Source organism: Dipodomys merriami, unplaced genomic scaffold (genome assembly GCF_024711535.1).
Source record: "Dipodomys merriami isolate MVZ:Mamm:240054 unplaced genomic scaffold, mDipMer1.0.p SCAF_2, whole genome shotgun sequence".
Lineage (NCBI taxonomy): Eukaryota > Metazoa > Chordata > Mammalia > Rodentia > Heteromyidae > Dipodomys > Dipodomys merriami.
Window position 1 is genome coordinate 84386352 of NW_027203381.1, and position 72089 is coordinate 84458440.

Below are 72089 nucleotides of genomic sequence, written 5' to 3' on the forward strand. Positions count from 1 at the left end.
GTCTACTAAGATCACAAACTCCCAGAAATTAAAACCAAAAAGATCTTCAAATGAACATACTGTAGAAATATTAGAAATATGCTACCTCAAGGAAATTCACACTCACAGAAAACAACCAGACAAAAGAACAGAAAAACAGGGACTTGGAAAATACTTCAAAGATGCATTAGAAACATTGCTGATAAATTTAATTAATGAGAAATTGAAAGCATATACAAGAAAATTTGTGGTAGTGACAAGACTAACCAAAGAATAATGGAAAAATTCATGGAGAAAACAAACAAAAAGTGAAATGAAGTCAAAGAGATGGCAAAAGAGTACAGAATAAATAGCCATCCAGTTAAAATAGACCAAAGAATGCACAAATGAGCAAGTCAGTGATGTAAAGAAGTTCTTACAAGTCCTAAAACAAGACTTTAATAAAAGAGAGAGGCCCTTAGAAATGACCAAATAGAAAATAGAGAAATAAAAAAATAAAGTAGAGCCAGGTGCCAGAGGCTCATGCCTCTACTACTAACTACTCAATAGGCTGATATCTGAAGATTGTGGTTCAGAGCCAGCCTGGAGAGGAAAGTCTGTGAAATTCATATTTCCAACTAACCCCCAGAAAACTAGAAGTGGTGCTGTGGCTCAGAGTGGTATAGTGCTAGCCTTGAGCTAGTAAGCTCAGGGACAGTGCATACACCTGGAGTTTAAGCCCTACTACTGGCAATAAAAATAGAGTAGAAAGTTTATTTGGCACAATAGATGATATATAATGTAGAAGACAGTCTCAGGGCAACACTATAGAGCAGATATAGTAGAGCAAGAGGAGGTAATGGTACAGAACTACTCTACACGAATGAGCCTAAACTTATGCATGGGACAATCACCATCATGAGTCATGCTGGATCATTCTGTTTTCAGCATTTCTTTAATTCCTCTCTTCTTCCAGAAACTGGTTTATGCCATCTTTTTGGTCTTTAGATAAATAGTTCCCCTTTGAATTCTTTGCTAAGGTCAGGTATGGTTCTTCCTTTCAAGGTCAAATTAGAAGTAATTAAAAACCCAAACAAAATAATCCCTCCATGCTTCCATCCCCCCCTATTAAATCTACCAATTTCCTTGCCTCTGAGCGCACATAGTCTACCCTTTTGCCTGTGAAAATAAATGAACTCTCTTCATGTCTAGTCAAGGAAACAGGTTAGCTTGTACTCCAGATTGCCTCCTCAGGAAACACGCTCCATTCTTCTGCAGCATCATCTATCAATGTCCCACATACATGGGTGCTTTACTGGAACAGGCTGTGCTGTGCTGTGCTATGGTTAATGTTTCTCAGATCTAATGCACAGCCCCCTCTGGGCCCCTACATAACCTGGAGTGTGCTACCTTCAGAGCTTTATACTTGTACTTTGTGCAAAATGGCTCATGTGCAGGCTGCAAGCTGGAGGGCAAGGTGGGCCCCAGAGAGGTGCCTGTGGAGTAGTGGGGAGTTCATGCACCCCTTCTTCCCCCAGAGGAGCTGGACTCAGGTTAGTTTGGGGTCAGGGCTCCTGCACTTTGCCACAGGCATGGGGAAGATTCTCCCTACCCACTCTGCCCTCCCAACGTGGGCTGTAATTTCTAAGAAGGTGATTCCCCACTCTTGTCCCCATCCCCAGAACAAAACATGTTGATTGTGTGCAATATTTCTTACTGTGCTGAGAAGCCAAGATGATTGAGATTAAAGCTGTTTAACACACACACACACACACACACAGACACACACACAGACACACACACACACACACACACACACACACACACACAATAAAATAGTAGGCAACAGTGGCTTCATTCTTGCTCACATGTCGGATGTCCGTGGCTGACTCTTCACAAGAGCTTTCCTCCCTGAAAGTGAGTCAGGACTTCCAACTCCTCCCACTTGTGTGATCAACATCTCCACACTTGGCACCCAGTGTCCCTGTGACAAAGGAGAAGAGAGAGAGGAAGTTGGCATACATGCAGCTGGGAGAAGAGAAAACAGTGTTATTCTGAGAAAAGCTGCCTTGCAGATAAACATACGCTAAAATTATTGTAATTTTAACTATGTTATCTACTACATAAAAGTCTACTTACTGCTGGATGCCACTTGTCTATAAGCCCAGCGTTTGGGAGACTAAGAAAGATCTTGAGTTCAAGGCCAACAGGTTATACAATTACTCTCTCTCAAAAAAAATGCAAATTACAACAAAAACATGATGCTCCCTTTCCTTTTTATGATGGGGATATAGTAGTCATGGTGTGTGTGTGTGTGTGTGTGTGTGTGTGTGTGTGTGTGTGTGTGTGTGTGTGTGTGAGAAAGAGAGAGAGAGAGAATTTGAGTATAAAAGTGTGTCTGATGTAATTCGTAGTATACTCATATTATCACAAGGGTGTTTTCATTCAATAAGACTGCATGAAGGTAGGGACTAATTGTTCATTGCTAAGTTTTTCTTTCTAACTACAGATTCTGGCATAAAATCTGAATCTGTGAATGGAATGAAACTCATTCTTGTCTATTCTTGTCAAAATGAGAACAAGTGAATTTGTTTCAGCCTGTGCATAATTACTTGAGGTTTTTCAATAGACATTTATATTACTGTAACCTAGTTCTGTGTTTTAAAAACCCATTTTTATATTTTGAAATACATCCTTCAAAATTGACAGAATAAAGAAGAATGCTTTTTCAGAATAAAGAAGGTGCTTTTTGTTACAAGACAAACCCCACACAGATTTAGTGGTTTAAAATACATCCAGTTTATTTATGCCCATGATTGTATGGATCAGATTCATCTGGTTCCATTGGTGTGTCGTTAGCTGCTCATTGGCCAGGGAGCTCTGCCCTTGAAGATGAGCTCTATGTAGACAGGGCAAAGATGAAGATTACCAAGCCCAGTGTCTTTCATCCCTCTTCAGGGCAGTCCAGGTGTGTTCACCTGGAAGCTGGGCAAGATCCCAGGAAAAAGAAAGTAGAAGAGTGCAAAACAGGCTCAGAACTGGCACTGTTAAGGTTCTGCCCCCATCTTTTGGCCAGACAAGGTACAATGCCAGCCATTGTCCAAGGAGTGGACAGACAGGTTTCAACTCTAGCTGACCAAAGCTGCAAATGAATAGAGAAAAAAGGAAGAGGAGTAATTTATATCTCTCTTGTAAGCTACCACATAGGATAAAAACCTACTTGAACATGTTTTTTCTTCATCTAATACTGGCCAGTAAAAAGAGCACAAGTAAGAAGCAAGTCCTTATTTTCAAAGACAATATTTTCCCTCTATTGCCTACCTCTACTGTAACTACTAAATTCAGAACTGTAAGAAAATAATCATTCGTGTAAAAACTAAAAACAACTTTAAGCTCATTTAATTTCCAGTGGAAATAGGCTTATTTATTTATTTCTGGAGGAGGAAGCGTGTTGATTGCCTCGGGAAGGACTAGCATCTTGTCCCCATGGGAACGGCTTCTTGAATTCTCCAAGTGTTCACCACCTGGTGTTTTGAGACCCGATAGCCAAGTAGTACCAGATTATAGAACATGAGCAAAGGAATCTACATGCAGAGCATTAAAAAAAAAACAGCGGGCCCCCAGGTGCAGTTTGGTAACAGATAAAAATGATGGCTCATGAAATAGAAATAACTAGGATATAGTTAAAACTGCTGAAATGAGCATAACCATCCTCTTAAATAAATTCTTATTTTAAGGGGTCCTTGGATGAATCTGTTACCTTAAAAATATTACAATTTAGGGACAGACTATGTTTTAGTGCTTTTGGATACATTTAAGACATGAGGTTTATGTGTACTTGTGCAAACATACAAAAATATCTGTGTACATATACTTGATGAGTTTGTGAATTCAAAGATGGATAGCAGCTAAAACAGTCCGGCTCCTCATTACCACAATGTTTGAAATGACCAGCCCGATTCCAAATTACTGGCCACTTTAAAAGAAGATGTTAAAATACATGGTTACCTTTTTGTGGAAATTGTTCATTCCACAAACCTTTGTCTCAGTCAGTGGCACCGGAGCTTTCATAAATCAGACTTTAGATTTCAATCAAACTACATCTCCATGCAGTGATTGTGGGTATAAAGATGACAGCTTTCCCATCTGCCCGTATCTATGACTACTGTTCATCTGCACAGGAACCACAAGAGAACAAATCCTGGCTCACTGTGGTAGCTGACTGGCTGCTATTGCTGTTGAAACTGTGAAGCAATTTTCTATTGTAAAACCCCGAGTAATAGAATTCGGGAAGGTGGATGCCTAGGGGGATTGGAGAGGGATGTGTGTGGGATGTTTTTGAATGAGTCACCTGGCAGAACTGGAGGTGTTCTTCAGATTAGGAACAGGAAACGAGTGGGTTGGTTGGAAAGGCAGACAGACATAAGCTTTGAACTAAGAAGAAAAGGAGGTCTTCCTGGTCCCCTGGGCTGGATCAACCAGGGGCAGAGAAATTTCCAGAATGATGACCTCCTCCTTCTGGAGGGAATACAGAAAGTAGAAGACCCGAATTCTGACACTGTCTGCAACCAAACTTTCTCCTTCATTGGTTAGGTTAATTACTGAAGAAGTCATTGTGGGTAAATCTTTTTTTTTAACACACAGAAAGCAATGAACAAAGTACTTAAGAAAAACTCAGATCCCATAGAAAGAAAAGTGGGTAGAAAAGAAAAGAGAGTAGGGCAGGGGAACTTTTTTTAAACATTATTTTAATGGTTCATTAAAAAAGTAATAAAAGATGATCTATGAGCTGCAGCCATTGGCAAACAGTCATGATTAATCCATCACACATTCTACAGAAGATGGGAAAACCTTCTTTAGTTCCTACTTTGCAGAAGTCTGCTCATTCCTTACAGCTTTCTGTCCTTGCATGACATATTGACTTCTCTATGCCCAGATTGAATATTCTCTCTCTCTTTCTTCCTCCCTCTCTTCCTCCCTCCCTCCCTCCCTCCTTCATTCCTTCCTTCCTTCCTTCCTTCTTTCCTTCCTTCCTTCCTTCCTTCCCTCCCTCCCTTTCTCCTCTCCCCCCTCCTCCTTTTCACCCCAATCCTGGGGCTTGAACTCTGGGCCCGGGTGCTGTCTCTGAGCCTCTTTGTGCTCAAGGCTAGAACTCTACCACTTGAGCCACAGTGCTACTTTTGCCATTTTCTGAGTAGTTTATTGGATATAAGAGTCCCACGGACTTTCCTGCCCAGGCTGGCTTTGAACCACGATCCTTAGATCTCAGGGTCCTGCATAGCTAAAATTACAGGTGTGAGCCACTGGTGCGTGAGCCACTGATGCTTGGCTGAATTTTGTTTTCTTAGTTATACAAATAAGACATGGTAAGAGCAAAGAAGGCTCCAAACATAACTGTTTTGTTCAAATCTTCTGCCCTAAGTGGGCCATGGGTGCCTAATTCTGTAATCAATGTTATGATTTCAATTTTTCCTTGTTCATCTCTGTCTATGTTCTTTTGTTCTGTCTTTTATAAGCTCTGGGAAGTAGTGTTTGCTGTTGTGGTGCTATGTCCACCTTATAAGGACTTGATTTTAAAGGGTTGATTGTACCTCTTGCCCATAATTTTAGCAGCATCTAGTAGTTTTGCCAATCTAGTGATGCAGGTAGGTTTTCATGATTGCAGTTAGTTCATTTAAGAAATGTGCTTACTCATGTAGCTGTGACCCCTCTGTTCAGTATTTTTACAATAAAAAATATATTTATAAAAAAAGCTGGCACTCTACCACTTGAGCTGTACCCACAATCTCAGCCTTTTACTTGTTAATTGCAGATAAGAGTCTCAGGCATTTGTCTGCCCAGGCTGGCTTTAAACCAGGATCCTCATATCTCAGCCTCCTGAGAGGCTGAGCACAAACACCAGCATCCAGCTCATATAAACAATTTTTGCATGAACAGACAAGCTTTTATGATATCAAAAGTTTTAGCTGGGGGAAGGGATAGTGGGAAAACAACTAGGGAAGGGGTAACAATGCTGGACAAGAAATGTACTCATTGCCTTACTCATGTAACTGTAACACCTCTGTATAGCATTTTTACAATAAAATAAAATTAACAAAAGTTTCAGCTAAAAAAAAGAAATGCAAAGCATTTTGTGTATTATATAAACATTATGGAAATACATTACTATATAAATGTACATACATTATATAAATATATAAAATATATAAATATCTATTAAATACATTATTATTGTTATTATTATTGTTTTGTGCCGGCAATGGGGCTTGAACTCAGAGCCTGGAGCTCTGAGTTGTGTTTGGAATTTTTTTTTTAACTCACGGGTTGACACTCTACCACTAGAGCCAAAATAAAAAATACCTGCTGGATTTTTAAAAAAGTTAATTGGCTATAAGAGTTCCTCATCCCTTTATTTTGTTTATAACTTTATCTGATTTGGGGAGGGGAAGGGAAGCATAGAAACAGTGGGACAAAGGATGAACCAAATCAGCAGCGAAACCCACTAGACACTACGCTGGAAATTGAATCACATAACTTTGGAGAGAGGGAAGAGGAGAAGGGAAAAACTTGGAGAGAATGAGGTAGGGGTGACACTGTCCAAAAGGAAATGTGCTCATTACCTGACTTAAGTAACTGTAACCCCTCTGTACATCACCTTCACAATAAATTTTTTTTTTTAAATTAAAACGACATTTTTTCTGAATTCAAAGGTTTTAAAGTTAGTCTTTTTACTCTTCTTAGTCTATATTTGTTTTTGGCTCATACTTGCCTTAAAAATCACTTTTCAGGGTTTTTTTTTGCTGCTTTTTTTCTTATTGCCCCTTTCTAAATAGCTGTGACTTTGCTATTTTGCAGACTAAGCGAGAGAGAGAGAGAAAACATAATAAGTTGCAAGAGGTTAGGAAGAAAGGAGATGGAAATCATATTTTTTGCAGAATATAATTTATATACAATTTGTAGTTTCAAAACTAAACATTGACACAGTGCCCTTCTTAAAACAAAAATATCAAGTCCCAGAACTGGCGCAAAAAGATAAAACAAGCTTAATGTGTATATATTTACAACATAAACAGTGACGTTATGATGAATTAATATATGGTAAAAAATTAAATCAAGATAAATAACACTAAAATAGTACTAAATGTTGAGACAATGTGATTTTTAAATCATCTCTCTTTTGGTGGAAGATAGACCAAAATCCTTTTTCTAAAAGGTTGTTGTTCTAAAGTTGCCCTGAACATGTCATTTTGGAATGAATAATGAAACCAGTCTGCCACCTATTCAACCCAGGTTTGATTTTTGTCCTTTGTCTTTTCTGTCACATTGGCCTGTAGTCATTGGCTTCATCAGGTCCACTTTCAAAGATGCCGCTGTGTAGATTTCGAGGGGTGGGGAGTCCGCTGGGGGTGGTCAGCTTCCATCTCCTGGCCTCAGGGCATCTGTGATGGAGGAGAGGCCCAACCTTGAGAACAGCAAAGTGACTGCTGATCCCGGGTTGGATGACAAGATGTACTGAGCCTTTGGGACAGATGAGGCAAGATGTTACTAATAAAAGACAGCTCTGGTGCTGAGGGAGGGGGCGGAAGCAGATGTGAGGGCAAGATTCAGGCGACAGCTGCAGAGTTGTGGGTTGTGGAGATTCAGGATGTCATGGAAGGCGGGAGGGGGATGGTGGGAGGGGCTGGGGGGAGTCAGCTGGCATTGGACAGTGTGCAGAGGCAAGACCTGAGGGTGGTCAGTGGAAGTGAGCATTTTCAAAGATTTCTGACCTTCTGCCTGATGACTTGGAATTAGATTTCTTGATGGAGGGGGAGGAGGAGGACAGGGGTGGAAAAGGCAGCTGCCAAGAGAGATTACTGACCTGGCAACCAAAGGAACGTGTGGCTGGCACCCAGGGCAGCGCGCATGGCTGGTAGGTCCGATACAAAGGGTTGAGTGTCAAGAGTTTGAGCTGCCAGAAAATGTGGCTTTCACCCCTATAGTTGTGGAAAGTAGTCTGTACAGAAATAAAAGGATAGATTTTTAGAGTTGAGTTTATTCAGATGACTTTCTCCATAGTCCTTGTAATCATCTTGATGGACACACAGACGCACGCACACATACACACACAAACACAATTTTAGTTTCAGCAATATTAACATATTCCCAGGTCCAAAATTGAGATGTGAATTGGACTATAGGCTTTTCTCATCCTTTAGCAGTGGATACTAAGAGACTTTTCCAGGTTGCAAATGTTGACCCAGAACAATATTCTCAGTGATGAAGGATTTAGAGGGCAATTGTGTGGACACATAAAGTGAAATTTTTCTATGAAGGAGCATCATTCCAAGGGTTCTGAGCCGGTTTTGCCAGCCTACACCATTTGTATCCACTAGATGGCGCTGTTACCCGGGACTTTGCGTCTCAGAAACCTGCTCCCTGCCCCTTTGTGTCTGGGGAAAAATAATCTTCAGAGGAGGAGGAGAATACTGTTTGTGTGGATTTAAAAAAGACCTCTTTACCTGGCATTTCCATCGAAAAACCCAGATACTCCGTATGTCGTGCTGTTTGGCTGTTATTTCCCTTCTGATTTTGAATAAGAGAGACTGAATTCAATGTCTTTCTGCCCACTGAGGTAACTCTCTTTGTAGCCTCACTAATTCTTAATTCTTTCTTAAAAATGTAGCTTTCAGTAGTATAATATGAGGAATATTTGCTACACAATTAGGAAAATCAGCCTACGATGGGTATTCAGAATCTATACATGGATTCCAAATGTTTTTGTTGTTTTCTTCTTCTAGTCTATTTCAGACCTGAGAGAACTACTAAATACAGGATCAAATTTCCCTAGGAAAAGATGATGTAATGCTCACCTTACAGAGGAAAAGAATTCCAGGAGAGGACAGACTCACCAATAAGGATCCTTTCTTTTTGGCACCTCTTGCATTTATGCTCAGACCTCACTGACAGATGCTATGGCGAATTTGTTTGTTAAAGTGGTAGTTTTGACACATAGCTTGTTTTCTTAGTGTCCTTAACAAAATTAAATGTTGGATACAGGTGTGTGTACACTAGGGTGTGAATTCAGGGTTTCTGTTCTGCTAGTAGGTGCTCTACTACTTGAGCCAGCCCACCAGCCTTTCTGTGTTTGTTATTTTTCAGATAGGATTTCCCATTCTGCTCTGGACCATGATCTTTATACTTACACTATCCACATGGCTGGGATGCCAAGGTGCAGACCACTATGCCCAGTTTTTTATTGTTTGAGAAGGGGGGGGTCTCATAAATGTTTTACCTAGACTGCCCTCCAAACCATGATTCTCCTGATCTTTCCTCCCAAGCATAAGCTGCCATAACTGGATACAAGTATATATCTTAAGACTTGCTCATTAATAGATACTTTACTTAAACATGAAACTAAATAAGACAGCTAAACAATAATGCATTCATAAAAGTTAAAAATACATTAATTGTAGCATTTCAGTGAAAAGTCTAAACATAATTTTATCACTCTAGTTTCTCTTCAGATTATATCAATCTTTTGCTTTTTAAACATAATTTCACCATAACAAGTTATAGCTGATAATAAAAAAACAGCAAGATAATAACACGAACAGTAAAAAAAAATCAAACCTTAAACACTGTATCCTAAAAAGCAAATTAAGGCCTTACTAGAGTGGATAGTATAAAATGAATCAAATAATTCTTTTCTGAACCTTCTGTGTCTTTAACTGTTGGCTGTCTTTAACTGTTACTGAGCCAAATGACCTCCAAACTAGGACTACATCCATCTATTTTCTCTCTGTCTGTGACATTGCAGAATTTATAGGATATTCTGCATGTCTCTACCCACTCCCCCCATCCCCCAACCCATTGCAGGCTGACTTTCAACTGTGAACACCTGCTAACTCTCTTAGCCTCAAGTAGGGATAAAAATGCTATGGACCTTAAGTTCTTAAGGTCTGCTCCCTCTCCTCTCCAGCTCTCTTGCTACCCTCCCTTCTCTCTTTCATCTCTTTCCTCCTTCTCCTTTCAGTCTTTCCTTTTCCTTTCTGATTGTTCTGTTTGGCTCCCCCCACCCCATGTGGACATTTTGACCCACTATAGAATCATATTAGAGCTAAAACTATTTATGTGGTGTTTCCAGTGCTTCGGTAGCAAATCTCCACTGGTGTGATGGTTTAAGAGTCAACATACATTTATTCTCTTAGTTTTGGAAATCAGAAGTTTGAAGGTGTCTTATTTCAGGGCTGAACATCTCTCTGAAGGCTTTTGGAGAATCTGTTTTCTTTTCCCCATCCAGCTTCTAGAACTACCTTCCTGGCACCCTTTGATTTTCCATCCCTGTCTTCAAAGCCAGCATGTGGCATCTTCAAATCTCCTTCCTCCCAATGACATTGTTTTCTTTGCTGTGGCACATCACTCTACCTCTCTCTCAGAGCACTATTTGGGCCCACTTGGTTTACCCAAGTTTACATTTCAAAATCTTTGACCTAATCTTATCTGCAAACTTACTTTGGGAATGATATTTAAGCTAGGATTCAACATTATAGTGTACAGAATTTAGGGGCTACATACATTGGTGGGTCATTCAGTCTTCAGGATGCCTCCAGCTTCCTATGTCTTTGGGCAATTTACTGAACTTCCTAGATTTTGGTTTTCTTTCCTAATCATGTTCTGTGAAGCTCTAATGAGACCGTTTGTCTCATCAGTGTTTGTAAAGTATTTAGCACAGTGCAATATCACATTGTTTAAAATAATTTAAGTGCTAATAAATACTGTTCCTAGTACTAAGTATAATTATCTTGAAGATTGTCTAATTATCTCCTGTTAAACATTTGTGGTACTTAATCCAGTTTCTGTCTTTTAGCAACACTTATTTCAAGGTCAGCTGTTTCCCACAGCTGGTCAGATTTAAAGCCAGTTCTGGGGCCTCATTTGAGGCGCATTTTCTTAGCATCACACGCTCTTTTTCTTGTGCTATGTCACATTTCCTGATTTGCTTTTTATCGCATAGGATTTGCTTTTTATCTCCTGTTTCCTTTGGCATCTTTCCTTCCTGAAATTCACCACACAACAGTTAGTGTTTCCTGGAAACCTGTGTTAGGTGTTCTTTGTATTTGTTCTGAGGCGTGGAGTAGCTTGAAAGGTTTGATAATCTTCCAGAAGATAGGAGGACAGGAAAACAGACAACAAGGTTAGGAGTCTGAGGGCTGGGTCTAGAGTAAAGGTCTGCCTGGGGTTTTCAGTGATTAGAAAGCTTAAAAATAAGGCTGTGGGCATTCATCTTAAACACATTAATAGACGAGCAAAGGCAGGCAAATCACCCCCTGAATATTAGCAAACGGATCTTGTTTTGTTTCTTTCTTTTGTTTAGTGGTATTGGGTTTGAACTTGAGGCTTCATGCCTGCTAAGCAGGTGTTTCCCCGCAGGAGCCACACCTGTAGCCTATCTTGTTTCTTTGTGCTGTTTTACCAGCGATTTGGAATGGGGGCACATGGGACTTAATAGGCTCTTACTAAATTATTTTAGTGAATACATTTCTAGGTGAGGGAATAATATTTGAGCTAACATTTAAATTTTGCCTTGAAGAATTTGAGGCGAAGGGGGCAGACACAGGGAAGCGAAGTGCAGAATCTGCCTCGTTACTCCAGCTTACTGGATAGATGACATCACACAAGCATGTCACTACAGGCAAAGTTTGCCTCGTAATGTCTTTTGTGACATGTGCACTGGGTGACACTGATGCATCACCATTCTTTCTTAAGTGGCTAAGCAGGTGCTGATCTGTTTCCCACCGTGCCTGAAATTTCTAAGACCTGTGTGTCACTTATTTGGAGAAGGTGAGGGGACCCAGCTTGTGTCTAGGCAGGATTTAGACAAAAGCGCATAACTCTTATACTGGTGGGCTTGTTAGAGGTTTCTTTGTTGGGGACCAAGGCATTCTTGGTGTGTATGTGTGTGAATAATTGTTATTATCTTTAAGTAATTATACAAAGGAGTTGCCCTTTAATCAGAGCAGTTTATAAACATAGGGCATCTTGATCACTGTCACCCCTTTCAACATTCTCACCTACCCCTCCCAATATATCCTTCATGGAATTCATTTTCAAGGGCGTTTGACTTTGATCTAGTAATGAGGACTTCCTGTTTGCCTGCAGACTCCACTACTGTTTCTCTCATTCATGGCAGCATGATTGCAAGGACACACGGTTGAGCCCTGTGGTAAGTAGGGATGTGTTGGCAGAGGGGAAGTTCTGAGAAGATGAAAACACAAAGCTGGTGGACTGAAGGAATTGCAAGTTCTCAAGGTCTGATCAGTTCTCATGTCAGATCTCTCCCTGGAGGGTCCAACCCTATTGATGCATCCAGGAGTCATCCATGAAAAGCAGAGTTGCAATGGTAGAACCATTCAGGAACTCATGTGAAGCCCCTTATAGACCTCTGAAAGGGTCTGTGAAGGGATGATGAGAAAAAGGCCAATGAAATGTTTGTCTTGCAGTCATTGCAAGCTTGCCAGCAGGTTTACTTAGGGGTATACAGAAATAAAAGTAGGTTACACAACTATGGTTATAGCAGCATTGTTCACTATAGCTAAGATCTGAAACCAACCCAGATGCTTCTCAGTAGATGAATGAATCAAGAAAACATGGTAAATATATATGTATATACATGTCACACACATACACATATATAATGGAATTCTATGCTTCTATCATAGACTGACACTGACTCATTTGTAAGGAAACGGAAAGACTTGGAAAAAAATAATATGAAGTGAAGTAAGCCAGACCAAAAGAAACATAGGTCCCATGCTTTCCCCTATTTGCAATAATTAGCATACATCTAGGATAATCTTATTAGATGAGCAGAATAGCTCAATAGCTATGTACAAATGACCATATGAGATGATGCTAAGCAAAATGAGCTCCAAGACATGGACACAAGAGGTTTTTGTTTGTTTGTTGTTGTTGTTTTTAATGTAGTATGTGATTTTTTTGTATATTCTTTCCCCCATAGTATATCTTCTGTTGTCACTATATTTGATTCTGGTACCCTGGTAGTGTATATACATTTATTTGAATTAGGGAAGGGAAGGGGACAACAGAATGCTGAGAAGAAGGACAAGGGGAAAACCAATGTAACAGCGATACTCACAAGACAATATGTTGGAAATGATCTGTACAACTTGGAGGTGGGAGAGTGTGTGTGGGGGGGAAGAAAGTGGGAGAAAAATGAGGGAAGCGGTTACAAGTTTGACAAGAAATGTACTTATTACTTTCCTTATGTAACTGCAACCCCTCTGCACATCACCTTGACAATAAGAAAAGAAATAAAAGTAGGTTTTGAAACTCATCAATCCATATATTGCTTCAGGCAAAATACATACTGTAATTGTAGCACTTTATGGATTAATACTGTCACCTTCATGCTTTCTCTATTATTATATAGATTGAGAAAATTTTCCCTTCTCTTTTCTTCTCCTATAAGTGGCATTGGAGTTCTGGGAGCAGAGCGAGGCATCTGCTCTCAACTATCCTTCTTCCTATACAGGTATCCACAATGACGCCCATCCTGCCCGGTCTTGACCTTTGGTTTTTCTCCCAGTATTCTCCTCAGAACTGTTAGGACTGTCTCCTGGCTGGCTACAAATCTGTCTACTGCAGGGGTTGGAGGTTGTTTGTCATGCCCACAAGACACCTCAATTCTTGCTGCTTAGCTACATCCTGTATTCTTGTAGTGGGCTGGGAAAATGAAGCTTTTGTTGACTGTTGCCTTCTGAGTTACAGGTAGAAACTTGGTCCTATTATAGGGACATCAGGGAGTCCCTGCAGCATGTTAGGAAATGGAGAACTTCTGCCCTCTTCAGAGCCCTCTTTTCTTTCCGATTCCAACATGTTTTTGAGGGTTCCTTTACTGTCTCCAATTTGGAAGCCTGTTCAGTCATATCCTGATTATCTGCAAAAGTGCTGTAAGACTGGGCAAACAGAACACTTTAGGTCAAATTTCTGCTTTCTTCTGTTTCTCAGAAAATGCTCACCCCATTTACTGAAAGAGTCATCCTTGCGTCAGGCCTTCCATTCATTCACTATGCCTACTCTAACACCAAAACTGTCAGCTCAGCTTTGACAATGCATTCTGACTGTGAGCACTGATCCCACTATCAGATGAGTATCCTGTCACCAGCATCTGTGGATGGTTCAATCTCAGCAGCCTTTGGTATCTGTCCATAACTACTACATTCCTTCAACCCATTTCCCACAAAGTAGACTGAGAAGTCTGTCACTCTGCAGGTCAAAACCCTTTCAGTGGCTATTTTATTTTGCACACAATGCAAACTCCTTATTTAGACCATGATACTTGCCACCATCTGATTCGATCCTTTTCTAAGCAAATTCTATTTCTTTTCTCATCCACCTGGCTCTAACCTTATAACCTTGAATTAAGGCTGTGAGAAGCATTTTTTCTACTTCAGCAACTTTGTTTATGTCCTTCTCCCTGCAAACCTCATGTGGCTGCCCACAGGTGAGCTGACAGTCTCCTCATCCCACACGACCTGGCCATACATGGCCCTTGTTCTTATTATGTGTATATCCTCTGTAACCATGCCTTGTTCTTTAGGCTCAGAACAGTTTCTGAGTAGTAATAATATGCTAGTTCATAGCCTATTACTCCCAGTTGACAGCTCCCCAAGAAAAAAGATGCTTAGCTTCTGCATTCATCAATATACACACCAGTACCTACCACAGAATCTGGCACCCAATAAAATGCTAAAAGAAATGTTGAATTTGTGAATAACCCAAAAAAGGAACAGATGTCCTATGCTGGTGTTAGGAGAAAATTCTGTCTGGGCTAGACTTTCTTGAATTCAGATCCATTCCTCCTGTGCAATTTGACCAAGCCGCTCATTTTCTCTGTGCTCTGGCTTTTTTATGGGTAAAGAAAAGGTTCTCCTAATACCAAACATACAGGAAGGTTTTGATCATAAAATATATCAAATACACACTGATGTGTGAAAACATGTCCGGCACATAGTAAGCAGCATTGTTAGCGGTTCCTAGAGGAGACAGGGGAGATACACACCCACACTCCACATGGGAAAAGAAGGTTAAGGAGGAATCCTGGCAGTGGTGTGGACAACCAGGGAGAGGGAGAGGGCAGCAGTGGGGAATGTGGAGACCCAGTGGGCAGGGTACGGTAGTATTTATAAGGTGACTTTTTTTGTTGCTTTGTATGTCCCTCCCCCATGGCATAACCCCTGTTTTCACTGTATTTGATGTTGGTATAATTTGTGGAGGGGAAGGGGAAAAACAAATTGTTTAAGTAGGGATACAGGTGGACCCATTGCAACAATGAGATGTACAAGATGCTATGTTGAAAATGAACTTTACAACTTTTTTTGGGGGGAGTGTAGTCGTGGAGATGGGAGGGCAGGGATGGTAGGGGAAAAACAAAGGAGGAGGCAACAATGCTTGATAAGAAGTGTACTCATTACTTTGTGCACGTAATTGTAACCCCTCTGTATGGTACTTTCACAATTAAAAAAAAACTTATTAAGAAAAAAAAGAGATAGCCTGGAAAAGGGAGCAGTCTGTATTTTGTCTTCCAGAGGGGCTCTGGGAAAAGCGTGCGTGCTCAGTGACACAGCAATCATTGTGTAATTTCACCTTTGGCTCGTAGGGGACTGTCTTTCATTGGCAGGGGCTAAACTGCTCTTGGTTTTGGCAGAAAATCATGAAACTGATATTTTGGAATTTGTTTTTCTCCCTGAAAAAGAAAATACCCTTCCTGATTAGCGATTGAAAGAGAGAAGGAAATGTGCACTGGCTTTCAGGTCTGTGGTTTCTAAATTGCTTATAATTCTCATATTACTGTCTGCTACCAACATACCTCCGCCAGACAAGATCAGAGCAACTGTCATCCGTGTGCATTTGATTTTAATTTACAAGAAATAACGTTCTTCCTGCTCTATTTCTTTCAGTTCTTTCCTTTTCCTCTCCTGATAATGTTTCTTGATCATCTCACAGGTATTTCCTCCAGCCTTGTCATCTTTTTCCTCTGTAATGCATTGTTTTCATTTCAACTTTATGTCTTCTGCAGGGACACCTCTGGGAGACAGAATTAAACTTAAAGGAAAGAATTGTTGGACTATTGGATAGGGACAATTTCTCGTTTGTCAGCTATCATTTTGACTGACATTTCTTGATTTTTAAAAACTCTTCCTTTTGAATTTAATTTAGAAAATCAGAGAATATTGGAAAACTCATTTGTCCCTCTTATTCCTTCTTTCTTTCATTTGTTCCCTTTTTTACACCCTTATAATACACTAGTCAATTAAAAACTATGTGTATTTTAGCTATTGCTTTGTATATGTTCTATACCTTGGATTAGTGGATTTACAAACTATTGTCTTAAAAAAAAAGTCCCAGGGGCTGGTGGTTTACTCCTATATTCATAGCTACTCAGGAGGCTGAGATCTGAGGATTGCATTTCAAAGCCAGCCCAAGCAGGAAAGTCCATTAGCTATCTTCAATTAACCACAAAACAACAGGAAATAGAGCTTAACTGGTAGAGTGCCAACTTTGAGCAAAAAGCTCAGGAACCGTATTCAGGCCCTGAATTCAAGCCTTAGTAATAGCACAAAATAAATAAATAAATAAATAAATAATAGTAGGCTGGTTACTCTCCTTTTGAATGATCATATCAATTTCAGAAAAGCAACTAATTATTCTCTATTGAACAAGGTCTACCCTGTGATTGAGGTAGCTGAATTCATGTGCAAATGCCTTAGTGGCAATGAGCAGATTCTTTTCTTCCACAAAATTTAATTTCCGATGTGATTTAAACAGAACATAAAGAAGTACTTATGGATATGGCTGCTTTTATAGCTAATGTAGATATCTGACTTGCATCACAGATACTCTTGAGTGCTTTACAGTCTGTAGAAGCTCTGTAAAATGTTTCTTGATATTGAGTTTTCTTCTCTTGGCTTTTTTTTTTTTTTTTTTTTTTTTTTACTGGTTCTTGGAAGAGTTTCATAGAGTTTTGAAATGTACGTGTGCATGTAGATATGGCTCGCATAGTTTTCTGAGAAGATACCATAGATGGCAAACTTGATAACCATCCATGGATGTGGATAGGGAAGTTGATAGCTCTGGCCACAATCCTTTCCCTGCTGTGTAATGACTCAGGTTTGTGCCCTGGCTTGCATCCTTTCTTCAGTTACACAAAAAAAGAAAAAAAGTGCTTTGGCTCCTTCTTTCAAGGGCACATTCTCTGTTGCACTGTTGGAAGTTGTGTGGCAATTATAAATTCACTTTTCAGTTTTCTGCATTGCAGATTCCACTTGAGTTCACTAAAACTGTCTGCAGTTTTATTTTCTTTTATTACTTTTATGCCATGCATTCATTGCATGCTCTGTATTTCAGTAGAAATGCTTGTAAAGGACTTCGGTCACCCTGATTGCAGCTAGGGAAGGAAATCACAACAAAATAATAACAACGATGTATTTTAACAAAATAAAGCACCCTCATTGTTTCAGCGCAGGAAAGGATCCTTGTAGAAACCAGATTGTAGTAGTGATAAGTACTGTGTCCATTCATTCACTGATCCATTACCATAGCCAGACATTATAGCATAGCTCTATTTTTCCAGCAATATAGGAGACAGAGGTAGAAAGATACTGAGTTCAACGCAGGAGGTTTTCTGGTAGTGAAAAGCCCTATCTCAAGCACAAAATGCAAATGAAAGTTCTGGAGGCATGGGTCACATGGTAGAGTGCTTTGGCAATGTGAAGTCCTGGGTTTAATCAATTCTTTAAATAAGTATATGTTAATTGCCAATTATCAATCACTTCTTTTGACTTTGTATTTTATTTCTGCTGAATTTTAAAAATAATATTTCAATTAATTCAATTAAAATTTAATTTAAATTAATAAAATTTTAAAAAATAATTTTTAAAATAGTATTTTATTTTCTGGTCAGTTGCTTGAATTCAGGGCCTGGATACTGTCCCTGAGTTCTTTTGCGCAAAGCTAGCATTCTACCACTTTGATCGACAGCCTAACTTCTGCTTCTTAGGTGGTTAATTGGGGATAAGAGTCTCATGGAATTTTCTGTCTGGGCAGGCTTCAAATTATGATTCTCAGGGCTCAGCCTCCTGAGTAGTTAGGATTACAGGAGTAACAAATGTCAAAAAGAGAAATATAGTTTACAATTTAAAGATTTTTGTTTGATTGGGATGATGATGATGATTATATGGTGACCCTTTATAGCTAGAATGGATTACTTTAGTGGCTAATTAAAGTAGGCTGAAGTTGCAGGTGGAACCTTTGATCAGCAGGAGTCCAAATGTGAGAGATACAGGAAGGTATCGCCATCCTTTCCATTTTCTAGTTTATTGATACTAAATGTAATGTTGATACCAGGTTTTGTTCATTGGCAAATGCCTGCTGACATGGGTTTGGTGCTCTGTCTGGTCATTCATGCTTCCTTGCTCTGTGTTCTATCTATTTCATTCCCAACTCCACAATCCTGTGATACTCAATACAGATCTCTAAAACTACTGCTGACTTCTGTCTGTGTTAGAAACATCTGAAACCAGATGCAGGCTGCTGACATTTGTTTTCCTTAGGCAAGTTATTATTTCAGAACAATCTGCATCCTCTAAAATATATGCTAGGCAGATGTGTAGTATCTTTAAAGTACATTTCAAAAGCAGAGTTATCAGAGTTCATTGACGCTTCCGAATGTGTGTTACTGGTGTTTACAGATTTGCCAGGCTGATTAGCAGAACTAAATAAGATGAGGCTCAATATTCTTGACTTCTTGGCGCTGTGGCTCAAGCGGTAGAACACTCGCTTGAGCTGAAGAGCACAAGGACAGCGCCCAAGCCCAGAGTTCAAGCCCCACGACCGACCAAAAAAAAAAAAAAAAAGAAAGAAAATATTCTTGACTTCTTGGTTCAAAAGGGATTTAGCCAATATATTTACCTCTCAACACAAATAGTTCTAATACATGGGAACCCTGTCTATACTCTAGTTCAGGCTCCCATAATGTGTTACAGAAAATGTCAAGTTGTCCATAGTCAGTTCTGCTTGTCTTTTATTTTCTGTGCCTGTTCTCCATTGTAGGGGGAGCACACTGATACAGATGTGGGTAGAAGGAGAGTGCAAGCTGAATCTAGAGGGGCATGTAATAAATAACCAGAGCACTAACAAGTGATATTTGGTCTAAGTCCCAAACTTCTGATAGTGTCTACCAGAAATGGCAGTGAGATTAAAGCCATAAAGAGCTGTGACGTGTACATGGATGATTTAGACATTTTGTATGAAAATTTGACTCATTTGATAAATTTTAGGTATGCCTAAGACGCCATATTGATATGTTTATCCCTTGAACCAGGCCTAATGAGTGGAACACTTTTGATTTTAAATATAGGCCCTCAGTATTGTGAATTCTGGGTAAGACTGAAAGAGTTAGCTTTCTGTGGAGAGGAACGGAACTCAAAGACTAGCCATACTACCTATGTTCACACACTGAGTGCACACACTGAAATACTGAGAACACTGAGCGTCACAAATCATGATATTACTGTACAGCTTCTCAAGTCCTATGGGAATGTGCAGAAGGACCTGAGCTGATGTTGAAAGCAGAGGCTCTATAGGCAGAAAGGTGAGACTCCAGCCCAGTTTTGTCTCTTATTGGCTCAGAGAGCTTCTACTTGCTTTCTTTCAGTTTGCATGCCATTAGGTATAAATTGACAATAATAGTAAAGTTGAACCTTACAGTTTGTTTGGTTGTCAAATGTGAGAAGTATATAAAAGCATCACGTAAATGTCAAGTGCAATGCAAATATTCGTAGAAAGGTCTGTAACTTAGCAATGATGGTTTGCACAACATCAGAACACTGGATTGTCAAATGTATTCAAAGTTCTTTATTTATGCAACAAAAATACTCAGAGTGAGTACACACACATAAATTTCCCAGAATGCTATCTGTTCATAATTATTGGTTATAATTCTACAATAAAAGAACATTTTCCTCCTAAAAGACTAGCATTATTACTATTGTTATTATTCTACTATTTTCAAGGGAAATTGGAAGTGCTGGAACGTTGTGCAGAGATTGGTCTATGACTTTTCTCAGAAGACCTCGCTGTGTGTTGAGGTATCCATGAATGGTATCTCTGTGGAATTGCTTAGTCAACACAGAGACGCATTCTATCAGAAGAGAACATGCTGTCCCCTCCTCTTGGGAAAAAGTTGGCCTGCAGGCAGCTTGCATTTTAATTGATTTCATGATGAGCATTGACTGTATTAAATATTCTACAGAATGCCCCACTGCATCTGTTAGTGATAAGTGACAGGAAATACATTAAAAGTTGAGTGAATACTTAGGAATTCTTTATCAGCTGGCATTTATTGAATGCCCTCTGGATGAGAATAATAATGCTTGCATGTATAACTTATAAGTTATTTCCACGAATTCTATTTTTGACACTGTTTTTCATTGAATCAATTCCATTTTCTGACATAAAATCCCATCTTTGTGGGACTTTGATTCATCATTATGTATATTATAGATCTCATCAAAATTTCCATTTCAGGGAGACAATATATGTAGAAGGAGGGGCAGCAGGAAAGAAGGAAGACAGTAACACACAGTGTTGCTATTTTCCAGAAAACTCACCTGCATTAATACCTAAGAAGAGATAAAATGATTTCAACAGCTAAAGATGTCAGACACTGTGTCAGGTCCTTTGGAGTTGATATCTCTCTTAATTTGTCAAAATGTACATCACTGTAGAAATGGAAGAGCTTTATAGTTGCTGCTTTCTGCTTTTCTTTTTAGATCCTCCTGATTCAGTATTTGCCATGTAATTTTATGCCTATCATGTCTCTACTGTATTTAGAATACTTTAAGAATTTGCCATTGAAGTTTACATTACACTAAACAGCAAAGTCTTCCATTTAAGATAGATTTTGAAACAAGATAGATGACTCTTCCATGGACACGTGTCTATGAAGTCTTCCCGTTGAGGGTGAGGCCACATTTGGTCCTGTTAGACTCATCACTGCTCTACACAGACTTGGTTGAATGGGCTGTCTGGCCAAGGATAGGATGCATTCCATTGTGGACTGTTCTTAAGGTGGCTGGTGTGTCTCAGACCCCTTTGTCAGCTATAGTCAACATAATACCAGTTCAGAGTTAGTAGGGAAAGGCTGATAACTGTAACCTGTCTGTGTAATATTTTTACAATAAAAAATGTACCAAAAATTCCTGAGAGGTTACATAAAGGAATATTTAGAGAAAACATAAATTTATTTTTCCAAGATGCATGGACTATATTATATTTGATCTAATGGCTAGTAAGTCTTCATCTATTCCTGAGGAAGTTTGAAAGAAGTAATAGAATAAAACAATAAGAAATTACCTGATAAATAGACACCTTTAAAAATGTTTGTTGCTTTTATTCAACAATTTATATGTAATATAATTTATGTTTAATCATACCCAAGTAGTAGTTGTCCCATAGGAATTACTCTAATGAATACATAAGCATCTCTTGTATTGAGCCTATTAATTGCTTATATGCAAATGATTTTATGTACTTGAACAGTTTGACTTAAGAAGGATAAACATTATCTCTATAATCTTGTATATGATATTCAATTGCTTAGCAAGCCTTTCTGATGAACTATATAAATGCAAACTTCATAATCAACTGAATACAAATTACCTTGAGTTGGGAAAAACATTCATGAGGTTTTAGGATCTTGAGTTTTAGATCTTTCTACCACTTTATCCAATAATCAGACGGTAATATACTGTGAGTTGGTATGAATGGCTTACATTTTTACATGATTCTTAGTTTTAATTTTTCTCTATTAGAATGAAGGTGTAGTTAATTTTAAAACCAGGAGTTGCATTAGCATTTTGATTAGAATCAAGCAGACAACTTAATTTACCTGTATGGTGACAGCACCATCATTCTTCTCTTGGAATTGATGTGAGTAGATCTTCTGGTACCTTTGTTGCTCAAAGGCAGCATGGATGAGAGTCTTTGTGGATATCAGGGTCTCATCTATTTGATTCAAATGTGAAAAAGTAGAAACCCAGTATTTCATTGTTGGAAGGTCTTTTGAGAGCTGATGCACCAGTCATAATTTCCAGAAAATCTTTTGTTTGTAAAGTTGTCTTAGTGAAGTAAGTGAAGTGGTCTCAGTGCAGAGCAAAGGCCAACATTCACATGGATTCTTCGCCATCATAGCCACAAACACATTGCGAACCAGATTAAAAAATAATTAACTATTAGGGCCACACAAAAACAGATCCTTGTCCCTGAAAAACAGAGCTTTGATTTTGACTGGAGTCACTGAATGATACAGAAAATACAGAATGAAAGAAGTCTCTTCTGAAGTTATCCCCCACAACTTCAAGAATCTGTCTTAAACTCCCCTAATCACAATCCTGCTTTCTGAGTGTTCTTTTACAAAGATATGTCTTTCTGAGTCTTAGGTATGAGAAAAATTTCTTTCCTTTTTCTTTTTTTGACAAGACTGTACCATTATAAGGAAGTTAATAAATGACATGTTTCTTCAAGTGTTTACTGCACAATAGTAGTTAAACAACTACTTTTTGAAGTCGGTCTTGCAACTTTTTAAAGCAAATTAAAGAAATTCTGGATATATTTGCTTGTTTATTGCAAAGTATTTGTAACCTATTAGCTACATTGAAAAGTGCTGGGAATGAAATGATGAGCAAAATATCATCTTAGCTGACTATCTTGCTGTCCTTTCTGGCCTAGTAAGGATAATGGATACTAATCACCACACAAGTAGCTAATAGTGAAATGACATAATTATAATGGACAAAAGTATAGGTTGTTAGTGGTAGGTTGTTTTTAAGAGTCTCTTATCTAGTTCTGGAGGATTTGGGGGCTGGAGTGCTTTTGCCAGAAGAAGAGGACGTCTATAGCAATGAAGAAATGAAAGAGCATGCTCAGAGGATTTGACAAAATTGTAAATATGATGTTTGAAGAAGTAACTATTAGATGAAGTACAAGCAAACACAGTTAAGTGGAGAGGTAACTTAAGGACAGAAGGAGGCAAGGATCGGTGGTTTTATTAAATACCATGTTTGACGCATAGTGATCTGATTAAAATTCTTCAAGTATCAATTCTCCACTTTGCATATAGTATGGAGATTAGAGTAGAGGGAGGGGCCATGGATTGAACTGTGTCTACCTAAATATTTATGTACTGAAGCCCAGAGTTCCAATGAGACTAAATGTAGGGCACAAGGCATATAAACTGGTCATAAAAGTTAAGAATAGGTATGTAGCTCAATGGTAGAGTTCCGGTCTAGCCTGTCAAGACCCCAGCATGAGTTAAATAAAGTCACTGAATTGGAAAGGGTTGCATCATTAAATGAGGGGAATAGACACGAGTGCCCAGTCTGTCATTCTCTCTTTCTCTCTCTCTCTCTCTATCCTAACACATACCGAGAATAGGCCATATGAAGGCATGCCATATGTGGTTATTTGCTAACTAGGAAGAAAGGCTTTCATTAAAACCAAATGTGCCAAAGGCCTTGATCATGTACTAATTTTGTAGAAATGTGAGTTAATTCCTATCATTTGCCACCCCATCATCCCTCTCTTCCCTGTGTTCCTGAGCCACAGTCTTCCATACTTTAAGCTTTCATTTAGCTGGAATAATAGGCCTGGGCCACCCCATCTAGCTTTTCTCTGTAGAAGTGGAGGTTTGTGGACTTTTCTGCCTGGGATGGTGTGAAACTGGGATCCTCCTGATTTTAGGATTATGAGATAGGCATCACTTGGGCCCAGTAGCCTTTTGAAGCAGTCTTTCAAAGTTTTCTACCTTGGCTGGCCTCAAACTGTGTCCTTCCTATCTCTTCCTACCGAGTAGCTAGGATAAGAGAATGAATCAATATCTCTTGGCTTACTTTTTTTTTTTTTTTAATAAGAGGCTTCTTGTCCATTTTTACTGACATTACTTGGAACCTTGTTTGTCGTTATTATGGTAGTGGATTAAGCACAGTTGCTCTGCCCTTGTTTGTGGCCTTTTAGATGTTAGTGGTTCAGATTCTGAATGAAAGTAAATTACTTTTCACTTTTGGTTATTCAGTTACCAATTGGTGCTTGAGTTTCAAAGTGTCATTACACTTTGGAGGGATAATTATTTTTAGTGTCAAATTTGGAACTTAAGAGTCCTTCAAATACTCCCCAAAGTAAATTACTTGCTATTCATACTTTCGAGTGTCCCTTCCCTGTCACCTGACATTGTCTACATGATATTCAGCAGCAGAATTATTGCTAGCACAGTGAAGATGTTGAGCTCAATTTGCCAATTGCTACAAGGCAGAAAAGAGAAATTATGAGTCACAGTTTTACGTTATTAAATATTCATAGAAATAAGGTCCAACCTGTGTTACAATAAAATGTTAATAAGACTTTTAAGAAGGCAATTAAAGAAATATGTTTACTGCGGGAATAACTGAATTCAAATCTATTACTCCTCAATTTAGCAAAAAAAAAATCTTTCTTACTGTAAGCATAAGACAACCAGATCCTTGCTTTTCTGCAGGAAATCTTTTCACTGCTATGAAATTTCCACAGGGGTAGTTTTAGGATTTCAGCATTTCCCAGTGGCAAACTGAAACAAATTGGAGGCATATTTAATATGGGCTTGTGTTTTTCTATAATAGCATATTTTTAATAATATTAAAAACCACCTTTATTTAGGTTTGTCTCAAATGCAAATAAGATTATTTTCTTGTTTTCACTTTTAGAAATTACCACTAGTTAGATGAAAGGTTTTCAATTCACCATGTTAGGTTTGGAGGACAATGCATCTTGATCAATGGCACCCCTTCCATCATTTTCCCCAGTCTATCTCAATCCACTTGTTCCTTTATACTAAAGACAAACTGCGTTCCAAAAGGTCCATCTCCTGCCAGTTTACATAGGACATCTCCTGCCAAGGGAGCCTGCTGGCCTATGAACTCCGCCCCCTAAGTTTCACTGGTGGCATCCAGGAACCTGACTTTGCTGGCTAGAATAATGTAGAGCTGTTTTTCTGAAATGTCAGGAGATATGAACAGTCACAACCTATGCATCTTCTGACATTCCTACATTGCTTGACAGGATATCTGAACTCTTACTTGGCTGTTTACATTCTAGGAAGAAGGGAAATTATCTGTGCTGTGTCTGTAATTTTAGCTTGCTGAAGCCGAATTCTGGAAACAACAAGCGCTTTTTGTTACCATTTCTGTTGTGATAGCCTCTTGTGTGACTGGAAATGCTCTTCATCCACCAGAAGCTATGTTAGAGTTCTGTTGGTCCTAAAGGAAAAGGGGAAGGCCTGGGCTTGAGATTAAAAGGTTTTATACTCTGGATGTTGCTCTAATGTGTTCTGAGTTTATCAAATTAAGTCTCTATTTGTTACCATATTCTTTTTATAAATTACACACAGATGGAAAGCAGATACTGTCTTCTCAGTCTAGTGCATACAATTGCTGGGACTGAATTCTGGTTTTGGTCACACTGTGCATATTCATGGCTGTTGATCTTGCTGGTGACTGTACCAGCTGGGAAGATGATTCCAACATTACCATCTCTATATGACTTCCTCATGATTAAAAAATAGTGTGGGAATGTAATGCTGTGGAGAACTGCCTTTAGATTTCATTGATACATTTGCCACACAGTTATGCAAATCTAGGACTTCAAACATATCACTTAATGCTAATGTTCATCAGCTTGGTGAGAAATTTTAGCTTACTAGATGGACTGAAAGCATAGGCAGAATTTTATATGTGTGGGAATTATGGCATTGGTGGTATACCAATTAATAGGCTGGTCTTTAATGAGAAAAACAAAGTAGACTTATTTTTCTATGCTGAAGAAAGGGGATTAACATCTCCCCATTCATTCCTAAGGCTTATTCAAGAGGAAGAAGCCATGTGCTTGGGTGAGAAATACATGTAAAAGGGTTGTAGTTTTGCCTATCCCCATGATATGAAGCACCAATTTTCTGGGATAAACTATAAGTTCGGAGAAAATAGAATTTCCTGGCGTGTCAATTTTGGACATCTTGTGAGTGTCCAGCAGAGAAGGCTGTGAATTGCTTCTGTCAGTGTGACTGGCATCAGCTCTTGAAAGTGTTGACAAGCTTGTAATTCTTTGTACTGACTTTCAAACAAATTATTGACATTATTATGCATTAACTTTCATGGTCCTGCAACAACAAAATTAATGATTGGACATTTTCAAATAAAGCCTCGTACTTAAAAATTATACCTCAAAAGACCTATATTTATTGTCATTCAGTGGGCATTAAATTGTGTCCAGCTTTGCAGTGGATTTCAGTTAAGTTTTAAAATGGAAGTGATCTTCTGGAATGCCCACATACTGGTTTGGGCTAACATTGTGGTAACAATTAATCCTGTTGGAAAAATTGCTTAGGACTTATGCTTTTGCTCCATGGCTGATGAATTTCCAGTCAGGTTGCAAATAGTATTGACCACATTGTTCCTATGCTGAAGCTAGTTGTGTTTCTAAATGCAGCAAAACTGTATGTATTCTAATAAAGCTTGATTTATCCTACCACACAATCTGAGGTCTCAGATATGAACACATATTGATTATACTGTTCAATACTGATTTTCATCTTTTGGTTAAAAACTTATTTAGTGTACTAAAATGTTCTGGCTTAAGTTACAATTAACCCTTTGCTTCCTCTGTGTATTTTTTAAGCACATAATATTGTTACATAATGTAATTTTAATCTCTTCCTTTTTCATTGAAACCAATATTATTTATTAAGCACATTTAGGGCCTCTAAATCTGGTTATATTGCTAGGATGACTAGCCATGGCAAAATAAAATGTGTTTTCATGTGCAAAATTCCTAACATTCATTTCCTTAAAATATTTTTGGAAACGTGAATTAGCTATTTCTTAACAAAAACATCTGAGTCACCCTTTTACAAACTTGAATGGGCTTTGTATGAATCGAGGCTCCAACAACATCAGAACTATTTAATGATTGCCTCATGTTCAATTTAATCCAAGCACATGAGGAATTCATGGTAGAAAGTTGAGTAGTTTGAGAAGTTTACCTATCTAGCAGAGAAGACAAGTACATACGTATTTAGAATATGAATTCAGTTCCGTGGGAATATTATGTATGTAGTTGAGAGTCACAGTAAGCAGATAGCATCTGATCTGAGTTATCACAGGTGGAACTCTCCAGAAGTAGGCATTTAATTAGCTTTAAGTGAAAATATGTGAGGCAGAGGAAAGGCTAGGGGATGAAATTCTAGGCCTGTATTATAGTGTAATTCAGGCCAATAATAGCGTATTATGAATTTGGAGAGTAGTCAAGTTGAATGGTCTGGGCTAAAAGGGAGAAGAAGAGGGGAAGGAAGTGAAGATGTAAACTGCTACATTGCCATGCAATATTTTCTGGTAGTCTAAAATATTAAAGAAATTCTAAAATACTTTTGCCTTAGTTTTACAAAGATCAAATAAGACATACAAAGTTCCTCCTACTTCATCTTAGAGACAGTTTCCCATATACTGATCCTAGGCGATGTGGGGATTTGAGGATCGAGGGACTGTCAGCGTTACCGGTTGCTCTGAGTTATGGGATGAAAATTTAGACTGGGTATAGTTTAGGGACCAGTTGCTCCATATTTTGGCTTCTTGTATTGTGCTCTAGGTAATATTTGTCATATGTCACCTTTGTAATGATTGATATTTATAATTTGTGTCTTCTCTTTTCCTTTATCATTATTTTTTCATTTTTAAATGTTTTTATTGTAAAAATACTGTACAGAGGGGTTACAGTTACATGAGCAAGGTAATGAGTACATTTCCTCCTCCTTTGTTTTTCCGCTACCATCTTTTCCTTCCCACCTCAACTACACTCCCCCCTCACTCCTAAATTGTAAAGTTCGTTTTTCAACATAGTGTCTTGTACATTTCATTGTTACAATGGGTCAACCTGAATCCCTATTTAAACATTTTGTTTTTTTACCTTCCTTCCTTTAACATTATTAATCTTAAAGTATGTTTTTATTTTGACAATATATTCTTTTTCTTCTACTTTATTGTTTTTCTCTCTTAACTCTATTATTTTCTTTCCTTTAGTTCTGTCTTTGTTGATGAGTGGAGGCTTGCAGTCACTAACTTGAAATATTCATTTTCTAATTTGAGTTTAAGGTTATAACTTTCCCTATAATTTAGGACTGATATATTGGCATCACACACATTTTGATATGTTTCTATTAAGATCAGAATGCTGTAAGTTTTTCTTTTAATATCTTTTGTGATCGTTAACTTGTTTATAGTTATGTCATTCAATTTCAAAATATTTGGGAAAAATTAAATATCTCTTTATTGTTGCTTTCCAATTTAATTCCATTGTGATAAGAGAATGAATTTTATATACATTTTACTCTCAAGTTTATTGGGACTTAATTTGTTGTCTAATATAAGGCTTACTTTGGTAAATAGGCCATTTGCACTTGAGAAAAATAGGTATTTTTATAATTGTAGATTAATCTATTTCTCTTGAAAGTTATGTCAAAGTCTGTTCTTGTTTATTTTTTTATTATTTTTTTTGGTGGGTCGTGGGTCTTGAACTCTGGGCCTGGGCACTGTGCCTCAGCTCTTACGCTCAAGGCTAGCGCTCTACCACTTGAGCCACAGCACCACTTCCGGTTCTGTCTGCTTATGTGATGCTAAGGGATCGAACCAAGGGCCTCATGCATACAAGGCAAGCACTCTAACACTGGCCACCTTCCCAGCCCTCAAAGTCTGTTTTATATGTCCAAGTTTTGGAGACGTGAAAGTTTAGGGTTTTTAAGTCTTCTTGATAACATGGTCCATTTATCATTAGGAAGTGACCTTTACCTCACAAAGTTCTGTGCTTGGAAATCTACTTTGTATGTAACAATAGGTCCATTTCTGCTTTCTTTTGAATAGTGTTAGAATAAAATCTGTTTTCCAATCTTTTCCATTTAAATTGTTTATTTTTTACTTCTAAGATTGGCACTCCATAGTTGGTCTTGTGGTTTTATTCAAACTTACAAAGTATTTTTTTGCATTATAGTGCTTAGATTATTTATATTTTAATATAGAATTCACTCTCACAGTTTTCTATATGTATAGTCTTCTATTAAACTTGGAGTCTTAAGTAGTTGTTAACTTGCTGTCTTTCCGTTTCTTTAAGTTGGTGTCCTTAAGTAATGGTTTCAATTCGACATATCAGTTGGTGATGATAACGCATCTTGACAAATGTTACCTCTTTCATAATTCTGCCCCATTTCTCCCTAATTGATTCTCCTATTTCTCTTATAAACTCTATTCTGAGATTCTGAGATTCTGCCTTAAAACTATATTCAGAATTTGTCTACATCTCATTTCTTTCAGTGATGACTCCTGAGCAATGATTTCTAGCTTGGATTAATTCAGTCTCTACTTGCTACTTAACTTTGCCTCCTGCCTTTTCCTCTTTTCCTTTTGGTGTGTTCTGAAGACAGAAGCTCCAGTGACACCTTGAAACTGTAAATCAGATCACAGCACACCGTTCAAAGCCCTGCAATCGTTTCCTATTCCACTCAGAACAAAAGCTAACACCTTTCCAATATGTCGGAGCCTCCAAATAATCTGTCCCCTCATCTTAAACTCTCTGTCCACATCATCTGTTATTATCCTTACTTTTCCTATTTCATCTCTGCTGGTCTCACACTTATTTCTTGGACATTTCATGCCCTTTCTCCCACAGAGAGGCTTTACAGTGACATTTTATTTTTCTGGCAACATTTTTCCTCTCTGATAGCTTCACAGCAACTTTTGTAATCGACTCACAGGACATATATGAATTATTATCATTCCAGTCTCAGGAATGATGAGTGAAGTATGGCTACATATGTCACTGATATGTATGCCTTGAAATAAGACATTTGAAGATAGTGTCCACAATTGTTTTCCATAGAAATGTAGATAGTATTTTCTCCTCCCTTATTATCGTACTGTTGCAAGGATAGAAAAGTACAGATGGGAAATTTCTTTGAGATAGTATTTTACCCTTTTATGTGGGAAATATTTTGTTCTCCTCTAACAGTTCTGCTCTCTTCTTCTCATATCCATTTCTATAAGAAAAGACTACTCACTGAATCATATTTGACAAACAGATAGACTCATGCATTAAATTCAGGCTATATAAACTTTTCTTTTGATCATTGGGCAAATATGAACTCAGGTTACTTCTCTGTATTTACAGTCTCTTATATTGTTTTTAACATTACCTTTGTGATATAGCAAGGTGACCCTTGAGCTAGAGTCCATTCTAGAAGCTTGGTTAACTCTTTTGATTATATGGTTTTTTTAAAGATTTTTTTTTTTTTTGTCATTCATGGGGCTTGAACTCAATGTCTGGAGGCTGTACCTGAGCTTTTCTGCTCAAAGCTAGCATTCTGCTACTTTGAGACAGAGTACAATTTCCAGTTTTCTTGAAGTTAAGTGGAGATAAGGGACTCAAGGACTTTTCTGCCTGAGGTGGCTTTGAACTGTGATCCTTAGATCTCATCTTCCTGAGTAACAAGGATTCCAGGTGTGAGCTACTAGCCCCAGCTGATTTTATGTTTTTATTGAGCATACCGGTGTAAGTTAGTCCTAATAAGTGGAACTAGAAATTACTTTGTTGTTGGAAGGATATTTGGAAACATTTATTTTCCTTCATATGAATATGCCTTTTAGAGAGAATATGCACTAACATAGATGTACAAATCATGGCATGCTTACATCTTCCCTACTATTATCTGGGTATAGAAAATAATTTCCTGATGAAGAGAATGAAGAATTTGTCCCCATCCTAGTCCTGTGTGATTCAGGTTAATGGTGGAGGGCAGAGATGTTATTATTTTAATATTTTGAATGTTCAAAAAACAACAACAACAGTGGAAGACACAATATGTTGTTACTGGTCTTTACAGATGCCACACCCACAGCATTGAAGGAGGCAATGTGGAAGAATGTTAAGAATATAGGACTTATGTTCAAACTCTGGGTTCAAATTTGAGATATGCTAATTATTGGCTGTTTGACTCAGTTTCCTTAACTGTGCTATCATGAAAAAGGAGATAAGAATGAAATATTTGTTACTGATGTTTTGAGACTTAAATAAGTTAGTATATTTTAAATGCTTAGCATGGACTCTTAACACATAGTAGACAATTAAAAAATTTAGTTACCATTATTACTATTGATTTTTAACAAAACTATAATTTCTTTCTTATTTGTAACCTTCTTTTTTGTTGGTCCTGAGGCTTGAACTTTGGGCCTGGGTGCTGTCTCTCAGCTCTTCAACTCAAGGTAAGCACTCTACCACTTGAGCCACAGTGCCACTTCTGGTTTTCTGAGTGGTTTTTTGGAGATAAGTGTTTCACAGACTTTCCTGCCCTGGCTGGTTTGAACCTCAATCCTTAGATCTCAGCCTCCTAAGTAGCTGGAATTACAGGTGTGAGCCACCATGTCTGGCTTTATTTGTAACTCTTGTACGTCTGATTGCTAGGGATACCTTGGAAAGAATGGGTGATCAGCAGGACAAGAATTAGGATTTTCTGGGTAGCTAGAAGTGATTTTAGTTGAGTTACTTATAACTCCATTGATAAAAGAACTAGGTAGTTTAACTTAATTAGTAACCAGAAGACTATGGGAAATTGTTATATCCCAGATATATATATTTATCTGGAATAAATGAAAAGCAAATCCTAGAACTCTCTCTCTCTCTCTCTCTCTCTCTCTCTCTCTCTCTCTCTCTCTCTCTCTCTCTCTCTCTGCTAATGCAAAAGTAGCTGTGACACAAAAGTGAGAGATTAGCCAAAGCTCCTGGCTAGGTATTGACAGATCAAGATTAGAAACTACCTGTTTTCATGGAATCTCAGTCCATTACTTTTAAAATGGTTTCTACTGCTCCTTGAAATGTTTTTGTATTACTTTAAAACCACAACCTTTCTCAAGAGAACTGGGGAAAAATCCTTTTACTTGCAAAGTTACTGGAGCTGAGAAATCAAAAGACAGCACTGAGACACTGAGTGTTGTATGTAATCAAATTCTACATTAGATGCTAGAAATCAGCTTGAGACAGTTCTGCCAAATAAAGTATGCATTGAAAGAATAGCACAAGTTCCTGTCTCATGGCTTTGTATATGTGTATATCAATCTTTACTGATTTAATCCTGACTTCTTGGATGATTCAGAATCATAAGAAATCATGGGAAGATTTAGCCAAAGCATAGAGTTCATTTGATTAGAGCACTGAGAAATGGAATCTTTTTGCAGGATTTTCTCATATAGATCTTTTGAACATTGATTTAATTTTTAATAAAATGTCATAGAAAAATATAACAGGCTTACTTATAATTAAATATGTATATATTATAACAAACTTTTTTTAATTTGAAGAAATGTTAGCAATTTGGCCTAATCCTTAATGCTACAGTGCTTATTTTCCAAATTGGCAGGATTCAAATGATTAACAAAATCATTTTGTCCTTGTCTTATAAAATGCTATGATAAAACCATTTAAATTAGAAATCTGGCAAATGAATTGTTTTTGGCATCAAATACTGAAAATTCCAGCCTGGTTTCAAAAGGCCTTGAAGCATCAGTGTGTTAAATTACATTTTAATAGGATTTAATTTCAAAATAGAAGTGCCTATGCAATTTTCTCTTTTTTTCCTATGCTATTTTTATGTTTAATGCTATGACATAAACTGTTTGAGAAGACGGGCTATTATTTAGTCACTGAAACAACACTTCATGGGTGCCTGTTCTTGTCAAGTCTGTGTATGAAGGAGATATAAAGACAAGTAGATCTCAAATTCTTCCCTTTGTCAAGGTAGCCAGATAGTGAAGAATATAAATTAATCCAAAATTGTATGATTATACAACAGTGAAGGTTGAAGGCTAAGGTTGCTATAAGAGCATAAAGTACATTCCAAAGACAAGAAACCTTGCCTACAGCACTATGCATATGTTTGCTGAACTAACTATTCTCCATTTTCTTTTGGAGTGGTTATCTTAAGTACTTGAAGCTAATACATAGAAGGCAAGGGTAAGCTCATGATATTGGGAACTTGGTTTCCTAAGATCTTCCTGATCTCCACTGACTTTGTGCTCTCCAAAAAGTTGATAGGCTTTTGTGTACTCTTCTTCACTTACATAATTGTGGATAAATATTACACCTAATTTTGTAGGGCTTAGTGAAAATTAAGTGAATGTCTTCATCTAGAACATTTAAGGCAGTGTCTGTCATAAAAAGCCTCATTAAGTGATAACCACTTTTAAAATTATAGCATAAACACATAATACGATTTTTGGTCCACATTTTTTTTTTTGGGTGACAGTACTGTGCTTTGAATTCAGGAGGATTTTATACTTCCTAAACTGTTTCTCTGCTACTTCTACCATGTGTCCTGGCTGGTTTTTTGCTGGTTATCTTGTAGATGGAGTCCAGTGAACTTGTCTGCCTAAACTGGCCTTAACCATGATCCTTCAGCTCTCAGCCTCCTGTGCAGTAAGATTATAGGCGAAGCCATGAGCTCCTGACATTGGCTCAACATTGTTCATATTCTTAATAAACAAAAACTAAATGCCTTGAAGCCTCCCTGCTTCACTTTCCTGGCCAGTCATAAGAGTCTAATGATTATACAGAATTTGACTTACTTAGAATGAGTGAGACTTAATTCAGTACTTGGTATGGAGAGGACTGGGTTGCATTGTTATAAATTTTTCATGACAAATCATAGGATAATGAGTTGGAAAGGAGCAGATGTGTATTTTAAACACAGGGGTCATTGAATGTATTTCGGATGACCCTTTGGGGAGCAGCCTACCTAGGAAAGGGTCTGCCTCCTCCCTTGAAGTGAATTTTGATTAAGACCTTAGTTTAAAGTTCAAGTCATATAGTATAGTCTTATTATGATTAACGAAGAGAAAGGGTTTTTACATTTTTTTTCTGTTTTGCAAATTCATATATAGGAAATAACAGCTATTTTCATGCAATAGACTTCAGTAGAGTTTAAGGTTATAGGAAAAGAAAATAAGGGGGAGTGTGGTTGCTGAGAGTGGAAAACCTCTTTGTGAGGTAGATTAGTCCATGAGAGTGTTACATGCTTTACCATTCTGTAGAATTTCAATTAATCCATTATGAGCAACTTGATTTCTCTGCATCTAGTTTCTTCATCTGCAAAACAGACATGCTATCTCTGACTCCCAATAGAGGACATGATTAGCTTCTGTAAAGTGTTAGATCTTTATGTTGTCTTGGGACTTTCAAAGGACAGCCTTGTGTCATATGTAAGAAACAAGGCTCTGGGAGAGTATGGAGAAATTACAACCTCCTGTGTTCCCTCCTTCACCATTCCCTATGTGCTTCTGTATCAGCAATCTGGTCTCTCTAAATCCTGTGGAATACGTAATAAATTTATCTTCTTTTTCTTTTGGTTGAATGTTTTCATTCCAGGAAATACAAGAGAAACAGTGATTTTATTTTTGCTAGCACTGCATTTCTCATAGTAAGTTTTAAAGATAAATTTTAAATTACTGAATGAGATCTGCAATGAGGAGGATAAAGAGAAGGTAAAAAAGTGAGAGAAACAAATTGGTGCAAATTGAGAGGGGAGAGGAAACTTGATTATCTCTGAATTGCAGGCTTCCCTGTTGCAGACAAAAGGTATTGACTGATGGATGCTTTGCAGAAGTCGGAGGCAAGCCAGACATTAGCTTCCTTCCTGTTTGATACAGAAACACCACCTAAGTATGAGAAATGCTAATTGCTCATAACATTTTAATTGTTCATTTTTTGATTTATCGAGTTGTTCTTCACAACACACCAAAATCATTTTGGGGAAAAGTTGAAATGTTAATGTTTACCTCTTAAATTTTTTTATGAGATTTTTCTTCCAAGATTTTTTCTTCTTAGTAATAAATACTTGGTATTTGTACCTGGCCTCACTCCAAAGAGATCAAAGCCCTGATCTGAAACTCTCAGACACCAGGGACCAGATCCAAGCTCTTCAGAACTCTCCTCAGCTCTTAGAGAAATTCTGCCACTGGCAGTGGGCGTGGGGGAAACTGTGTCTTTTATGTACCACCAGCTTCTTGAAGTTCTTCCCAGTTATTGATTGGTATGGCAAATGTATTAAATTCTGAATGCTCACAGCCTTTCTGGTCCTCTATGTTAATTTTTTCAGTTTTTGTTTTACATTTCATTTAAAATCTGTTTTATTATGGGAAGAATTATGTTTTTAAAAACATGTCTTTATGGAAGTGCCAGTTGAAACAACTAAGTAACCTCTTAAGGACTACTTTACAAAGAGAAGAGAAGGGTTACTTGATGGTGAATGGTGCACGAATGTGTTGTAGAGAATTCTTCAATGCAGGGCATTTTCTAACCACTTATAATCTAGTTGGTTTTTTGTGAATGCAGTGCACAATTCCCTATGCTTGCTCCAGGGCCCTACATTTGCTAGGCAAGGCAAGTACTCTACCACTGAATCAGTCCCTTATGCCTTTTTGTTTTAGTTTATTTTTCAGATAGAGTCTCCTGCTTTTTGCCTGGGCTGGCCTTGGAATGTGATCCTCTTATATAGCTAGGATGTCAGGCTTGATACTGTACCTAGCTTCTTCTTTGAAACAAGGTCTCACTAACACTTTTTTTGTGTGGAGTGAGCTGGCTTCAAACTGCAATTCTTATGTAATTTGCCTTCTAAGTAGATTAGATTGCTTGCCATTCACTTTTAATGTTCCCTGTTTTTGCACCTACTCTGAACTCTTATTTTTATTTATTTTTTGTTGTTGTTCTTTTCAGAAGTTATCTCCTCTGAGAAGTTTTTCCAGACCTAACCAAAGGCTCCATTTGTCAGCATTTCATTTAATCTAAATGTTTTCTCAAGTCTAGTAGAATTTATGGATGGTATTTTAACTATTTGTATACAGATTGATCTCTTTCGTCATGTTGTGAACTCTTTGAAGAGAGATATTTATTCTTTTGTTTAAAAAACCTTTATTATTGAACACAGTGCTGGACACATGAAACGTATTTGTAAAGGTTTGTATAACAAATGTTTTTTGGTTAATTTTTACAAATTACCAAAAAATCCAGCAAGACCTAGTGTACTGTGTGCATGGATGGTAATATCATAATGGAACACTTTCATATTACAAATGTTGTGAACTGAAAAAAAGTGTGTTAATATATGTACTTCATAATGGGAACTAAAAGCAATCAAAAACTATTAAAGCTTTAGAATAAGCTGGGCACCAGTGGTTCACACCTGTAATCCTAGCTACTGTGGTTCAAAGCGAGCCTAGGTAGGAAAGTCCATGAGACTCTTATCTCCAGTTAAACATCACAGACCCAGAAGTGGAGCTGTGGCTTAAAGTGGTAGAGTACTAGCTCTGAGCAAAAAAAAAAAAAAAAAAAAAGGAAGTTGAAGAACAGCACCTGAGCTCAAGCCCAATGACTGACCCCCCTCCCCCCAAACACAAAGCTTTAGAATAAACTTCCTTCCATTTCTACCTTGTCTGCCTCATGTCAAGGCCACAACATCTCATGAGCCAAAGTATCACTGAAGATGTTTTGAAAATAATTAAGAGCAATTTCCACACTAAATTTAGAGCACTTGAGAAAAAGCAAGAAAATAAAAATACAAAAAAAAAATCAACTAGGAAATAATTATGAAACATAGTAATTTTCTAAAGTGAATTTGTATTGATAAAGTAAGAAACTATAAGGTTTTAAACAGAAAGAAAGTACATGCTTATGAAAGGCCACAAGTTGTTTTAATTTCTAGAAACTTTTACAGATATATTAAATGTACTTCTTTGCAATATCACTCCTGAAGCAATGCAGTCATTTGTTTGCTCTTGTGTGCTAACTTCAGCTCTTCATTTCATATCTTGTTTTGTGTGTTTGAACTTTATAGTGCATGGTTCAATCTTTTAGAGAATGTGAACACAATTTTCCTATTCTTTCTCATTCTGCTGAACCTTGAGGCAGTTTCTTAATAAGATAGTTTGGAGAATTGTTATAGACAACAGAGAAAGCAAGTTGTAATAAAGAGAAAGGGTTCAAGCTTCTTTCTTCCCTGCAACCCCAGTCTATTCTATGAAGATTGAAATGCTCTATTTTGAGCCCATACATTTCATAATGGACTATAAAACAACACAGACTTTCTAAGGTAGCATGACCTTCATAAAGAAATCAACCCGTGTAATTTATGGATTCTTAAAATGGCAAATCTGGAATCAAGAACCTTAAAAATATTCCCATCTGTTAATTTTATTCCTGAGACCCTCTCCATCACAGTACATCTATCTGATGGAATACAAAATAAAAATTAAGTTATTAGAAGACATTCCTGAAGCCATTGGAGATTGGCTACACTATAGCATTCAATGAAGAAACACAAAAATTCTTAATCTGGAATATAAAACCTGATATTAATATGTTAGCAAAAAATAAACACATAGATAAATATACACTTTAGAATTAAGATAAAGAAATAAAAAAAATTAGAACAACAATATGCTTTTATATATGGTCTCATTATATTCTAATGAGTAAATGTTGCTCAAAAGGGTTTCTGAAAGAGGCCATGTCAGAGCGTAAACATGCTCTATGAAGCTACTTTTCAGAGTAGATTCAGTATGAGATACATCTTTGTTATAAATAATACCTGTTGCATCCTGAAAGACAAGTAGCTGTCATTGTTTATCACGGAATGTGCACTAGGATGCCTTGGGAGGAGTCAAATGTTTAAAAACAACCTTGTCTGGGGCTCATCTATGTTCTATTCGATAAGTATATCTGGAAATGTGGATGTGGAATCATATATATATATATATGTACACACACACACACACACACACACACACACACACACACACATATGCCAATTTTTTCCAGGTAGACCAGAGACCCATCAATTCCTATCCTACATTCTTTTGGTTTGAAATAGAACTCTGTAACTTAAAAAAACCATAGTGGGGATGAATACAGAGGAAACATTTACTATTTGGTAGAAAGAACAGATACACTGTTCAGAGCCCTCTAAACAGAGAAAAAAACCCCATTGAAATTGCTTTAAGTACATTTGTCTGTTACAATATTTACACAATAAGGTATATATGTTGTTAATTTATTTTTAAATTTTTTTTTACAAATTTTTGTTGGTTGTGGGGCTTGAACTCTGGGCCTGGGTGCTGTCCCTGCACTCTTCAGCTCAAGGCGAGTGCTCTACTGCTTGAGCCACAGCGCCACTTCCAGTTTTTCTAGTGGTTTAATGGAGATACAAGTCTCATGGACTTTCCTGCCTGGGCTGGCTTTGAACCGAGATCCTCAGATCTCAGCCTCTTGAATAGCTAGGATTACAGGCATGAGCCACCTGTGCCCAGCTCTTGTTAATTTCTTAAACACTCTAAGGAAGGATTAAAAGAAAAGGAATAAGCAGACCTAATTTTTGTTGAGATTATAACTGAGAAATGTATCTATTATAAAGTCTCATTCAATCTAATTGAATCAACACTTCTATTTATCTTCAGAACAACAAAAACTGCTCAGAAAATCTGAATTCCTATCCCCTACTATTTAATATGGTATAATTTCTAGTACTTTATTCTTATCAATTTTTTATATAACACAAATTTTTGGAGTGAATGATTGGTTCCCAAATTTGACAATTTATTTGCTCACAGTGATTTCTTTCAGCCCAGTTTTACATTTTAATTTATTTATTAAACATTCAGTAGTTCACTCAGTGATACTCTGAGAAATTCTATTGGACACTGATTATATTTAATTGTTTTTAATTACCTTAACTCTAAAGCCTGAAAAACAAAACATGAGCCTAAGTCTACTTAAAATATGTTGTTATAAATAAAATAAGTTTTATGTAAGCTTTTTGTTAATATACACCAATGCACAAATATCTGTGGAAAATGCACAAACAAAAGCAAGAAAGAATTAATGCATGTTGCTACAAAAAAGGAGACATGTTGCATCAAAAAAGGTGACATCAATAAAGGAAAAGAGAGAAAAGAGACATAGATAAAAGTAATGAATAAATGCATGAAGAAAAATATATCTAGACATACATGTTCATGTGTATCTATATACATAGGCATATAGTTGTGTATACAATTCTTTAGGGGGTGAAGAGAGCAAGAATATGTTCATTGCAGAAAAATATACACTGAACATAAGAACACTTGATTTTTTATAAAAATTAGCAACTGATTTTAGAGGACACATAGAATATAATCCAATAGGGGACATATGTCATTTGAGCCAAAGGACATGTGGTAATGACAGAAAATTAGCAAAGAAACTTTGGATTTAATCTATCTGCTGGATCAAATGGACCTAACAGACCTCTCCAGAACATTCCATCCAATAAGTGCAGGCTACACATTCTTCTCCACCAAGCAAGGAACATTTTCCTGGACAGATTTTTGTGTTCAGTTCCAAAACAATTATTAACCACGTTAAAAAATATCCAAATTCTATCAAACATCTTTTTTGATAAAATGGAATGAAACTTGAAACCAACAACAGGAAGGACTCTGGCAACTATATATGCAAATTAAGCAGCGTGCTTCTGAGCAACAAATGGATCATGGAACAAATCAATGATGTTGACAATTGAACCTGGAGAATTTTAGGTTAGTCTACTTCTCCAATTTCTTGAAATAAGTATGTTATTTGTGTTTACATGATGAGCAAATGTATTAGAGGCTTAAAATATTGTTCCATATTAGAATTCTCTTTGGAATCTCTAAACATATAGACACTTTCATTCTCAAGTGGAAGATTCAAGTTTTTCCGCTTTTGGCTAAGTCCTATCTATCTATCTATCTATCTATCTATCTATCTATCTATCTATCTATCTATCTATCTATCTATCTTTCCACCCACAAAAAATTTCTCAAGTTGAGTTTGATCCAACCAAAACTTGACAAGAATAGAAGAATAGTATTGGTGGTCTGAAAATAAACAATATTTCTCTCTTCTTTGTTCTCAGTATTCAGCCTAAGTGTTAGTGAATGTGCAGTCTTATTTGCTGAATGGATGAATTCATTCTTTATTTGCACTGTTTTGTTGGTTGTGAGATGATTTAAGCATTTTATATGTTATCTCAATAAATGATTAGCCATATTAGATAACTGAATTATTTTTCAACTTTGATGATTATAGAAATATGTTTCTTGTCATGTTTGACCTCATTGTAGGATGTGATGCTTTCTGAAATAAAGTTCTTCCTTAGCCGTGTGGACACCATAGTGTTCTAGTTTCTACCTACCTGCTGGCCTCTTAATTAGGATTTAATGTTTTCTTGGTTCTTTTTTTGAAATCCATATCTAATCCTGTTTTAAAACTCATCACTGTTTCTTCAGTTATTTCAGCAAGGATGCAAGAACATTCTTTTTAAAAAATATACTTTTATTGTTATATTAAGGTTTTGTATAGAGGGCTTACTGTTTCTTAAGTCAGGTAATGAGTAAAACAATTCTTTTGACAAAGTAATTCACTAGTAATGAATAGTGTACATATGAACTGTACAAACATGCATGTGTGTGTGCATGCGTTCATGTGTTTGCACATGTGTCTGTATTAATTCCCTTTCAACAGTAAACATTGAGTTTTCCATACTGTGTTACTTGTGGGGAATACAAAGAGACTTATAATCCCACTTCTGCCCTTAAGGAGCTTATAAATCAAGTAAACAATGCTATTGTTATAATTCAGAAAGAATTCAGAGAGCACTGCCTTAAGCTATGAAACACAGCTCTATTTCTCCCTACAGATTTCAAACAAGTTCCTTTACATTTTCTTTTCTGATTTTCTTGGAAATTTGTTTTAAGGACATCGGTGTCTTCAAGTGTCTGTTTGTGAATATGTGACAGGAGTGAAATGGATAAGGGATGAGCAGGAGAGATGAAAGGAAAGGAAGGCTTCCAAGTTCTGCTGCTCATTGCTAAGTCGTTTAGTGTGAATAAGCATACATAGTACTCAAATAAACCATAATACTTTAACTTCCTAAAGGGTTCTTGGAGTTTTACTCAATTTTGGTTTTACATTTCATTTTATTGGTAGACAAACTAGATTGTACTCCATCATCCTTGAACTACCAGATCATGTTTTTCTATTTCTTTTTTTTTTTTTTTTGCCAGTTGTGGGGCTTGAACTCTGGGCCTGGGTACTGACCCTGAGCTCTTACCTCAAGGGTAGCACTCTACCACTTGAGCCACAGCGCCACTTCTAGTTTTTTCTGCTTATGTGGTGCTGAGGAATCGAACCCAGGGCCTCATGCATGCAAGGCAAACACTCTACCACTGAGCCACTTTCCCAGCCCCTGTTTTTTCTATTTCTAATTTTATTCTTATCAATAGTTTTCTGAGTTTGCTGTTCATTAAACAGGAAGGAGAAGTAGGATCCATTTATGTTGGCAAAGAAAAAAAATGTATCAGAGTCTAAATCTCTGCTGCATATATTACTTCCACTTAGCCTCCATGAACCTATTTGGCTGGTAAATACGAATAATTGTAACTCCTGGTAGATTGTATTTTTTCCAGTCCTGTGGCTTGAACTCAGGGCCTGAGCACTGTCCTTGAGCTTCTTTTGTTCAAGGCTAGCACTCTACCACTTGAGCCACAGGGCTACTTCTGGCCTTTTTAGATTATGTAGTATTGAGCAATTGAACCCAGGGTTCATGCTAGGCAAACACTCTACTAGAAGCTACATTCCCAGCTCTACTCCTCGGCTATTATTCTAAATGTTGGTTCATTTTCTCTTTCCTTTGAATTTACTTTTGTCCCAGGAGCTCACTTCTTCCAAATACAGCAATATGTTCCTGACAAGCTACACTTTTCTAAAACTAAGACAATAATCTCAGGTCTGCAGTTTATCTTCACATTGGCATGACCCTGCATTTGGGAAGACAAGCTAACTGCATCTTGTTTTACACTAGATCCATGTGGCTGCACTCTTTTCTCTTACATGATATGAAACCCTAGGAAGCGTATTATTGTGAGCAAAATTTATTAATGAAACTTCAATATACCCTAGATTGATTAATATGCTGAAAATAGCAAAAAACAAACCTAAAAAAAAGAAAACGGTGAGATATTACATGGTATATGCCTAGCTACACAATTTCTAATCTGGTAAGAGTTCAAATGTAACAATTAATGTCACAGCTTACTTCATTCAGAGTAGTCCAAAGCTGATTTGCCTCAGGCAACAATAATCAGGATTCAAAAGATGCTGGAGCAGATGGAGATAGTAAGATTTCTAATTAAACTCTCTTTTGCTGTTGTTGTTGTTGTTGTTGTTGTTATACTTCTATTCATTCACAATTTATTGGATGGACTATAGTTGCCCCATAACTTTTACAACTGGTGTTTTTGTTTAGTACTATTCTATGAATTGGGTTATTTTCTGAGACTCAGAAGGGTCTTGTCTAAATGGAGAATTGCATCTTTAATAAAATAGTTGCAGAATAGATGGCATTCCTTTTGCAGTTCAAATAAGAAGAAAAGGGGAAAAAGCATCTTATATTTACTGAGCACTGAAAATGCCTGGTAGGCATTTTTTGAGTAAAGCTACTCAGGGATATGTTGCTACATTTAACCATCATAACCGTACTGGGCAGAAGAGGTTTTTCTTATTTTTGTTCACTATTTTGTTTATGAGAAAACTGAAACTGTGAGAGTTTGAATCACGAAACAAATGCGAAAAGCAGAAAAGTCTTCCTAGCTACTCATAAAATTCACACTGCCAAAGGAAAACTCGGGGATATTTTATAAATGAGCATGTGGAAATGTTATGAATAAGAGTGGATTTTATTAAAAGGGAAAAGTGCTATACCACATAGTTATGGATATATGAGTCAAACATCTCTTAAAAATCCAAGGGTGTGTAGTGAATAGCACTTAACAAGTGTTTGTGTGGACATCACCCAGCCAGATATGAGCTAGGCACTGATGCGAGAGCAAATCTGTCTCTGTTTCCCTACAGAGAACAAATACAGATATTCAAGAGATTTTCATTTATGTTATTTCACTTTTTTAACTAAGAAAATGAGAAACTATTCTGTTGGGCAAATCTGAGGTGATCAATAAGGCAGAGAGAATTTTGGAAAGCCAAAGAATTTGAGGAAGAAATTGGGAGGAAACACTAATAACTCCTTGACTCTGAAGAGGAGTATGGAATAGATAATGTGAGATATATTCAGAATCTCATTAAGAATAGCAGCTCAAGCAGAACATGATGGCTTATGACAGTAATCCCAACTACTTGTGTGCAGACCAGGAGATTCAGTATTCCAGGCCAACACAGGAAAAAATTAGCAAGACACTCATCTCAACCAATAAGAAGCTCAGTAAAGAGGTTCATGAATGTCATCCTAGCTACACAAGAAGCATAAACAGGAGAACCATGGCCAACCTAGGCATATATGTGAGACTCTATGTGAAAAATAACTAAAGCATGAGGAGTTGAAGGTATGGCTCAAGTGTTAATGTGCATGGTTGGCAAACTCAACACCATGAATTCAAACCTCAGCAACACACACACACACACACACACACACACACACACACACACACACATGTGGGAGGGAGGAGGGATAGGGTTAAATTATCTAGGACTCCCCAGAAAGTGAAAAATAGAATTTCTTTTAATGAGTTATATTTTAATGAATTATTGTTCTGAAACATTTCCTGAGGCCATCCAGCTATCCCTAAGTTACATTTACTAACCAAATACCTCTGTTTTTTCCTTGGGACCACGAACATTTATTTGTTCTTAAAATAGCATTATTAAGAATCAACAACTTTATGTTATAACACCATTTCTCCACATAATTCAAAATACCTCAATAGCAACCTAAAAGTCAGTAGCTCAAGTGTTATATTACGGTCTTTTGTTTCTAAAATTATTTACAGGTTGTTTATGTTTTCAGGATACAATGTAAGATGTAACTCAGGAGTATACATGAAGTGAGGCACAAGTTTAAAATTTATGAATAGTTTAACAAAATTATAGGGAAGGAACCATAAAGGAGAATAGAATTGGGATTAGTGAACATATTGTCAAATATGAAGGAATATTAGAAATTATGACACTATATTCAGCTAATGAATGTCAGAAAGGATCAAGTACCACCAAAATGACCAAAAGGGAAATCAAAGAGAAAGTAAATTAATATTCAGTTTTGGATACTATAAATAGAAGTCTACAGAAGACAGCACTGTCTTAAAGATTAGGCTCTGCAAAAAGAGAATTTTTTGTATTATTTTCTCGTGAGGTATAGCATGGGTAAGGCCTGGAAAACTCTCAGATTTTTTTTCAAGTAAAAATTTAATTCCCATAGGAAATGGCAATATTTTAACTAGCAGACCAGTATATATATTTATGCATATTATATATTATGTTTATTAAATATAAACATCTATATTATATATGATATATATTTATGCTTAAATATATTTAAAGAAACTTCAAATTACTGCTTCCAGGCATAGATGGAACTTATGAAATATCAATGGAGTTTTACATAATAAGAAGCTACTTTCCTTGTGCTGCAGAGTCATATTGAAAGTGAATGTTGAAATCTTGCTCATAGCATGAACCATAAAGTTTCCAAGATGACTAAAATTTTGGTGTTCTCAGGCTCTTAGGGATAACTCCCAACACTTTCAATTGACACAAATTGCCAAAGGTTTGAAGAAAATAATTTATTTTGAAATAAGAATTCATGAGATTTTTACTGCTGTGTGGATAAATAATCTCTAGGCTGCCTAATATGAATGATCTAAAATGAAATAATGACTCCTGGCTACAGGATTTTTTGTTTGTTTGTGTTGGTTGGTCGTGGGACTTGAACTCTGGACCTGTGCCCTGTCCCTCAGCTCTTCAGCTCAAGGCAAATGCTCTACCACTTGAGCCACAGCGCCACTTCCAAGATTGTTTTTAACATTATTTACATGCATCATTTCTAGAAAATCACTTAATTTCTCTGAGCCTTAGAATTCTTTCTAGCAAGATGGTAAGAACTAACTCCCTCAGAGTTGTGATGAATCTTACATATGATCAGACACGTGATTGTAGTACAGGCAGGGACAAATTTTGTGTGCTTCCTGCGTTATTATAGAAAGCTTGTCAGGGAACATCCCTTCCTATTTATACATTTCTTTCACAACTGCTGCCTTGCTCAACAATAGCAGAGTCAAAAGAATATGGCGGCACTGCTGAAAAAGTTTGGTTTGAAGAAATTCATGGAATAAAAACTCCAGGCTCCAGAAGAAAGTATATAAAACAATATCATGCTTTATCAGGATATCTCCCACTTGCTCTGAGTCTATGGTCACAATTGTACCTTTTTTTTTTTTTTTTTGTCAGTCATGGGGCTTGAACTCTGGGCCTGGCCACTGTTCCCGCACTCTTCAGCTCAAGACTAGCACTCCACTGCTTGAGCCACAGTGCCACTTTCGATTTTCTAGTGGTTTATTAGAGGTAAGAGTTTCACAGATATCTTAGCTATGGTATATAATGCTGTGATAAACATAGTTGTGCTGGTAGTTTTAGTATGGTCTTGTTTGTGATCATTTGGGTAAATGGCCACAAGTGGGATTGCTGGGTCATAGGGGAGCTCTATGTGGAGTCTTTTGAGGAACCTCCATACCAACCTACATGCCCCTCAGTAGATGAATGGATCAAGAAAATGTGGTATATATACACAATGGAATTCTATGCCTCCATCAGAAAGAATGACATTGCCCTATTTGTTAGGAAATGGAAAGACTTGGAAAAAATTATATTAAGTGAAGTAAGCCAGGTCCAAAGAAACATAGGTCCCATGGTTTCCCTTGTCGGAAACAAGCAGAATAGGTCAGATAGGATGATGTTACCCTAAGGTAAGGACACAAGTGGTTTTTTCTTTCTTGCTATTGTTTCTAATGTATTTATAAGGTGATTTTTTTTGTTTTGTATGTCCCTCCCGCACAGTATAACCCCTGTTTTCACTGTAATTGATGTTGGTATAATTTGTGGAGGGGAAGGGGAAAAACCAAATTGTTTAAATAGGGATATGGTTGACCCATTGCAACGAGATGTACAAGATGCTATGTCAAAAAATGAACTTTACAACTTTGACAGGGCGGGGAAGGTAGGATGGGAGTGGGGGCATGTAGTCGTGGAGATGTGAGAGGGATGGTAGGGGAAAAACAAAGGAGGAGGCAACAATGCTTGATAAGAAATGTACTCATTACCTTGCTCATGAAATTGTAACCCCTCTGTACGGTATTTTCACAATAAAAAACTTATTATTTTGTATTTTTTTGCAAAAAGAGTCTCACGGAATTTCCTGCCCAGGCTGGTTTTGAACCGCGATCCTCAGATCTCAGCCTCCTGAGTAGCTAGGATTATAGGCATGAGCTTCAGTGCCCGGCCACAATTGTGTTTCCTTAAGATAGGACAATTACTTTTAAATATAGTTTTCTTCTGGGTAGGAGTTATCTTGGCTAATGGGAAATGGTGATTCTTCCAATCAAAGATTTCTCATGGCAGATTATTGGATCGACATCAAGGTTTATCAAGCAGTTTGTTAAGAATTAGACACTTTTTGGCAAAGCCTTCCCTTTCTCCATCCCAGAGTTGGTACAATTAAACTTTGGAATCTAAAATCTGTGGCCCACCTGCTCTTCTGAAGTCATTGCTCTTCTTGACATAGTGTCATCGAGACCAAGAAAAGAGTCTCAGCTTTACTAGGCTTCCCACAGATCCCACAGGTCCTTACACAAACATGAAATCAAACTCCTTTTGTTAGAGACACAGAATTCTGTTGATATTTTTCTCCTTTCCCCTCCCTCAGGTCTACTGCATGTGGATTGATAACCAAGCTGTCACTTGCAGCATGGTGTAATGGAGTGACAGTAAGAATCAGCTGTTGTTGGAAAAGGAAACTTGGGTAGACTTGGTGGAAAGCTGTTGGGTATAAATAATACATTATAAATAAATATAATGTTCCCACAATGCCGTGACTCGGAAGAAATGCTCAACCTCCCGAGCCATAAAAGAAATGCAAATCAAAACAACATTAAGATACCACCTCACCCCAGTTAGAATGACAAAAATCAAGAACTCTAATAGCAACAGATGCTGGAGGGGATGTGGACAGAAGGGAACCTTACTTCATTGTTGGTGGGAGTGTAAACTTGTTCAACCACTTTGGAAAGCAGTATGGAGGTTCCTCAAAAGACTCCACATAGAGCTCTCCTATGACCCAGCAGTCTCACTCTTGGGCATTTACCCAAATGATCACAAACAAGACAGTACTAAAGCTACCAGCAGAACTATGTTTATTGCAGCATTATTTACTATACCTAAGATATGGAACCAACCCAGATGCCCCTCAGTAGATGAATGGATCAAGAAAATGTGGTATATATACACAATGAATTCTATGCCCCCATCATAAAGAATGACATTGCCCCATTTGTTAGGAAATGGAAAGACTTGGAAAAAATTATATTAAGTGAAGTAAGCCAGGCCCAAAGAAACATAGGTCCCATGGTTTCCCTTATTTGCAATAACTCATATATGTCTGAGACAAGCAGAAAAAGTCAGATAAGGTGATGTTAGGAAAATGAACCCTAAGATATGTATTTAAATGTTTTTTTTTCTTTCATGCATTTGTTTCTAACGTGTTTATAAGATTATTTCTTTGTTGCTTTGTATGTCCCTCCCCCACAGTATAAACCCTGCTTTCACTGTATTTGATGTCGGTATAATTTGTGGAGAGGAAGGGGAAAAACAAGTCGTTTAAATAAGGATACAGGTGGACCCATTGCAACAATGAGAAGTACAAGTTGTCATGTTGAAAACGAACTTCACAACTTTGGTGGGGGGGGGAGGATTGGCTGAGGAGGTGGGGGGAGGCTGGGAAGGGATGGGAAGGGGAAACAAAGGAAGAGGCTACAATGCTTGATAAGAAATGTACTCATTATCTTGCCCATGTAATTGTAACCCCTCTGTACAGTATTTTCACAATAAAAAATAAATAAATTAAAAAAAAAATAAACCACCAGAAAATCAGAAGTGGCACTGTGGCTCAAGTGGTAGAGTGCTAGCCTTGAGCTGAAGAGCTGAGTGACAGAGCCCAGGCCCAGAGTTCAAGCTCTATGACTGACCAAAAAGGGGGGGGGCAGGGAATGGCACTATATTTCTAAAGTGCTGTGTTGCATTGTAGCTACCTACAAAATAAAAATATAATAGAAATTAAAAAAAATATAATGGAATTACGACTGATTTTAAAAATCACTAAAAATCATTAATAGATCAAAAATTCAAAATGGGAATGAAATATACTCAAGTAAATTCTACCATTTGTCAAGAAGAAATTAGCTAACAACTAACCACCTGCCACCTATTAAAAAATAAACGGCTTTAGATTCCTTTCTGGAAATAAAATATTTTTGAAGTAGAGATGCTGTGATATTTGCTAAATGTCGAAGAAACTCTAAAGGTAATTAATTATTGTGGATGAGAAGACCACACACATGAAAATAAGATTAAATGCGCACGCACACACACTTGTGAATTTTAAAGCTATAATCAGGACCATTTTAAATTTGGAAGTGACTCTCATTGTGCTTGAGCAAAGTTTAAATCTTTTCCTCGCTACCAACTGTTCCTCTCATTTGCTTGAAAATCTTCCAGTTCCATCATTACCTCTTTTAAATTTTTCTTCTTTTCTGATTTTCTCTTCATGGTTCACTTCTCCCATAACCACAAGTGCTCTTCACATAACATCTGAAGATGCCTTTGTTCCTCAACAGTGCATCAAAAGCTACAGGCGAAGTTTCTCGCCATGGTTGCTTCAGAAACAAACACACAAAAAAGGTGCTGCACAGTCCCTCTCTAGTCTGATTCCCAGAGTCTGACCTATAGACACCACAGGCTTGCAAAATATGCATTGCAGCACAAAGAGAAGATGGAAAATGTGAAGTTGGTGGAATTAGAAAGTAGAAACAACAGGGGCAGAGAGGAAAGTTGGGAGAATATAAATTGAGTGTGACACTCATACAGACTTCAGATATAGGCTGGAGAGAAGAGCTAGCCATGGGAAATCTCTCCTTCATGGCTCACAAAGAACTATGTACAGTATAAACTACATTCACTTTCAGTTTTAAGTCTGTAGCATAACTATAGACTATTCCATATTATTTTGCTTTTGGGACATGAGAGACTTAGAAATGGGCCTAAAGTATCCAAGAAAATAGTGTAGATGTAGTTCTTTTACTTGGTGACATATCAATAAAAAGATGCAAAAGCAAAAGAAAAGCAGTCTGCCAAGGATTTTGATGATTAAATATAATAAACTTGGTAGGGAGAGTTGGATGGAACAAGGAATCTTCAATTACTTGTCGTGCAGGAAGACAAAAATAAGTTTGGGAGAGGAGGAAACCTGCTCAGCTGGAAAGTTGGCCTTGAGGAAAGTGACAGAGATCTAACTTAGGGTTCACTGGAACAAATGTATTCTCCACCTGGGCTCGATGTCCTAAAATGAGAATCAGATGGTTGTTGCCCAGCAGCCCAAGTTTCCCAGTTTTAGAGCTACTCAGAGACAGGTGGATGGGAATTGTGTGGTTTTTGGAGAGTGGTAATACATCTGGGTGGAAGGCAAGATCTTAGCTGGATGCTGGCAGAAGGGAGGATAGGTCCAACTCCTTGGGAAATTGAAATTGGTTTGGTAACTTGTTGAAATTGGTGGAGCTCAGGAACAAGATCAACCCCAGGCAGAAAACTGTAGTATAAAGATGTTTTTCTAGTCCCATGAAAGCAGTGTAGGATGTTGAGCTGGGGAATAAGGCAACTCAGATTTTATACCTGCCATGGAACTGAGAGTTATTCCAGATTCTACACACAATTGTGCAGTGAAGTGTTTTGTTTTCATTTGGCTCAGGCATGCAGAGGGCAGAGTGAGAAGCAATAGAGATGATGATACATGGCATTTCTGGAGAAATCATAAGAAGTATTTTGAATGGTGCTGACAATTCAAAAGATCTTAGAGGAACAAGCCAAGAAAAGAATTTTCTGCAGGGCAAGTGAAAGAGTTCAAGGGTGATCACTTCCATCTTTATTAATTTATTCTTTGGAAAAGTTAGTGGTATTCTATCGCCCTGAAGAATAGACAGCTCAACATTATTCACTTCAGTTGCTCAAGAAAAATGCAAACAAGCAAAAAGCACAGTAATCAATTACTTCATATAGGATGCAAGTATGTGTGGATTGTCTGTGCATTCATAATTTTATTCTGTATAGCCTACATCAGGAGCAGTGAGAACTGCATAATTTAGGTCATTATAATTTTATGCTGATATTGAATCTTGAACTCAGGGCCCTGTGCTTTCACTTAGCTTTTTTTGCTCAAGGCTGGCATTCTACCACTTGAGACATATCACCACTTCCAGCTTTTCTGGTTAATTAGACATAAGAGCTTTTCAGCTCAAGGCTAGCACTCTACCACTTGAGAGCCACAGTGCCACTTCTGGCTTTTTTCTTTTTGCTTATGTGGTGCTGAGGAATCGAACCCAGGGCCTCAGGCATGCAAGGCAAGCGCTCTACCACTGAGCCACCTTCCCAGCCCACCTTTGAATCTTGATAATCAAATCTCAGTCTCCTGAGTAGGTATATAAGCCACTAGTGTCTGGCGTAGTAATACTGTTCTCAAGAAGTTCTGGAAAATATCTGCTCTTCATGACTTGCTTTAAGAGTCTATGCCAAACATTTTAAATAATTTTGAAAATGGAGCTCACACAAATTCTAATTTTTCAAGCCAATATTCCAAAATATCAGCTCCTATATTTCCCAGTTGTGGAATTCTATGTGGTAATTCAATTACAATAACATTTCTATCATTGGGCCAGAATAAATTATTTAGCAGATGTAACATATTTTCATTCACAATATATATGTGGGTATGAATATTTATGCCCACTTTGTCCATTGTATGATTATTTTGAGAGGAATAGATTTTCTGTGGATCATGATAATTATCATTAGTGCATGTTTACTATTCATTAGACATGATGCTAAATGACTTTACAAACATGAGCTTGTTTAATGCTCAGAAAAAGTCTATGTAGGAAATATTCTTCTAATTTCCCTGAGAAAGAAAGTGAGAAGGCAGATCCTAGAGTTCAAAAGCGACACAACTGCACAAGGCCCTGGTGTTAGAAGAGAGTGAAACTGAAATTCCATCCATAGGCTCTGTGGATGAGCGTCAATAGTCATGGCATCTACGCTACATTACTTGCACAAATTAACTTATTTGATTCCCCAATGAAGTCACAGTTGTAGAGGCAATTTATGCATAAGCCAGTTGGCTTTGTAAATAGAACAGAGAATTATTCTCTATGCAAAAAGGAACTCCAACTCCAATATTCTAAATGTTTAATTAATTGCTACTCCAATTACATTTATTTGAAATAAGGCAAGACAGGGGAAAAAAAGATAGCTGTTTCAAGTGCCTGGCAGAGGGTGAAGATTACACACATGCACCCACACAAACCTCCTCACAGATTCATTCATTTAGTTACCCAATATAATACACACAATAACCCTGCAGAGTGTTAGACATTCCATGCATTGTGGAAAAATGCATATTATGATTCAAAAATTTATTTTAACTTTCCAAGGACAATAATACTGATAGGTAGAAGCTACCTTTATCAAACTTAAAAACTAATGCACATTTTAAATGATCTTCAAATTATTCAGGAAAGGAACTTACTTAGAACACACTACATACGAGTTAAAAAATTAGGATTTGAATCCAGTGAATTACTAGAGAAAGATGCGTTTTTTATCTGATCTTTTTCTGAGACACTGTCATGCTATATAACTTAGCCTGGTATTGAATTCAAGGTCTTCCTTTATAATGTACCATCAGGCTCAGCCTTCATGTGAATTTAGCAAAAGATATTAAATGATTTCAAGAGTGGAAAGTCAGTGGAATATATATATATATATATATATATACATACTTATAAATATACATATTTATATATTATATACTTACAAATATATATATACACTTAATTTTTTGTCATTGTATTATGCTTATCAATTCCAATCACATCCCCATGAGACAGCCACCCAGGCCTTACCTACTACCAAAGGCAATTTGGAAATGAGCTCTTGCATTTTTCAGAAGAAAAATGAAATTGAATTTCATGAACTCATTATGCTAGTCTCCTTGTGCCTTATCTCTATGATAATGACTACATAGTTTTATTTTTTTTGCAGAAAGCTGGACTTGATACAATATCAGAGATTTCCGTTTTTCCCCTTCTTTGATACAGGGTCTCACTATAGAGTCCAGGTAGTCTGGAATTTGCTTTGTATTGCAGACTGGCATCCTCCTCGACTTCCGCTTCAGCATCCTGAGTTCTGGGATGACTGGCCTCTGCCACCATGCCTACCTTGGAGAGCCTTTTTCTTTATGTACACGTCTACAATGGCCTTTTTAAGTTTCTTATGTCTCCTGTTTTGCCTTCACCTCCAGTATCTCCAGTAGAGTACAGACACACTGTTATGTGAATGTTATTGTGTATTTTGTAATGACGGTGGAGGACCAGTAGGTGAGGCTGCTGGTATTACACCATCACTGGACATAGACAAATATTTAGAGAGGCAACACTGACATTTTGAAATATTGAAACAGCACAAGATTTGTGGTCAACTAACCAACCTATCAATCTCAATTTGCCTATACTAAAAAAAGAAAGTGATCTTTGTCCGCAATGGTTGTTTCTGTCTTAAAGCCTGACCTTTCTGGTGACACAGAACTCCCAAATGTTGACAAATTCAGATGGACGACGCCCAGAGACCTTTAGAAGAGAAGGCATAGCAGGAGCACTTCTAGTCTTTGTATATTCTTGACTCAAGTAACCTTTGCTGACTGCCAGGAAGCTCAGGGAGTCAAAGATGCCATTTGAGTGATGTAGCATAACCTAGACCCGTGGTTCTCAACCTTTCCAAGCACAGAAATGTCTTTTAAATGTCAGTCTTTTTCTAATCGCAAGAGACACTAGTATTTTTCAAATCAGCTTCTGAGCAATCACCCAACAATAAAGGACTCGGACTCAGCAATAGTTGTGAATATATCTGTGCTTTGTCAGTCACAATTAGATAGGTTTGAAATATAGTCAAATGTAAAATCAACATTTTTTCCAAGCAAAGCAAATACATTCAATGCAGTACAGATTTGGAGATGTTTTACAGTCACACTGAGGACCAAAATTTAGGAAAAATTGAATTTGGCTCAAGTATTAGTTTGTGGAAAGTGAAGCAATGTTAGACTTAAAGACGGTATGCATTATGCCATGTGTATGCTTAATGTATATTGGTGTTTTCAATAATTTTAAAGCACCATTTTTCCTTGAAAATGAATAAGTTTGTGGGGGTATATGCACATTTAAATATTCATTCATGAATCCATACGTCCATTCATTCATTTGCTGTTTTAGGCACTGAAGGAAGTGGTAGATATTAATATTAAAAGTCAATACTTGCATGGTAATTAATATCTAGTAGATCTTTGGTATTATAAATTTTAAGATATATTGATCCTAGTAGTAAGTGTTTCACAGATGAGGAGACTTGGGGAATTTAAGAAATATTCTAGTATGAGGCCAAGTCAGCAATCCCTAGGGTTTAGCCTCATGTCTGCTCTGATTGTGTTTTGCTTCCTTGGATAATATTTACTAGGATTACTGCCTTGAGCCTTATATTTCATTGGGTGAATAAAAATGAGTGAGCAAGTAAGTTAACCTTACAACTTTCTGTGTAACTAAGCTCTGAAATCTATGCTGGGCATCTGTTTTCTGTACAGGAGTGATTGACAAATTACCATTCAAAAATGACATTGTTATCATTTAATTTTCCTGTAGTAACTTACTAAGACTTTTTAAATCAACACGTATGTGAGTACAATGCAATGTTGTTTGGAAGATTTAAATAAGAATGTGTTCATACATCCCTCTTTCCAATAGTGCTTCACAAGAGCCTTCTGTCTTCTTTGGAGACCAATTACATATATAGTACCAGTAAGGGCATAGTTTGTCATATCTGTAGCATAATTAGATTGCTATATGAGTTACACCTTTCCAACAGAGTCTTACTACATACTTGTCATACAGCATAGTTTGGTAATCTTTGGGCTAATCAAAAAAGTGTGCAAAGTTATTACACTGAGTCAGTGTATCAATAAATCATTCACTGTCTTTTGTGTCAATGTACCACATCCTACAAGAACTCTGGGCATGTCATCATTATACTAAGAAGGTGAATCAAGAGAAGACAATATTCACTAACGTTAAGCCAGCAGCAGATCATGCTGACCACCTGCCTTCTTGGCTATGCTGCCAAGATCCTTCTGTTTAGAATTGCTTTTGCCTTGTTCCAGAAACGGAAAGATTTGGGCAAGAATCTATGAATGCCAGGCTTCTTTTCAGAGGCTGTCTCTGATCTTTACTATGCTTTCCAATTCTCATGTCCTCATTGTTTTCACTACAGGACCTCTTTCCTGCATTTCAAGGACACACTGGTGTCTTGTTAATCTAGCATCCATAAAAATGTGTTGTTTGATCTCACAGGCACTTTAGACTACATGTTTTAATATGTATGTACTCACACAGAGCACAGCTTGTGGAGGAAGAGGGGTAAGCCGTCTTAGTAACAACACACACACACACACACAGTCCTTTTTTTTTTTTTTTGAAAACGCAAATGTCTTTCTCTCTGGAATACTCACTTGTCTGTCTTGGTGTTTTGCTTTGCTCTTCTTAAATTTCCTGTGTGCTCTCTATATGTCTGAGGATCGTGGTTTAAAGCCAGCCTGAGTAGGAAAGTCCATCAGACTCTTATTTCCAATTAATCACACCCCAAAGCCTTAAGTGTAGCTGAAGTTCATGTGGTAGAGTTTAGAATTGAGAGGAAAAAAACCCCTTAAGGACAGCTCCCAGACCCTGAGTTCAAGCCCAAAGACCAGTACAATTGCAAAAATAGTCAGTTGGCCTTTGTACCTAATTTCAGGGTTTTTCCATGTATTTCACTGGAACACATTGTAAATACTGACTTGATGCATTTGTCAAGTTTCTGAGTAGGCTTGGGTGGACTTGACATAGTCTCCTAGACTTTTCCCTGATGGCCTAAGAATCAAGACCTGAAGCCATACATACTGTATACCCAACCAGCCTGCATGCCTGCCTGAATAGGATTATATCACTGTGATGCTCTGGGAATTCTTACTTTTCTTGATTGGATGAGTTATCTCTTTCAAATTCTACCTATTTATAGTCTAAATATAGTTTAAAAATGTTTAAAATAGTTTAAGAATGTCAACCAAAGTGTTCCTGGGTAAAGGCATAAGGGGCCTTGAAAAATAGTTACAGTGTGTGGTACTTGTGAGTCAGGGAGGCTTTTGTACTTTGGTGATATAACTGATAAGGAACTACTCAGCAGATTAAAACATAATAAATGGTTGGATTATAAGCAAGTCAGCAATAGTTTTATTTGTTGTCCCTAAACATTCATACCAATCTTGTTACTCATATGTTTTTTACAAGTGCATTAGCAAATACCAATCACTATATTTTACAGGAATAGCTACACATCAACTGGATACCTTATTCACAATAGTTTGTTCACATGACCATAATGAAATGACATTTATGCTACAATGCTTTAGAACATTAATGGGACCATAATAGTTGGCCACTAGCCAACATTTGCAATATCAAGCCTAACCTTGGGGCCATATATAAGCAATTACTATTATAAAATTAAACAACTTTGGATATTTATTTTACAAAGCACTGTAAACTGAAATGGATGGAGGACAAAGGCCTCATTTTCCATGTTTCTAGCTTTGGATCTTGCAAACATATTTCCTCTTAAATGCTGAAGACTCGTAACTCACTATTAAAAATAACAGCAAACATAAATACTTTTAATGTTCTAAACATATCCATTTAAACCTAATCATTCTATTTGAACATAGCTCCAATGAATTTAGACAAAAGACAGGATTTATGCTGTTGTGCAGGAAATTAAAAGTATCTTTATATGAGCTCTAATATATAGCATATTGGACAATGTGAATATTCTAATGGCAAATGAATAAATAATGCATCAGAAATATACTATTGTAAGCCCAAGATTCATTCTGTGTGAAAGGAAATAAATCTCATTGACTATTACATATGTATATGCAAATTATTTTAAATCACTCCAATTAGTGTTTATTCAAGCACATTGGCTAAAAATTGTGCTATGCCGTTTAAATTGAAAGTATGAATAATGGAAAGGTGTACACACTAATGCTAATGGAATCTCAACCTCCCAGATGTAGAATGTTCCACACCATTCATCTTTTTCTACTTTAGCCTTTTTCTTTTTTCTGCTATTTTAGTGAGAGGAGCTCAGGTGTATTTTCTGAAGATCCTTATTTTCATTGACATGTCAGTGTTTGATCTGCCTGGGCCTCTAAGGATCTAAAGTTATAAAGATAAAAATGTCATCAGGGAGTTGAATGGACTTCAGTGAGCAGAGAGAAGGGGAAGGTGATTATAGAGTTGGGCATTCTCCACAGGGGCTACTGAGTCTGGTTTTAGTTTCACATTACTACCTGGTGAGAAGAAAATTCTCAATCAAGCTGGAGCATAGTTATTTGAGTCTGTGTTTCTCCTACCTAGCATAAATATTTGTTTCATGTTCTGGCCATATGGACATCCATTTAATTGGTATGGTATATATGAGGATTTGACTGTCAATCAAGGGTTATACCTCTCTAGAGAGCTCATTACTAGTGATTAGGAACATTCAGGTAACCAAGTTCGGATGGTATGCAGATGCTCCATTGAGGATGGGTGGACATAGAACTATATGCTCATTATTCTATTTGTTATATCTAAGCTCTCTGAATCTAGGGCCTTTATTTGCATAAGTTTCTTGATGACCGAGGCTGTATTTCAGGGTGATTTAATATTTGAGGCTCTAAAATTTATTTTCTAAATAAAATATCTGTGGAATTTCTAAAATTAAGTAAAACAGCTTAAGACCAAGGTTTTAAAGTTACGGTACTTCTTAAGGACTAGTCTTATCTTGCTTTCTATTTCAGTTAGACATCAAGAGCCATTAGTAGCTATACTAATATTAACTTTAATACATTCCAATTTCAAACACATTCGGTAATTGATGGATGAAAGTTATAGATGAGCATAGATTTTGTCAATCATTCCTTGGGCAATGTGCCAAGGAAACAATTCAAGAACATGGATTTTTGGAAACATGTTTTATAGGTTTAAATTCCAGTTCTTACACATAAATATCAATGCCTTGGAGCAATTTACTTGACCTCTCTGTGCTGCTTTCCTCAAATAATGATATGATAGGAGTTACTGTTTGATGAGATTGTTGTAAAGGTTACATTTTGAATGTATTTCTGATGGTAACAAACATGGTGGCTGGTTTAAAGTAGATAGTACAAATTCATTAGTTATGATTATTAATGGAACCCTTAAAACATCTAGTAAAACATTTCTTTCCAACATCAATGTGTTCAAATTCTGCTAATGTTAGGCATCATGGTTAACCTTGACATTTGTTTGTGTTGAGTATATAATTTGAAGGATCCCATAAATTAAGGTATAAATTACTGGATATCTCTCTTTTCTTTCCAGAATTTAGAAATATATTCCCAAATGCAAAAATATACGCAAAAGGTTCTTGATTTCTGTAGGAAAGTATTATAGCTGATAGTGAGATAAGAAAATAATACTTAAGCCGCGTGCTGGTGGCTCATGCCTGTAATCCTAGCTACTTAGGAGGCTGTGATCTCAGGATCATCATTCAAAGCCAGCCCAGGCAGGAAACTCTGTGAGACTTATCTCCAATAAACCACTAGAAAACCAGAAGTGGTGCTGTGGCTTAAGTGGTAGAACGCTGGACTTGAGCTGAAGAGCTCAGAGAAAGTGCCCAGGCTCAGAGTTCAAGCCCCACAACTGACAAAACAAACAAACAAACAAAAAATAATACTTAATTTTTGAGTATAATAGAAAGATGATAGATTATAATAATTATTATAATTATTACAATTATTTAATTAATAATTATTAAATTATTATTTATCTATTATATAGATTAAATTCTACTAAAATAAAGTGGCATGCAAGTGAATACAAATGTATGAACTGAAATTTGGTAGATTCAAGAGAAAAGTCAAATAGTGTAATTCCTTAGAAAGGCACAATTCAAAGAAGTAATAAACACAAGGGGGCATGTAGGTGAAAGGGGTGGGGCGGGATCAAGGGGAAAAGAGTGAAGACAAGAGGGGAATAATATAGTCAAAAATTCATGGTATACCTTATAAAATTAAGAAGAGGGAGGAAAAGGATGGGTAGGGGTGGGATGGGTGAGAATGTTGAAAAGGATGACATTGATGAAGACGTATTGTTTTCATAAACTGCTTTGCTAAATGGTAACTCCTTTGTCCAACTACTTAAAGATAATTTTAAAAAGTAAGATAGATGTGCTATTGAGCTACCCAAATATAGTGATGATGCCAGTGTTAGGAGAAGGATAGAAAGTTTGTAGAATTTATTAGAAAATAGTAAGCAAGAAGCTTACATATTTAAGGTCAAGCTCTCAAACACACACAAGGACACAATGCAGAACTTCTAGGTCAATAAAGGAAAGGAGAAGAGAAAAGAGATGAGAAAAAAAGCAGGAAAATTTGGTCAGTCTTAGGAAAGGTAGGCAAAAAATGTGTACAAAAATATGGCTTTTATATTTGAACTAAGAGGAGAAATTGCCTGTTTTGATGGCTGAAACATATACAGAAGTTAATCTTGTCTATAAAGGAATTATCAACTTACAGCAGAAAATGAGGACAACTGAAATGCTCACCAACTGATGAATGTATCAGTCAAATTAATGAATACAAAAATGAAGTACTAATTTGTCCGAAGAAAGAAGGAAGTAGTGAATGAGACTGAAATATATATTGTAACATGAGTGAACCTTAAAGCCATAGTGCTAGTGAAGCCATTCACAAAAGATCACAACTTATAGCATTCAATTTATATAAAACCACCAGAATTGGAAAGCCAATAGGGACAGAAAGTAACTTGGTGGTTGACCAGAGCTGAGCCGAGGAGAGTAAGTAGTGAATAATAAAAGGTTTTCTTTTGGGGTAATGAAACATTTTAAAATTATATTGTAGTAATAGCTGCACAATTCTATAGATATCAGAACCATTAACCTTATATTTCAAATGGGTAGATTTTATAGCATTCATATTTTATTTTAATAAAGCTATTAAATGCTATAGCAAGAAAGAACTAATAAAATTTACCATACAGCAGAAGACAAAGAAGTATAATCATCTCAGAAGATTCTCTAAAAGCATTTGGTAAAAGAGACCATTTCTTTATAATGTGTATCTTTAAAAATTCTGAACACCAACTTAATGATGAAAATCTGAAAAGTTTTCATTTCAAAATGGTGAGAACACAAAGATGTCTGCTCTCACAGAAGTGAAGATTACCAATGAAAGAAAACAGAAATTAAATTTAAAATAAACATCAGAAAGGAAGAAATTGGACCTCTTTTTTTTAACAGATTACATGATTATTGATATAGAAAATATACGTGACTATTTACTAGAATTCAGAATGGCATGTAGTAAAATGGCTAGCTATAATTTTAAGAACCAAACAGTACTCGTTTATGCCAGAAACATGTATTTAGAAGATAAGACAGTACAATTGTTACCATATGTACTAACGACTGGACAATATTAAATATGTAAGAATAATTTTAAAACTGGGCAAAAACCATTACATAGAAGACAATTAGAGATCTATAAATAAAACCTCCAGAAGAAATTAAAGACAGATAATCACAGTAATATGTCATGTTTATGTGATTTCAGTCTAAGTATTTTAAAGTTGTCTATTCTATAGTAATGGTTTGTAGAACCAGAGAAATTCCAATAAAAATTTCAACTTTCTTTGAATTGAACTTCTGCTTTTACAAGTTATGTGGAAATAAAAATGCTAGAATAAATAAAATACACTTGGTGAAGATCAATAGTAAGACCTATTATATCAGATTTTACATTGTACTACTAATCTATAATAAGAGAGTATGGACTAGACACAAAGCTAGGCAAATAGACATGCAGAAGTAAACTGAGGGCCCAGACTGATAATATTTTTGGAAGAATACTTGATTTATTTTATTTTGTTCATTATTTCTGATGCCTTTATTATGATAAACATCCCTCTTGCTCTCTGTCTCTCTCTTGGTCTCTCTGTCTCTGTCTCTGTCTCTCTCTGTATCTATGTGTATATATATGTATATGTATATATTTGAGGATACTTGATTTCTGAGAAAGGATCACTATATAAAGAAAACTTGTGGATCACACTTATAATCCTAGCTACTTAGGAGGCTGAAATCTGAGGATCATGGTTTGAACCTAGCTGGGGTAGGAAAGTCTGTGAGACTCTTAGCTTTAATAAACTACTAGGAAAAAGCTGGAAGTGGTGCTATGGTAGAGCACTAGCCATGAGCAAAAGAAGCTCAGGGACAGCGCTCAGGCCCTGAGTTAAGCCCTGGATTTGCAAAAAAAAAAAAAAAAAAGTCATCTGTTTTCTTTCCTTTTAAAAATTTTTTTGAGCTGTACTGAGTCTTGAACTCAAAGAAGCTGGGGTATGGCTTCTTTGCTCATAGCTGAGGCTTTACTACTTGAGCCATGCTTTTACTTCTGGTTTTTCACTACTTAATTGGAAATAAGAGTCAGATTTGTCTGTTTGGGCTGGCATCAAATTGCTATCTTCAGATCTCATCTTCTGAGTAGCTAGGAATATAAGCTAGGAATAACCAATTTAAAAAAATGAACAAGCTATATTGGCCACATTCATAGATCTTTCAATGTGGGTCGGGCGAATTTCCCTGTCTAATTATACAAAATATTTCCAATGAGCATAGACAATAAAGATATAACTAAAATCATACAGTGAAATTTCAGGTGTCATATTTATAAATATTTTGTCATTGTGGACTACCATTTCATAATCTTAATGGAATACTGAGATCATTTTCTCCTTTTCATCTACAATTTACAGGTATGTTTAGATTAGCTTGTTCACTCCAGGCTATTAAAGAGGTGGCTTCTGAGCGAGGAACTGAATACAACTTCTAGGCTTTTCGGCAGATAAGAACACAATCAAGGTAGTATTTTTTTATATGGCAGCAAGACTGGCACTACGTCAGTGGCTTGAGCCCTCTAAATAGTACCTTGAGAGCAAATGCAGTCAAGGTTGTTTGTCACTAGCCTATCTGAAATCCATCGAGCCTTACAAATATATTGCATATTCATTAGTGATCATTGCTGTAGACAAGACCTTCAGGCAGTCATGCAGATGAATGTGTACCTTCTTCCACTGATGTTCTTTGGCAAAATTCACAGTCCATGAAATCGTAAATGAAAGCAACTCAGAAAGAGCTGCATATATTTTTCTACATCCTTCTAGCTATTCTGTTTTACTAAAGGTCTGCTCATGACACACTCATGTTGATTATGTGTCTCTTGAAAACACATCCTTCCAACTTCCATACATGTATAACTGACAGCACATTTTGTAGAGATGTTTGCAAGAGACAGGTTGCAATGTGTTTCTTTTCTTCTCTTTGAACATTTTGGCCCTCAAGAAATAAGCTTCTGAGTAGTGGAGGGTAGCTTATATATAGTTATCTGGTTTTTGTTGTTGTTGTTGTTGATCCTAGTGCTTGAACTCAGAGCCTGGGTGCTGTTCATTAAAGCTGGGCACTCAAGACTAGTGCTCTACCACTTTGAGCCCCAGCTCCACTTTCAGTTTTCTGGTGGTTAATTGCAGATAAGAGTTTCACAAACTTTCCTGCCTGGGTTGGCTTCAAATTGCGATCTTCAACTCTCAGTCTCCTGAGTAGTTAGCATTTCAGGTGTGAGCCACTGGCTCCCAGATTAGCAATGAAAGGTTGGTGTTTTTATTTAGTTGTGGCTTTGAACTCAGGGTCTGGGTGCTGTCCTTGAGATTTTTTTGTCCAAGGCTATCACTCTATCACTTTGAGACCTAGCTCCACTTGCATATCTTTTGAGATTCTTTAAGCTATAACATACGTTTTCTGCATTTCAGTGGTTAATTAATGAACAGTCAAGGTGTTGGTATTAAGAGCTTAGTCCAGATACAGGAAAAAAAGAAAGCTTTTGAACAATTGAGAAAAATCTGCAATGTATTATCACAAAATAGGAAAGTATTTATTTGAAAATCTTAGGAGATAAGATTTTGTCACATCCACCCAAAGTAATAGACAAAGAACACAAACTATAATCCTCAAAATATTTCTAAGCATTTTAAGATATTCTTCATTAGGAAAAGGTCATGAAAAAAGTGACTTTAACATTTGGGGCAGTTTATTAGTGGATTATGTTCTCCTTTTGTTATTAGCATAGGAAGAATTTGTGACTCTGGTTAGAAATCATTTAAAGTTCATTATTTTAAGCCATGGCTTTCTAAATCATCCCAATTCTAGGTTTTATTTTAGGGATGTTTATTAATGATACCATCATCTCAGAGATCTTATGAATCTCTAAAGGAGGACCTAGGAAACATTCTTCATGTGACAAGTATCTTGAAAGATTTTTTTTTTAGACAAGGAAGACAGAATGGCTTATTACTGTAATTTTTTTGGACTTAGATATTAAGGACATTAAGGTAATATTATTTAACTCTCCATTTCTGCATCAAGTAGAGATAGGTTAGAAAACCATGATACACACAAAGGCAATTTTCAAAGGTTTATGTATCAATTTCTTAATAATTGTGTGATCTATCATCAAACGAGATACCCATGTGACAAATAACTATGAGATTTTATAGTTTGTAGAACAACATATGTCACATAGCTTTCTACCCATGACTCTGCTAGAAATAAAGGTTCTGAGCATTGTTGATGACATCATCCCTAGCACCCTTTTTTATGGGATGGCATGAAAAAGCTTGGGATAACCAAGAGGACAGAAGCTCTTCAAATAAATGCAAAGTGTCTGTTCTAAAGCAAAAGTTCCCAACCATGTTTTTTCCTCTAAATGTAGATTTTACTGAAATGTCATTTTTATACTAGAATTGAGTATTGATAATATTCTGCTTGGCCTTCCAAGCAATTACTTGTTTTTGTCTTTCAGACACAGAGAAGAGTCTTTTCTATGGAGTAGTGATTATTTAGTTTCCAAGACCAAATGCTCAACCAAATTCTGCAGAAAGCTAATGTTGGCAACAAGAGAATCATATCTTTCTGTTAGCTGTTCTGCCAATAAGCATTAAACCCCATTGCAATGGCAAAAGAAAGATGATAATATAGGAAAAAAACCCTCCAATGAAATACTACAGCAATCACAGCAACCCAGGACCACCCCTTTAAAAGGAGAGTAATTAAAACAGCATCAAATATACAGGGAAATTCATAAGTATAAAGGAGAAAGCAACAGCCACAATAGTGTAAACCTGAACAAACAGTTACTAGAACAAGCAGAAACTGATTTCTTATTAGTATGTATTACCACATAAGAAGAACATTAGTATCTGAAATTGGTATAATTAGTACCTGAATGTCACATGGATAATAAATAACAGTAAAATCAATGAACTAAGTTCAGCAGATGGCCCCTGAACATGAAGGGTAAATTTGTATACTAGAAAGATAGATGGGAGGAATTCTTAAGAATGCAGAATAAAAGGAAATAAAAAATATGGGAGCTACAATAAGATATGGATGGTGGGTACCACATTTGAAATTGCATATAATAGAAGATTTAGAAGAGATGAAATAATGTTACAGTAAATGAACATGGAAAATTTAAGAGCATCAGCTGAAAAGCTGTCAGCACAAATGAGTATAATTGACAGGAAGGTAGAGAAAACAGCATACTAAAGTATTTACCTTCTTACTGGTGACATGAAATTAAGGAATATAATTATTAAATAAAAGAATTATTAAATTATTAAACAAAAATAGTGGATCAAAACAAAATTTAAAAACCATAAAGCACTTTATAATGAAGTTAACAAGTCATACTCAGGGAACTTACATTTAATGTTCTAAAATATACATAAGCTTTTAAGAAGATATATCCTAAAATTATTTTTAAAAAGTGAGCTCAGGGGCTGGGAAGATGGCTCAGTGGTAGAGTGCTTGCCTTGCATGCATGAGGCCCTGGGTTCAATTCCTTAGCACCACAGAAGCAGAAAAAGCCAGAAGTGGTGCTGTGGCTCAAGTGGCAGAGCACCAGCCTTGAGCTGAAGAGCTGAGGGACAGTGCACAGGCCCAGAGTTCAGGCCCCATGACTGATAAAAAAAAGTGAGCTCACAGATTTATTGGACAAGTCAATGAAATATTATTAGTAGCATAGAAATGTAATGATTTTCCAAATATGTTGTGTAATATACATGTGATTGATCCATCTTGAGGAAAGGGCCAGCATATTTTGGTAAAGGACAATGATGATTATACAGTCTAAAGATTCTGAAGGATACATTCCTAAAGAGAATTGATAGGACAATAGATCCTGTCAGCAGTAAATTATCTCCTTATACAGAAAACATCAGATACGCAACACAGCCTGGCAACAAGAGGCTCATCTTTTTTTCTTTACTTCAATGATTCTTCATGTAGTTGATAGAAAGCTATTTATTCCAAAGAAAGAGTTTTTTCAAGGATTAGTACAGAGGAATAGAAGTTCTCTTCTTATTAAAACAGACCAAGATGGGCTGTACCATAAACTGCTCTGTTAAATTGCATAAACTTCAATACATAACCTAAAGATAAGGAAGAGAAGGGGTATGTTAAACCAATTAAACAGACATATAACATGCAACAAGATTGAGGAAGTAATTAGAAGTGTTCCAACAAGGAAAAGACTAGGTCACAATGGATTCACATCTGAATTCTTAAGATTTAAAGTTGAACTAACACTGTTATTCTTCAATGTCTTCTTTTAAGTAGACACCAGAGAATCAATTCCAAACTCATTCTATAAAGCCAGCATCACACTCATCCCCAAACCAGGTAGAGATCAAATGAAAGAAAGAGAACTACAGACAATTCCCCAGATGAACACAGAGGCAAAGGTATTCAATAAAATACTAGTCGACAGAACACAACAGTTAATATTAAATATCATACGTTATGATCAAATAAGCTTCATTCCAAAGAAGAAGACTGGTTTAAAATACATAAATCATAAATCAGCAAATGTAATATGCCACATCAACAGAGCCAAAGACAAAAACCACATGATCATCTCAATAGATGCAGGAAAATAAAACCTTTGCCTTTGACAAAATCCAACATCCATTCATATTAAAAGCTCTGGAGTATTTGCAATAACTAGTATATGTCTGAGTCAAGCAGAAAAGGTCAGATAAGTTGATGTTACTGGAATGAACCCCAAGGTAAGTATTCAAAATTTTTGTTTTTTTTTCCTTTCATGCAATTGTTTCTATCATGTTTATAAGATGATTTCTATGTTGCTTTGTATGTCTCTCCCCCACAGTATAACCCATACTTTCACTGTATGTGATGTTGGTATAATTTGTGGAGGGGAAGGGAAAAAAAACAAATTGTTTAACTAGGGATACAGGTGGACCCACTGCAATAATGAGATGTACAAGTCATTATGTCGAAAAACGAACTTAACAACTTTGGTGGGGGTGGGGGGAGGATCAGGTGGAGGGACGGGAGGAGTATGGGAATGGATGGGAAGGGGAAACAACGAGGAGGCAACAATGCTTGATAAGAAATGTACTCCTTATCTGCCCATGTAATTTTAACTCCTCTGTACCGTATTCTCACAATTGAAAAAACAAAAAGCTCTGGAGAAGCTAGGAATAGAAGGAATATTCCTTAAAATAATAAAGAATGTATATGGCAGTCCAATAGCCAATATCATGCTGAAAAGTGTAAAACTAAAACCATTTCCTCTAAAATCAGGAACAAGGCAAGGATGTCCATTCTCTCTCTTTTTTTTCTTTTTTTTAATTTAAATTTTATTTTATTTGTGAACATACTGTACAGAGGGGTTACAATTACATGGGCAGGATAATGCGTACATTTCTTACCAAGCATTGCAGCCTCCTCCTTTTTTACCCTTCACCTCCCTTCCCAGCCTCCCCCCGCTCCCCCCGACATTGTAAAGCTCCTTTTTGACATGACAATTTGTACTTCTCATTGTTGCAACAGGTCCACCTGAATCCTTAAATGACTTGTTTTTCCCCATCTCCTCCACAAGTTATACTGACATCAAATATAGTGAAAGCAGGGGTTATACTTTGGGGAGGGACATACAAAGCAACAAAGAAATAATCTTATAAATGCATTAGAAACACATGCATGAGTGGGAGTTCTTTGTTTCTGGTTGAACCACTACTAAATATCCCCATGCTGCTGATCACATATATGGTATATAACATATGAGCACCGTTATATATTACAGACTGTGATAGACAATTTGCTCCAGGAAAGTTAGAATGAACTTGTGACTTTAAATGAGCATCATTATTCCACAATACTGTGAATTTCCGGAAATTAAGTAATCACTTAATCACAATCAAAAAAAAAAAAAAAAAAGAACCTTGGGGAAGGGAGGGAGGGAGGGGATGGTAGGGGGAAAACAATGGAGGGGGTAACAGAAAAAAAAAAAAAAAAAAAGAAACACATGCATGAAAGAAAAAAAACATTAAAATACATACCTAAGGGTTCATTTTCCTAACATCACATTATCTGACCTTTTCCGCTTGACTCATACATATACTAGATATTGCAAATAAGGGAAACCATGGGACCTGTGTTTCTTTGGGCCTGGCTTACTTCACTTAATATAATTTTTTCCAAGTTTTTCCATTTCCTAACAAATGGGGCAATGTCATTCTTTCTGATGGAGGCATAGAATTCCATTGTGTATATATACCACATTTTCTTGATCCATTCATCTACTGAAGGGCATCTGGGTTGGTTCCATATCTTAGCTATGGTAAATAATGCTGCAATAAACATAGTTGTGCTGGTAGCTTTAGTGTGGTCTTGTTTGTAAACATTTGGGTAAATGCCCAAAAGTGGGATTGCTGGGTCTTAGGGGAGCTCTATGTGAAGTCTTTTGAGGAACCTCCATACTGCTTTCCAAAGTGGTTGAACAAGTTTACATTCCCACCAACAATGAAGTAAGGTTCCCTTCTGTCCACATCCCCTCCAGCATCTGTTGTTGTTAGAGTTCTTGATTTTTGCCATTCTAACTGGAGTGAGATGGTATCTCAATGTTGTTTTGATTTGCATTTCTTTTATGGCTCGGGATGTTGAGCATTTCTTCATGTGTCTATTGGCCATCCTTCATTCTTCTTCAGAGAAGTTTCTCTTTAAGTCTTTAACCCACTTATTTATTGGGCAGTTGTTTCTTTGAGGAATTGTTGTTGGGGGATTTAATTTTTTGAGTTCCAAGTATATTTTAGATATGAGACCCTTGTCCGTTGTATGGCTAGTAAAGATCTTCTCCCAATCGGTGGGCTTTCTATTGATCTTGCTAGCTATGTCGTTTGCCATGCAGAAGCTCTGCAACTTCATGCAATCCCATTTGTCCAACCTTTCTTTGATTTGTTGTGTTTCCGGGTCTCTATTCAGAAAATTTCGGCCTGAGCCAAGGAGACCTAGGGTTTCTCCTATTCCCTCCTGTAATGTTTTCAGAGTGTCTGTTTTGACTTGGAGGTCTTTGATCCATTTGGAGTTGATTCTGGTGCAGGGTGATATATAAGGATCTAGCTTTAGTTTTCTACAAGTAGTTAACCAATTTTGCCAGCACCATTTACTGAAGAGGCTGTCTTTCTTCCATTCTATTGTTTTAGCTCCCTTATCGAAGATTAGATGGTGATAGGTCTGTAGGTTCATTTCTGGGTTTTCAATTCTATTCCATTGGTCCTGAGGTCTGTTCTTATGCCAATACCAAGCTGTTTTGATTACTATGGCTTTATAGTAGAGTTTGAAATTTGGTATTGATATTCCTCCAGCAGTGTTCTTTCCATTGAGGAGCGTTTTTGCTATTCGGGGTCTTTTATTGTTCCAAATGAATTTTTGGATTGCCTCTTCTATTTCCTTGAAGAATGAGGTTGGAATTTTGATAGGTATTGCGTTAAATTTGTAGATAGCCTTGGGAAGTATTGCCATTTTCACGATGTTAATCTTTCCAATCCAGGAGGTTTTGCCATTTTTTAAGTTCTGTGTTGATTTCCTTTTTCAAGATTTTAAAGTTTTCATCATAGAGGTCCTTCACTTCTTTGGTTAAGTTAATTCCTAGGTATTTTACTTTTTTGTGGGGCTATTACAAATGGAGTTGCTTTCCTAATTTCAGCCACACTTTTCTCATTGTTGGCATACAAAAAAGCCAAGGATGTCCATTCTCTCTACTCCTATTTAATATAGTTCTGTAATTCCTAGCCAGAACAATCAAGCAAGAAGAGGACATAAAAAAGGATTTACAATAATGAGAAACATCAGACTATCCCTATTTGTGGATGACAGATCTTTTACCTAAAGGAGCAAAAATTATCCCCCCCAAGCTCTTAGAGTTGATCAACTACTTGATCAAATTAGCAGGATACAAAATTAACTCCCTCCCTCCGAAATCAGTAGTCTTTCTCTATGCCAACAATGTACAAGCAGAGAGGGAAATCAGGAAAACAACTCCATTTTCAATAGACTACAATAAAAAAAAACAAGGAATAAGCATAACCACATATATAAAAGATAAATTGAACAAATCAAAAAGGACACCAAGAAATCAAAAGACTTTCCATGTTCATTAATAGGTAAAATTAATATTGTGTAAAATGGCCATACTGCCAAAAGTAATATACAAATGCAATCTCCATCAAAATCCCAGTAATGGTATTTACTGAGATAGAGAAAAGAATCCCAAAACTCATATGGAATAATAAAGGACCTCAAATAGTCAAAGTAATTCTAGTAAAAAACAAACAAACAAAAAACCCCCCAGTAATGCTTGTGAAATCACAATCTCAGGCCTTAATCTCTATCACAGAGCTATAATAACAAAATTAGCCTGGTACTGACACAAAACTAGCCAAAGATCAAGGGAACAGACTAGAAGACCCAGAAATGAAACCATATACTTAAAGTTATCTGATACGTGATAAGGGAGCCAAAGATATACAGTGGAAAAAGATAGCCACTTCAATAATTGGTGTTTGAAAAACACGCAAGTGTTTTATGATTTTTAGAAACCTGAAAGTGGATCCCTGTCTGTCATCATACACTAATAACAATTCAAAGTGGAACAGACCTCAACATCAGACTCCACACTTTGAAATTACTGCAAAAAGGAAAAAGATCTCATAGGCATAAGTAGAAAATTTTTGAAAAGAATTCCAGGGTTTCAACAGATGGGAGAGAGACTTGACAAGTGGGGTTACATCAAAATAAAAACTTTCAGCATGGCTACAGACATATTTGCTAAATCAGAAAGACAGCCACAGACTTGGAAAAAAATCTTCACCAGAGAAAATCCTTATCAGACAAGGCTTAATATCCAAAATGTACAAGGAGCTCAAGAAACTTAATGGTTGTTTAATTGTAACCCCTCTGTACAGTATTTTCACAATAAAAAACTTATTTTTTAAAAAAGAAACCTAATGGTCAAATCACTAAATGGTCAGAGGAGCTAAGGAGAAACTACTCAGAAGAAGAGGTACGAATAGCAATGAGACATATGAGAAAATACTCATCATCCCTGGCCATTAAGGAAATACAAACCAAACATCCCTGAGATACCCTCCCACCCCAGTTAGAATGGCTGACATTATGAATTCCAACTAACAACAAATGTTGGCAGTGATGTGGGGAGAAAGGAGCCCTAGTGCCCTGGTCGTGGGCATATAAATTAGTACAACCATTATGGACATCAGTCTGAAGATTCCTCAAAAAGCTACACATAAATTTTACCTACAACCCAGCCATACCACTCCTGGGCATCTACTCTGATCATTACAAGCCAGAATACTATAAAGACATCTGCACATCCATGTTCATTGCCACACTATTCACAATAGCTAAGCTATGGAAACAGCCCAGATGTGCCCCAATAGATGAAGGATCCAAAAAATGTGATAGCTTTACTCAATGGAATTTTACAGTCATTAGAAGGAATAAAGCTGGGGAATGGATGGAACTAGAACAAATCATGTTAAATGAGGTGAGCCAAGCTCAGAGAGACAAACACGTTTTCTTTCATATGTTGGAGAAACATCTAAAGAACACTAGGATATGATAAATTATACAAGATTCTAGACATACACAATGAGAACAAAAGAGTATAATCTGAGGGGAGAAATGCAAAGGCACAATGCCTACGTGCCCCTTTATATTTATATTTATAGAAAATTATATGTGAAAAGCTGGGCGCCAGTGGCTCACACCTGTAATCCTAGTTACTCAGGAGGCTGAGATCTAAGGATCACAGTTCAAAGCAAGCCGGGCAGAAAAGTGTGTGAGGCTCTTACCACTAGAAAACTGGAAGTGGCGCTGTGGGTTCAAGTGGTAGAGTGCTCGCTTTGAGCTGAAGAGTGCAGGGACAGTACCCAAACTGAGAGTTCAAGCCCCACAATTGACAAAAAAAGGAAATTATACATCAATATCAATATCTATATACATAAACTCCAAGATAAAGATCTCTTCTTTTTATGTTGTTAATGGTTCTTTTCTCTTGTCCCTATTTATGGTGCATTCCTGTATATATATATTGGGAGGATGAAGAAAGCACAGAACTTGAGGGGAAAAAGGTGAAAACCTGCAGCAGTGAACTTACTGGACACTGATGAAAGTGAGCTATGCAACTCATAGGAGGGACTAGGAGAGAGTGAGGGAACAGAAGACACTGTATGAAAGGAAATGTACTAATTACTTGACTCACATAATCCCTCTGTCCATCACATTTATAATAACAATAAGGTAAATTAAAAACAAGGACTTATAGTCACTATGTTAACCAGGGAATTCACACCTGTATGTTCTGACTACAAACCCCAGGCAGCAGTCCAGATGATGGATAGCAACAACCTCGCAACATTGGAGTGACTAATTTCAGGCTCTGTCCTACTCATCACTTTTAATCATTGAGTCCTCTCAACTGAGACTCTAGACATTGTGGAGCTGGGAAAAAACATTCGTTCTGTGTTCTTTTCAAGCTTCGGATGCTAGAATCTGTGAAATATAGTAAAATAAAACTGGCTCAGCCACAGAAAACCAGAACAAACTAGAGAGCTAAACAATTCACAAGCATGGTTTTGGATTTGCACGGCAGATGGAAGCTGAAAGGACATTGATGAGATTGCTAGTAAATGCCTGATTGGGCTTGATGAAAAGTTAGAGGAATCCTGAAGCATTGTAGACAAGGAGCCAGTATCTAAATGCATAAATGGTCACTTTGGTGAAAGATCAAAAGAAAAATAAGAATGTTGAAGAACAGAGATGAAGGAACCATTCCTATGAAGAAGGAACGTGTCTTCTGACACTGTCATCTGCAAAACATGAGAAACAGTGAAACTGTCCTAAACTCACTGATCTAGTTATAGTCCTTTCCAGACTGTGGACTTAAAATGTCAGTGACCTTCTCCTTGGGGACTGCAATAAAATGTGACAAGAGGGAGATATGCTAAGAAAATAAGTTCAGAGCAAAGGAGCCAGAATTTGTTATATTTAACAATAGAGCCTACTAATCCTGAGCTGTCCAAATGGAAAATGATTCTACTCTTTTATTTTTACCTTTGATTTGTGTGCCATCACATCCTGGGAGAAAATGATTCGAAAGTAAAGAAAAGACTTTCTGTAGGAGGGATGGTTAGTGAACATGGTGACGACAGATTAATACAGATGGGAGA

General features: G+C 36.9%; 1 long non-coding RNA gene across 1 annotated transcript; it reads left to right on the forward strand.

Moving 5' to 3' along the window:
• Nucleotides 1-15714: 15714 nt before the first annotated feature.
• Nucleotides 15715-47922, forward strand: LOC138831686 (uncharacterized). The gene is made up of 3 exons (XR_011373430.1): nt 15715-15773; nt 45442-45555; nt 46913-47922. It is a non-coding gene; the product is annotated as an uncharacterized lncRNA (long non-coding RNA).
• The last annotated feature ends 24167 nt before the right edge of the window (nt 47923-72089 follow it).